Source organism: Spermophilus citellus, assembly GCF_964194105.1.
Source record: "Spermophilus citellus genome assembly, chromosome: 6".
Lineage (NCBI taxonomy): Eukaryota > Metazoa > Chordata > Mammalia > Rodentia > Sciuridae > Spermophilus > Spermophilus citellus.
In genome coordinates, this window is record NC_138187.1 from 10,844,340 (window position 1) to 10,915,225 (window position 70,886).

At 54.0% G+C, this 70,886-nt stretch overlaps 1 long non-coding RNA gene across 5 annotated transcripts; it reads left to right on the top strand.

Annotated features, from left to right (window-relative positions):
* The first annotated feature begins 14,128 nt into the window (after nucleotides 1-14,128).
* Nucleotides 14,129-31,580, top strand: LOC308652522. Of its 5 annotated transcripts, XR_014022807.1 has the most exons (6): nucleotides 14,129-15,180; nucleotides 24,335-24,524; nucleotides 24,659-24,692; nucleotides 27,284-28,287; nucleotides 28,715-28,901; nucleotides 29,908-31,580. It is a non-coding gene; the product is annotated as an uncharacterized lncRNA (long non-coding RNA). The 5 variants fall into 5 exon arrangements; XR_014022808.1 differs by lacking the exon at nucleotides 24,335-24,524 and having other exon boundaries at nucleotides 14,133-15,180; XR_014022811.1 differs by lacking the exons at nucleotides 14,129-15,180; nucleotides 24,335-24,524; nucleotides 24,659-24,692 and having other exon boundaries at nucleotides 27,210-27,403; nucleotides 28,247-28,287.
* The last annotated feature ends 39,306 nt before the right edge of the window (nucleotides 31,581-70,886 follow it).

Consider the following 70,886-nt stretch of genomic DNA (forward strand, 5'->3'; position numbering starts at 1 on the left):
GGATGTAACTCAGTGGTAGAGGGCTTGCCTAGCATGCAGGAGGTCCTGGGTTCAATCTCTAGCACTATTAATACCTAAATAGGAATTTGTCAAAACTTAAATTCCCTGTGCTTCAAAAGACACCATTAAGAAAATGGAAATTAAAAAAAAAAAAAAAAAAGCCAGGTACAGCGGCGCATACCTACAATCCTAGTGGCTCAGGAGGCTGAGGCAGGAGGATTAAGAGTTCAAAGCCAGCCTCAGCAAGGCCCTAAGCAACTCAGTGAGATCCTGTCTCTAAATAAAAGGTTAAAAAAGAGTTGGGGATGTGGCTGGGTGGTTAAACACCCAGAGTTCAATCCCTAGTAACAACAACAACAACAAAAAGGAAATACCAGATTGGAAAAAAAATATTCATAATATATATACCCGAAAAACTTGTACAGTGTAATCGAACACTCATAATTCAATAGTGAATGACAAACTATAAACATGGGCAAAGGACCTGAGTGGAAACATCACAAAAGACAGAACAGTGACTGACAAGCACCTGAAAAGGTGCTCAACATTAGTCACCAGGAAAATGCAGAGAAGCCAAGGACACCTCATGCCCTCCAGCACGGCTAAAATTGGAAAAGGCAGGATGTGCAGGATGGGAGGTGCCTGGACCCCCGTGTTTCTGGTAGGACGTTAAACAGTGCGACACCGCCCAGCCCCAGGTCGCCCACTCTCCCTGCCCTACACCACTCAACTCAGGAGTGCGTACCAGACAGAGCTAAACTGTCACTCACAAGGCAGTCCCTGCCTGAAGGGGCTGGGATTCTGTGAGTGGCTCACTCTAAATTAAGCCTTAATTTAGTGTATTAGTTAAAAGCCTGCTGTTAGTACCTCAGGTGACCTCAATCCAAGCCTGAGGAGTCCCCCCGACAGACAGACACACACACTTCCATGAGCAAAAACTTCAATACTTGAAACCATCTTCAGAGGTTCTGTAATCGAGGTCACAAACCAGCAGCACTACTATTCCTGGGGAGGTTAGATAGGCAGAACCCAGGGCCCCACCCAGACCCACCCAATCAACCCATCTGTGTTCACTGAGATCTGGGGCGGGCACCACTGCACCATCAGTGGGAATCTCCGGCAGACTCCGAGCTGGACCAAGATGTGACAGAAAACACAGGTGCCCCCACGTAGACTGGGGTGGCCCTTGTTGCTCCTCCTTGCTCTGTGGAGGGCACAACACAGGCCCAGGGAGCCAGGATACAGGCTCCGGCTAACCACAGGCTGTCCCTGAGAGGGGTACCCTGGAGACACTTGGTTGAAAACGAGTTTTCAAGCAAACCTGACTTGGCCAAACCGCTTTAGATGGATATTGCATCTCACTGGGATTTAGGTGAATCACAAACCATCAGGAGGGAAGGGAGGGAGGAAGGGAAAAGGGCTTGGAGGGATTGTGGACCTTCAGGAGGTCCTTTCCAAACCCGATGAGGTTGGGGGTGTAGCTCGGTAAGAGCTCGTTCCTCTAGCCCCTAGCCCGGGTCTGAGCCCGAGTAGCACTCAAATTCCTATTTTGAAGACAGGCACAGGAAAATACATGCAAGAAAGAGCGGGGGAAAGGTTAAAAGCTAGATGTATGTATTTTAAGAAAAAATAGTACCTACCTTTTAACACAAAGGAAAGGTAGGTGCTCATAAATTATTCATATTGAGGCAACTCAATTATACAGATGAAACAGATCAAAGGTATTCCTCATGTCACCTGGCTTTGCCACCAGATCAATTTTGACACTTTCTCTCTTAAAACACCACCTGCTTCAGCTACCCTGATTCCCACCCCAGCATCGGAGCACCCAAGATGAGATCACTTTTATTTGCGTGCCCTCACGACTCACCCACAGCACCAGCCAGCATCGAAGTTCACCACTGAAACAGGTAGAGGGTGCCAGCCAACAAGGGTCCCAGGTCTGCTTGGAAGAGAGTCCCACAGGTTGAGTCCTTCGGCCATATTTATTGAGAACCTCCCTCTCCCAGGCACCACTCTGGGATGAGGGCGTGGGACACGAGGACCCACCGTCCAGGTGTCCATGATCTGCAGCCTCTCGGGGCTTCTTTACATCCTCCACCTGGCACCCATGTTCTGCAGTTTAGGGCTCGTAGAAGGTCAGATACCTCTGCACCTTGCTGGACCTATGGGTATCTAAGGCGTCCTGTCTGCCCCCCAGATGCACACGCCCTATCACGTGCCTGATGTCCCTGATCTCTCACCTCCCTCCATCTCAGAAGAAAAAGTTGAAAAAAATTACCTCTTAAAATCTGATTTTCCCCTCCAGTTAGTTCTAGGCTCAGCTGCCCTGTGATTTTCCCCTCATTTGCTAATTTCTTTTCACTTTTTATAAGTCCCTGCAGCTTCTGCACAATGATTCCAACACACCAACCACAAACAACAACAGAGGAGGAGGACAATGAAGCCAACGTTTGTCACGGACTCCTCGGCAGTTCACTTGTGTTTTAATCCTAAAAATTTTCTCCAATTTATTTATTTATTTATTTATTTTAGTGTTGCTGGAACTTGAACCTGGGCCTGGGGCATGTTAGACAAGGGCTCTACCTCTAGATACCCTCCCAGGACCTTTTCAGTTTGCTTTTTTTTTTTTTTTTTAAATATTTATTTATTTTTTTTAGTTCTCGGCTTTTATGACAAGGTTTCCCTAAATTGCTGAGGCTGGCATCAAACTTAAGATCTTCTTGCCTCAGCCTCCCAAGCAGCTGGGATTACAGGTCTGGATCATCATGTTGGTTTTTTTCTTTCTTTCTTTTTTTTTTTTTAATTAAGGAACTGCTTGGGGGATTTGCACTTGGATCTTAAACACTCCAGGTGCAAGTTCTCAGGGCTGCAGTCCCCGTGTCTGGAGGGAAAATACCTGTGCCTTTTCTCTCCACCTGCCCAAACACTGATCCTTAAAGCCACTTGGGAACACAGTATCTTAGTTATTTTGAAGTTTCCTCTTTGCCTCTGTACCTGCATGTTGAGCTGGGGACATTCTTAATATATGTCTCTATGGATCATATGGTGTCACTGGTACCAGCAAGCAGAGACACATGTAGTAGAATGTTCTTGCAGGAAAAAAAAAAAAAATAGACAACCCAACGTCTAGCTCCCAGAAACAGATTAAATCCCTTGTGGTGCAAACACTCAGCCGAAAGCCATGCGGCTATTAAAGGGGATAAGGTAACCCACTCATGCATAATGATCACATGAATCTTAGTACATGTTTCAGGGTGTATAATTTACTGTATGCGTCGATATTATGCAACACGTTGAGTAATACAACTCGTGTTTATTAAGTTATAGGTGCTTGTATTAATCGTGATTATACCGTATTACACACGAGTCATTAGATTCGCACAGCGCACATTAATACACGAAAAAATCAAAGTGCAGAGGGCGGGGAAGTCGATCGGGATAAGAATACGAGGTGGAATCTGTGAATATGAATCCTGGAGAGCGGTGGGGCTCAGACCGTGCACAGCAGCAGCCACCCGCGAAACCCAGGGGCGGGGCTGCACCCAGAATTTTGCATTCATCCCGTCGGGTTGGACCCGAGGAGTGGCAGGTTAAGGAGACCCCAGGCGCTGCTCTGGTCCCGGGACCAGGGACACACCGAAAGCCAACAGGGGAGTCTGCGGGAAGGAGTGTGGGGGGTTATTTTATTAAATGTCCGTACTCACTCCGACCACCAGCAGGGCGACACGGTCGGCCCCGGGGTCGGGCTGATCCGGACAACGGCCAGCACTCCTCCGCTTCCGGGGGCCATCTAGCTGCCACTAGCTGCCATCTAGCTCCCGAGACCAGCCGAGCAAGGTCGCTCGAGCTCCGGCGGAGCCGGGATTCGAACCCTGAACTCCGAGACCCAACAGGCTCCCTACTTGCTCGGTCTTTCAGATACACGTCTTGCGCAGCCCGCGGGGACACCGGGGACGCCGCCCCAGCGAAGCCCGGGACACCCACTCGCCGTGGCCCGCGAAGCCCCGCCCGGCTGGGCCGAGGGGCGGGGCCGCGCTCGCGCCGCGCTCGTGCCCGCGGGCTGGTCGCGGGAGCGGCGCCAGGATAGAGGATCGCGGGGCCGCCATTCTAACGCAGGCGCGGTGGCCAAGTGGTAAGGCGTCGGTCTCGTAAACCGAAGATCACGGGTTCGAACCCCGTCCGTGCCTGCCGCGATCCTTTATCCGGGGGGGCGAGAATTTTTAGGCGGAAATGAGCTCCCAAAAGAGTTCCTGCAGGGCCTCTACGCCCCCGATTCCGCATTTAATCCTTTCCCTGAAATCCTTAGGGGTGCGATCGTTTTTTCTTTAACTGGCCTTAATCGCCTCTCCCTCTCTTGCAGAAGGTGGAGGGCCGCGTGGTCCAGCTTGGGCAGCGAACTTGGCAGACGGCCCCTACTGACGTCAACCTCTGGGAGAAGGTGCAGAGCTCCGGTGGCCGGCGAAGCCCCAGCAGACCCACCTAGCTGGTGGCACTTAGCTGGCTTACGGGCCACTTCACATTTTTCTGAACATTAAAATCCAATTTTATCCACCCCAATGAGAGGACTGCGGTTGCCTGACATGGAGCCCACACCCAGAGTCAGCTGGTGTCTGTCTGGCTGCTATTTTTAAAAGGAAATCCACTGTAGGCATTGCAATTCGGGAGGGCGGGAGCCCTGCCCAGACTTGAAGAAATTCTGACTTGAGAAAAGAAACCTCTTGCTCAGAGCCTCCATTGGCCCCTCCGTAAAACGGGCGTATGGCTGGCGGCCTGAGATTGCCAATTGGGAAGGCGTCGGTCTCGTAAACCGAAGATCACGTGATCGAACCTATGTCAGGCTGAGCTTTCTAATTGCAGAAAGTATTAATGGAGCTCCTGCTGTGTGCTTGGTGGAACTGGACTCTGCATATCTTGATGAACCAGCCCGACCAGAGGAGGCTCTCCTAGGCTGCAAGGGAGGAGCTAGGGAAGCTGAGCCTGTAGCAAGCTTGTTAAAACACAGACGGCAGGCTAGCACCCCCAGATCTTCGGCATTCACTGGCTGGGGTCGGGGACTGGTCATTTGCATTTCTAACAAGTTCTGGAATGGTGCTAAAGTTGCTAAATTCCCAGGCCACACTTTGAGAATTATTCCTCTGCCAAGAGCCACATTCTAAAGCCACATCCTCAACCCAGGAAGGAGCATATGTATATGTTCATATATAAATATATAAGTTAATGCACACAAAAAATAGTGAGCAGCTTCTCACATTTCAACCTGAGGGTCACTTTAAAATGCAGGTTCTGGCCAAACACGTTTATAGTCTCAGCCACTCTGAAAGCTGAGGCAGGAGGATCGCCAGCCTGGGCAACTTATCAAGACCAACTTTAAAATAAAAACGGCTGGGGATGTAGCTCAGTGATAAAGGATGCCTGAGTTCAATGCCCAGTAGTGTAAGTGAGAGCACACACACACACAAGCAGGTTCTGACTTTGTAGTTCGGGGGGGGGGGGGGGGGGGGTGTGCCTGAGATGCTGCAGCCAGGGGATGGAGAGAAGGAGGTAAACCAAAATAACTGTTGTTGCTTTATGGTGAAGAAGTTAGAATAGGGAAGCTGTTGAAAGGATTCCTTCCCTTCTTACCCTGGACAATGTTTGGATTTTCTTCAAGACAACGGTTTTACATGGGTAATTTGTCACCTACAAATCCTCCCTATCAAAGAAACAGAAGAGGAGGAAGTTGTCATTGTTGGATGTGGTGGCGCACACTGCAGGAGGATCTCAAGTTCAAGGCCAGCAGTAACTTAGTGAGGCCCTAAGTAATGTAGCGAGACCCTGTGTCAAAATTAAAAAATAAAATTAAAAGGGCTGGGGATGTGACTCAGTGGTTAAGCACCCCTGCACCCCTCTATTCAATACCTAGTGCCAAAAAAAAAAAAAAAAAGAAAGAAGGAAAACACACACACATACACACAGCCTATTAGATGGAACACAGGCATATTAGAACAATCCAGATTTGAAATAGGCAAATGATGGCTCTCTCCACTGGTGCATCCATTCTTCTTCTTCTTCTTCTTCTTTTGAAAAGAGCCACAAAAGAGCATTTATATTCTTTATGTTCTTTATGTTCTCTACCATTAAGAATGTCCCCCAAATGGCTCATCAGTAGAGCACCCGCCTCACACACGTGAGGCCCTGGATTCGATCCTCAGCACTACATAAAAATAAAGGTATTGTGTCCAACTACAACTAAGAAAATCATTAAAAAGAAAAGATTGTCCCCTAAGATTCCTCCCCATTAAAAAGGTAAAAATACCTCTGCTCTGGGCAGGTGGGCCAGTATCTATAAAGCATGGTGCTGTTCCCCTGATTTCCCACTCCACCCCTCCCTTCTCACACCCCTGCTTCTCTGTCTTGGGTGAAGAATGTTTTTTAGCAAAAGGCAATTTTTATAATGTACCCTGGACACCACATATGCAAAGAAAAAAAATTACATGAAATAACTAAGCGCATAAATTCATATATGGAGAAGTGCTTGCTGTTTTGTTTCTCATTTTTAAACCTGGAAGTAATGCACAAATCCCAAAGCTGTCACCTCTGGTGGAAATCTGGGGATGCCATGGAGCTGTAAAACCAGTTTGGCAGCCGCCGTAGAATCAGACACTCGCGAGCAAAATCCTGAATTCAAGTTCCGTTTACACTTCGATGAATAAAGCTGATCATGTGGTGGAATAAGCAAGATGTGTTGTGTTTATTTAAACCACTTGTGCTCTTGAATATATAAAGCCATGTTTGGATTTCTATAACTTTTGTATGAATCTCATGTCTGAAGGTCACTTTGGAGTCAGCCGCCTTTGTTCTTTGAAGAATCACTCCCAGGTCTCTTATTTATTTATTATTTGTTTAGTTAGTTTGTTGTAGATGGACACAATACCTTTGTTTTATTTTTATGTGATGCTAAGGATTGAACCCAGTGCCTCCCACGTGCCAGTGAGCAGCACCTCCAGCTCCCCCCACCCCAGGTCTCTTTTAGATAGGTAAGGGGAAGGTAGGAAGGCCTCTGATGCTGGGGTGGAGCAGGGAAGAGAGGCAGGTGAGACAGAACCTGAAGACAACCACACTATGGTGAGAAGGTAGATGTGCATTAGGATCCAGTGGCTAACGGGGAGAGAAGCGCTTCCGACCCTGTTATCCAAGGTCAGTCATGGGCAGGCATCATTGATACTTGAGTTTTGCTGAGACAGATCACCAGGCTGCAGCCTGAGAAACAATTCCTTTGGTGTCTGAGGCCGAGGGAGCCGAGGTTCCCACCAGCATCCCAGAGTCAGCAAGGAAGCACCACTCTGCCAGCAGAGGCTATGCTACAGCCACTTCAACAGCGACACCTAGTGGCCGCATGAAGCAAGAGCAGAGCCAGACGGCTTCAGTGGGGCCACACCTCTTGGTGCAATCTCTACTGGGGCTGGGGTTGTGGCTCAGTGGCAGAGCACTTGCTAGCATGTATGAGGCCCTGGGTTTGATGCTTAGCACCCCATAAAAATAAACAAATAAAATAAAGGCATTCTGTCCATCTACAACTACAAAATAGATTTTTTAAAAAAGAGGCCATGTGTCATGTTCCATGGCATGGACATGTCCTCTTAAAAAAAAAAAAAAAAGAAAAGAAAAGAAAAAAGAATCTCGACTGGCCACCTAATAATCTCTTTGTAGCTTAATTTCTCCCACTGTAAAATCAGAATGACACACACTCACCGGCTTTCTCTGTCGTGGACTTCTAATGACCATCCTACGTTTCTATCCACCAGCCAGGATGGTTTGGTAAAGAGCCATTCATGGCCCTGCAGGTAGACTTGGAAAGAGTGACTGATTCATTGACCTGAAGGGGTGACCATGAATGCAGATGAGTAAGAGAAATTGATATTTTGGATCTTGCCTTTTAAAGATGAATTAAGGAAGTCGGGTACCGTGGTGCTCGCCTGTAATCCCAGTGACTTAGTAGACCAAGGGAGGAGGGTTGCAAGTTTGAGGCCAGCCTTAGCAATTGAGCGTGACCCTAAGCACTCAGCAAGACTCTGCCTCAAAATAAAAAATCCAAAAGAGCTCTATGGATGTAATTCAGTGGTAAAGCACCCTGGGTTCAATCCCCAGTACTAAAACAAATAAATAAAGATGCATTAAGGGACTGAGATGTAGTTCAGTGGTAGAACACTTGCCTAGTATTCAAGTGGCTCTGGGTTCCCTCCCCAGCACCCCCCAAAAGGAATAAAATATGATGATATGTATTAAAATTGCACATATTTAATGTACACAATTGGGTGACCTTGGACATGTGCATACTCCCTTGATACCATCACTACAAACAAGGTAATGAACATATCCATCACCTCCGAGAGTTTCCCTGAGTCCCTTTGAACATATTTATTCATTTATTTGGGTGTGATAAAAGTACTTAACATGAAATAATTTCTCTTAATGAATTTTTAACTGTACAATATCATGCGTTGACTCTTAGACACTGTGTTGGTAACAGATTTCAGAATATATTGCTCTTAGGGAACTGTGACTTTAGGTCCCATTTTGGCTGGGGATGCAGTTCAGGAATTGAGTGCTTGACTAGCATGCGTGAGGCCCTCGATCCACCCTAGTACCGCAAAACAAAAAACAAAACCACATCTATCAAGAGATTTACCTGTATGTGCCTGCATTGATTTTGAGTTCTTAGGCTCTAAAGAAATTCCAGTTCCATGCCAAGGAAGCCCCATGCAGCAGGCTATCGATAATGAAGACCTACATGTGGCGAGAGGAAGAAAGAATTGCAGGGGAAAATCACTACTTTTTTCCTAGTATCATGACCAAGAGAAGCACTGTGATTTTTTTTTTAAATTATTATTTACAACCTTTGCAGTACAAACTTATAAAGTTAGTTAACCACAGGAGCAGGGTGAGGGGAGAAGAAGAAATGTAAAGAATCAACAGTTGGAAGACCTCTGGAGAGCAGGGTTGTTCACATAGAGAAGGCGCTTGCATGGAGACGATGCCAAGTCCCCAGTGACAAAGCTCGGTCTTGCTCCATAGTGACCCTCTGCAAGAAGAGGCCTCCAGTCCACACCACCTTGGCAGGCCCCCCCATCTGGTGTGACATCATCTGCTTAAAAAACTACATTAAAGAATTTTTTTAAAAATGAGATGCTTATTAAGGGAGCAAGTGGTTTGTATACGTTCATGAGCTGAGAACCACATTTCAAAACCAGAACCATATTTCAGGCACGAGTAGCACTTAAAAGAAAATACTGTGGCAGGCCTCTGGAAGCAGCTTCCGTTTTGCTGAGCAAATTGCCAGACTCGGGCACAAGAGACCCTTCCCATGATTCCATGTTCCCTTTTGCCTCTGGCCTTCTGGGAATCATGCCCCAACCCGCTTTGCTTGGACTGTGATATGAGCAAGAAATAAACTTGCACTGTGTTAAGCCAACGAAAGATGGGGGCTAGCTGTTACAGCAGCTACCACTGTTCTGCTCCACCTGACCATTGTCCCCTAGGAAGCTGGCCCTCTGCTGCCAAATATTTAGATCATCTGATTTTTTTTAAGCCAGAAGTCTGGATTTTTTAAAAAAAATATGAAATTTCCTGATTTAAAAATATTGGCCACTGAATCAAATTTATTATTATTATTATTTTAAATGCTCTGCAGGCCAAATTAAACACATCTGTGGGCTCAATTTGGCCCTGTGCTCTGCCAATTGCAACCTCTGGGCAAAACGCTCCAAATCCACCAGCGTTTATTTTGACGCTGGCGTTGGTCTGAGAGTCAGTGGTGTGGTCACCGTCCCGTGGGTTCCAGGGAAGCCATCCACGCCCATAGGGAAGTGGACTTTTCCGCTTCCACTTGGGCCAGACTTCTTGGTATTCTCGTTTCTCCACACACTTCGACCACTCTGCTGAAACTCTGAGAAGTCCATTCTGAGTCTCTGGGTGACCAGGGACAGGCCAGTCAGGCCACTCGAGTGCCTCATCCACTTTGACTCCCCTGGACTAGGGGGCGGGATGAAGTGGAGGCCAGGGATCAGCCACCACATTTTAAAGGAGAGGAGGGAGAAGTCTTTGCAATTGTAAAACTATCCATAGCATAAAATGATCATCATCGCATATAATTGCTGATGACAATTGCCACAATTTAGTATGTAAATTGTGTACTACAATTTAGTACCCTTAGTATGCACCAGACCTATACAAGCACTCCTTGGGTCTCACGCAGAGTCGTTCTTTTAACTTCCCCCTGGTTGTCACTAAGGGAACTGAAACTCAGGAGGGCCGTTGGATTTGTCCCACTCATGGAGGGATTTCCAGCTTCTCCCCTCCTGGCAAAGCCAGGCTCTTTACTGGCGACTTATATGCCTGGGTCTTTACCCCTTAGCAGGTAAGGACTTCTGTCCCAGCCCACCAGGAACCCCGGGCCCTCAAGTCTCACCAAACAGTAGCGTGTCTTTCTGTCACTCAGGGCCTGGAGTTCTCCTGGGAACCTTGGGACCCACAAAGGGGAAGTCACCATGACCCAGAGCCCAGTCTCTCTCCCAGGGCCTCCTGCCACTTTGCTCCTTTTCCGACAGTCTGCCCTGAGCCCTGCCGGGGGGGGGGGGGGGCGCTTCACAGGGTACAGACCGCGAGAGAGAACCCATGGCCACCTCCAGGGGCTCACGGACAAATGGCAAAGGGTTAATAAATACACACAGAAAGGGACAGAAGCACTGTGTGAGCAGAGAGGACTCGCCCAAGCAAAGCCCGTGGCTGAGTTTGGAGGGTGAGGAAGAGCTGCCCCGGGGGGGAGGTGGACAGAGGTTTCCCAGGCGGATCTGAGCATCGGAGGCGTGGGGGAGTCTCATCAGAGATGTGGAAGCCCAGAGCGGGCTTTACCCAAGTCACTTCCTCTCTCTGCCAAGGGGGAGCAACCCCACCTGCCTCTCCACCTCTGGAAGCTGCCATGATACATCACCGAGTGTCCCGCAAGGAATGCAAGAGTGGACAGCCTTGGGCCTCTGGCCCCGCTGGAAGCGCTGCACACTAGGCTGAGACCCGGGAGCCAGGGAGCCGGCAGCATTCACAGGTCCCCCCAGCCTTCCTAGAAACTTCCTGTCAGAGGACCTAGGGCAAGTGACTTCACCACCAGGATGTCAGTTTCCTCATCTGTCAACGGGGGCATAGGGAACAGTTCCTGCTCCATGGGGTCGGTCTGATGATGGAGGGTTCTTAAGGGTGTGGAAGGACGAGCACACCGCAGGCTCCATCAGAGATCATTTGTATCATAGGGTCCGTCCCAGATGCCAACCAAGTAGGGCAGAGGCACCCAGGGCCCCAACTTGCCCTGAGTGTTTTTTTGTTTGTTTGTTTGTTTATACCAGGGATTGAACCCAAGGGCACTTTCCCAGTGAGCTACATCCCAGTCCTTTTTATTTTTATTTGGAGACAGGGTCTTGCAAGTTACCTAGGACCTCCTAAGGTGCTGAGGCTGACTTTGAACTTGTGATCCTCCTGCCTCTGCCTCCCACCTTGCAGGGATTACAGACCTGTGTCACTGTGCCTGTCCTGCTCTGATTCTTTTTTTTTTTTTTTAACCTCACAAAGAAATGCAAGACTGAAAGTCTCTGCCCACCTATCATCACAGACTCTGAGGACCTGAGACACAGAGTCTTTTTCCTTTGCTGCCTTTGACCTGGATTTCTGCCGCCCTTGTATGTAGTGGCGGGGGGTGGGGGTGGGGGATACAAACATCATGGAGCAGGTGGGCAAGGCACAGTGAAAGGCCCTCCATTGCTCCTGCAGAGGGCCCGAGGCTGGGGCAGGGCAGGGCACCCCTGGCTCTCAGAGCACTTCAGACCTTGTCAAGTGAAAGCCACTTGCCTAAGACCTTGTGTTCAGAAGGATTTTTTAGATTAGATTCTTCACATGATCTCCCAAAGAGATCACAAGATGGTCACAGCCTCCTGAAGGGGTCAAGGGAGGCAGGGGGCCATCAAGCCTCCTCAAACTCTGTCCCAAGATCCCAATGGAGGTGCAAAAGGGTCCGTTTTCTATGCATCTTGTCCATCCTGCATCTCACGTACCTGTATTGCAAACCACTCTCTGCCTGTTTTTTACAGGTTTACGTTTGTTCAATGTGAATGCGATTTTTGTATGCTTGCTTTGGAAGGTTTTTTTTTTTTTTTTTTGCTTTGGAAGTTTTTAAATTTGCTTTTATATTATGGGAATCTTGGAAAACTGGGCTCTTTCCTGACCCCTCCCCCAAGCCACAGAGAGGTGGCATGAGTCTTTCTACAGGCCAAGAGCCAGAGTCCAGGGCTTTCCCGAGGCTCAGGTCAAGTTCTCCAGGGCTCCTGCTCCCTGGTGTGGCTTCTCCACGGTTCTGGCTGGGACCTTAGCTTCACCCTCTGGCCAGGAACCTGGGTACAAGTGGGACTTCTTTCTGGGAGAAGGCAGCATGGGCCTCTGAGGCTTCAAGCCAAAGAGCTTTCGTTTTGAGGAGTCTATGGTACTTCCAGCGCCTAACAATTGCAGGCCAGTCATCAGCCTGAGTCATGGGCCACCAAGGCAGGCCTGGCCAGGGTCAGCCTTCAGCCAGGCGCGACCCACAGGGCCCTGCGTGGACTGCAATCTGATTTTCCCTCCGGCAGCATCCAACCAACCCCAGGGTCTGGGCTGGACTGGGGATGATGAAATTCCAGAATCCTGTGGCTCAGCGTACAGATGTGGGAGTGCCAGGAGACCAGCACCATGCAGGACCCTGATCCAGCACTACCACAGCAAGAAGGAGGTACTTGAGCTGCCCAAGGGGCCTCTGGGCTTGCCGTACCTGTTGCCTGGACTCCACCCCCCACTGGCCCAGTATTTTCCTTTGCTTGGTTCCTGTTTTCCCGGTACTGAGCCCAATATGAGCAACCATTGTTACCAATGACTCCTCCAGGAGTCCTCTAAAGCAGGCCTCATACTTCTACTATCAATGAGGAAACCAAGTGCCCAGGGTCTCCCAAGGGGAGAGGCAGCAGAGGGGACATAGCAACAGACCCCCCAAGAGGGGTTAGTGAGGCTGATGCAGCGTCCATGAAGACTGCCCACAGTGGGGATGTCCCCACCCAGCCCCGATTTCTCATGGTGCCCTGACCCAAGACAAGCAGGCTCCAGAGTGAGTGCCCTGGACCACATGACAAATACTGTTGACTCAGGTCTCTCCCCTAGATGACAGATTCCTGTGTCAGGGTCATGTCTTGCTTTCACCATGGTCCCAGAATCAGCTGTGCCTAGCAGAGAGGACAAATTGTCCAATGAACAACTGATTCTCTAAGGCTTGGTCTTCTCAGCACAGTTGATATGTGTGGCACATAGTAGGTCTTCAGGAGGAGATGGGGGTGGTTATCCGTGATCTGCCCTTTGCCTTAGAGGGGTCTGACCTTATCCCTCTTTTGCCAGATTCCTTCTCCAGGTTGCTATTGGATGAACAGCTCCTGGGGGTAGGGGACAAGAGCCACAGGGCCTGTGAATCAAAGTCCTGTGCAGGGAATTCAATGACAGGAACCCCGAAGTAGCAGAACAGGCAGTGGTGCAGCCTGGCAGAGGGAGAGGAGGGGCGGTCTGGCTCACTCCCTCTGGAGGGGGTCTCTGGAACCTCCCCCACAATCCTTAGAACACCAGCTGGGTTGGGTGATGTGTTTTCTGAGTGTGACATCCGTTGGCCAACAGAGGACAGCAAATACATTTTTTATGATCCTGGGAGGCTCAGTCCAGTCACGTTTTCGCGCAGAGAGGCTGGGCGGTGGAAAGGGACAAGTCATGTCTCAGTTATTTGGATCCTCTTTGGATAAGCAGCGGCTTCTGCAATGGATCTGGGGATCCCTGAGAAGCGGTGTGGGTGGGGCGGATTTCAGGCGGGGGCTGAGCTGGAGTGGCATTCCCCTCACTGCTGAAGCCAAACGTACCTTATGGGCGTGGGGTTGTAAGCGCCAGAGGTCAGATCTCTGCCAGGTGGGAAGTGGACCTTCAGGCCCCACCCCCGACCCATTCCCAGCACACCCCTCAAAGCCAGGGGCTGTGGAAGCACTAACAAAGTGACACTGGATTGGGAAGAAGGAAACACAACTTTATTTTCTGGTCTTAAGGTGGTTTGGAATTTGGGGGAGTTCTGCGATTTCGGACCTGGGGTTTCCAGAGGGCTGCAGAATCCCGGGAGGTTAGGGAGTGCCGAGGAGTGGGTGGAAGAGGTGGGAGCCCACCTGGCTTGATGCTGCTCCTGCCTCTGTTTGTACCTGGGGGTTGGGGGTGCTGCAATTGGGGGAAGGGCTAAAAGCGCCTGCTGGTACCGTCAGTGGGTGTTCCTGAAAGAAGGGGGCAGACCTGGGGGCGGGTCTGAATCTTAAGTGGATGCGTCCCCATTTCGGGCACCCCCGCGGACCCCCGCTCAGGGATCCCTCCAGTGCGTTGAGAGGAATCTTGCCCCCCACCCCCCAGAAGGGAAGCCTAGCCTCGGCTCCCTCTCCCAGCAATGGGGGCATTGGAAGTGGGGAGTCTCCCTTTTCCTCGGTCCCCCCAATTTGGAGAACCCCAGGCTCTGCCCCCACGGGTCGAGGCTGACGTCGCCGCCGCATTTCTAGGAATGCCCCTATCCGCAGACTATATTTGGCGAGGGTTTCTAGGAAGGCCCCCCGTCCCCGTCCCCGCCCCCACCTCCCCCGCCCCTCGGGCGGCGCTGGCTTCCAGGCTCTCGCCCTCTCCGGGCCGGGGAGGAGCCGCCCCGCCGCCTGGGCCGCCGCCGCCGCCTCCCCAGCGCGGCCAACCCGGCCGGCCCAGCCCCCGCCCCGGGCCGACCATAGGGCGCTGGGGGGGCGGGGAGCAGGGGCGGGGGCCGGCGGGGCGGGGGCGCGGCTTTGTGGCGGCCGCGGACCGCGGAGGCCCGGTGCAGCCCCGTCGGCTCCGCGCTCTCTGCAGAAAAGGATTCTCTGCGCCCCCTGCCCATCACTTGGATCTTGTCTGGGGAGGGGCGGCTTTTCCCTGGAAGTGCCCCCTACCCCGCCGCGGCGAGGGAAACGAGGCTGGGCTCCGATCGCGGCGGAGGCTGCGGGGCCCGCGGGGCGCACCCCGCCCCGCGCACGCCTGCCCCGAGCCCTGGCAGGCGCAGCCCCGGGGGCTCCCCGCACCCGGGAGGAGGCGGCGGCGGTGAGTCTTCCCGGTTTCTCCCGCGTGGCACCCTTCCCCGAGCCCCGGCACGGGTCGCGGCAGGGTGCGGGGTGGACGCCTGGGGGTGGGGGGAGGTGGGAACCGGAGCAGGAAGGTGGCGGCGGGGGTAGCGCGCGGCTCTCCCGGGACCCGGTGCGAGACGCTTGTCTGGGCTGCGATCGCGGTCGCTGCCACCACCCCCGGCGGCGGGGCCGGGCTCCCCCACCCCAGCCCTGTCCCCAGAGGGGCGTGTTAGGCCAGGAGGTGGGACGGGGGCGAGGCAGCCCCCCACCCCCTCTAATAATGCCGGGGCTTGGAAATGAGCGAGGCGGTAGAAAGCCAGCACCCCGCCCCCACCCCGGAAAGCCCGTTCGGGAAACTGACTCGCTGCGTGACCCCGATATCAATGCGGTGCCGAGAGCAGGCCGCCCGCCCGCCGCGCCCCACTCCACGTGCTCCCGGGGCCGGACATGCACGGGCGGCGGGGGCCGCGCGCGCCTCGGGGGACCGGCCCCGGGGACTCCGGAATGCCGGGAGGACAGTCCCCAGAGAGTTACCATCTCACCCCCCCATAGAATAAAGTTAGGCGCCCCCTCCCTCTGGGAGCAGGCGGCCATAGCACGTTGGCCTCAGCCTCTCTGGACAGGAGTAAAATAAAGAAGAACTCGGTTCCGGGGTGCCGATCGGGGTGTCTGGGCCCGAGACGACGCCAAGTTAGAATTTAAAAGAAAAAAGTTAGAGGGGGAAAAAAAAAAAAAAAGAAAAAGGAAAGGCATTTTGATTTGGGAGGGGGGTGGCGTTTCTGGTTTCTCCTGCTTCCAGTCCCCACCGAGGGGAGCGTTGGAATGTGCCGCTCGGATCCTCTGAGGACACATCCATATTTATAATTTATTTTTAGGAGAAGTTGTGAAAAAGGGAGGGGGGTTAAGTAGGGGGGAAAAGGTGTGCTCGGGAGGGTGGTCTTTCCGGAACCTGAAGGCTAATTGAGCTATTAAGGTGGAAATAATTTCTCCCCATCTGGACGAGCAGCAAATTTGACTTTAATGAGTGACAATTAAGGGCATAAATATCTAAACTTTATTTAGCTGGGGGTGGGGGGGTGGGGCTTAAGCAGCACCTCAGACACTGGATTTATGCGTTGCTAAAGGACTTTGGGGGAGCCCCTGGTATTTGGGGGACGCTTTCAGGCCCGAGTGTTTGGCTGTCCCCCGGAGGTAAAGGACGCTCCATGGAGTGGACAAATGCGCCCCTCCCTCCCACAGCGACTCCCTGGTTTTCCTGAGGGGGCAGCCAGCCATGATTCCTTTAATTATCCAGGATTCTCCCAAATCCTGCCTGTCGGGCAGCCTGCCCCGCGCGGTGAGCTGTGAAGGGGACTCACTTCGGGAGGAAGGTTCCGAGGCGGTGGGCCCAGAATCGGGGTTTTGAGGGCGAGATGTGTTTATGTTTTATCCAACTGGCCCACAAAGTCCCGCTTTTGGGGTCATGCTCTGCAGCGAGCGGTTCAGGCCCCGGCTGCCACTGGAGGGTGGGGGCCGAGACACACCCCACCACCCCGGGGCTGCGTGCGTGGAGAGGCTGGAGAGCAGGAGGCTCGTCACTCTCCCAAAAGTAAAAGGCCGGTGGGCGGGGGCGTGCTGATCTGCAAGTGTCTTCTGGGTTTGCTGAGCCCGCTGTGATTTCCAGGGCCTCTCCTTTCCCGGGAGGCCAAAGAGATACCAGAAGGTGGAAAGCACAAGGTCTCCCCCTCAACCCAGCCGCACCGTGGCTTGCTGAGATGTTGTAGTGGACAGGACCCGCGGGGGATGAGCGACACGTGGGCTGGCTGTATTCAAGTATCTGAACCTCCCCCCCCCCCAAATAAAATACCATGAGCTCATAAATCGCGATGACATTAGATTTCAAGGGAGCAGGCTGCTTCTGGCTTCCACCTGGAATCGCAGTTTTCCTTGCAATTCTTTGCTGACTCTTTGTTGAAGGCATTTTATAAAGTGTGCATCATGTGTTCAGGGGGAGTCTCTAAGGCAAGGCTAGTGGGGAGTACTGAATGCCCCCCTCCACCCCAGGACTTGAACATTATGAAGTTGTAGTGCTTCTCACTGAATCTGATCTCCAGTTGCAACCTATATAGGCATCCCTGAAGCCTAAATTATTTTTTTTAAAGGGGGGGGGGGAGAGAGAGAGAGAGAGAGAGAATTTTTAATATTTATTTTTTTTTAGTTTTTGGCGCACACAACATCTTTGTTGGTATGTGGTGCTGAGGATCGAACCCGGGCCGCACGCATGCCAGGCGAGCGCGCTACCGCTTGAGCCACATCCCCAGCCCCCTAAATTATTTTTAATGAAGTGCTCACAGCAGGGAATAGAAAATGGAGCTGTCCCTGAACAACTTTTGAACAGCAGAGTCCCAGGGTGGAAGATGTGGTGATTTGATAGACGTGGCACATGGACACACAGGGGAGGTTTGTGCTACCCTAGCAAAAAGTTCTTCACTTGCAGAGTTCTTTCTCTTTATTATGGGACACGATGAAACAGCACAATTCTCAGGAGTCCACAATTCCAGCGTGGCTCGTCCATGGGAAATTGTCACATTGTGAATTGTGTTTGTGCTTTGCTGAATCGCCACCCCGAGCTGACTGTCAAATCCTATTTGCTTTGCTAAATAAGGATATCTCACCAAATTAGCCTTTAATGATACGTCTACAAATAGGGTGTTTTACGTGAATTAACGAGGCCGGAACACTGAACTTTGTGCCAAGATACTGAGCTATAATTGAGGCGATGAAGCCGAATGTTAAAATTACTGAATTGTTAAGTGTGGAAAATCAGACGGAATTTAGTGCTAAATGTGAAACGATTTCTGCTTTAATGGTGAGCGTTCCCAAAGCACAGGCATTGCCTAAATCCAGCCCTCTGAAACCGTGCATGTAATTATGAATACATTTAGCAAACTTCTTCCCCCCCCCCCAGTTTTCAAACAGGAAAAGGAGTATAGAGAAGAGATCATAAATTAGTATTTTGCAGGGAGGGTTCTTCATTAATTCAGCAAAGGACCCTCCCTGATTTTTATATTTTTACTGCCACCCTCCCCCAGTAATAATAATTTTAAAAATATCCAACATGCAACTGTTGAATACGCTAAACACATTTGAACTTTTCTCCTTTTGCCTCTGTGTGTGTGAAATTTCACTAAGTAGTTGCTGTTTCCCCACCCCCAAAGAAGTGCTGAGATAGAGAACAAAAATAGCAACTTTGAATTTAGTTCTTAGCAATAAACAAGGCATACAGGAAAAATATTTTGATAGAAGGAAAAAATATGGTTGGGGGTAAAATAGAGACGAGGCTGTAATAAAAAAAATGATACTTTCTTCAAAATAAAGCATGCATTGATGGCACAAACCAACTCTAACATTCAGAACAAGAAATTCTAAAGCTGATCAACTTAGAGCTTCCGAGGTGGGTAGATCACCCTCCCTTAATTTGGACTGTGGCTTAAAATACAGTTATTTTAGGCCTGGGGATAAAAATTAGTTTAGTGAAAAGTTAAGACAAACTCTGTACTTGGAGTCACTTGCCAGAAAATGTGTGTATGCCCAAACAAAACATGGGTGACCAGAGTTCCTTTATGCTGGAATTTTCTGTCTTGCCCACCAAACACAGGAAAATATAAAATTCTTTTTGCTTGTTCGATTTGGAATGAGGTGAAAATAAATTACAAGCAACAACACGGATGCCTACGGCGTGATGTAAACAACTGTAAGCTTCAGGCCTTTCCAGGGAGAGAGTGGAGCTTCCAGGGAGTTGACTTTGGGGTCCCTCTCTCACCCCCCTGCCAGACCCAGCCCCCCTCCCCCGCTCAGGGTCTCTTTCCAAAGCAGTCAGTGTTCAGATGCTGCCTTCTCAATATCCCAAGTCGTATGGGATGCAGACAAATACTTAGAACGTTTGAAAACAAAGGTTCTGATTTTATATCCTCTTTCTTATATAAAACATCTTGAGTTTTTGGAACCACAAAGTAAACTGTTGCCCTCGGCGAGTGGCCCCGACTGGATGCACCACTGCATAAGGGACTCCCTGGAAGATGCCAAGATGTCACGAAGGCCATTTTTAAAATGCTCTGGGAGACGGGAGCCATGGCGTGTTTAGGCTTTTCTGGACTAGGCCTAGGCAGGGAGAAGAGTGAGTGGCCAGTGCGAGCCTGGTCAGCAGCTCAGCGGGCTGTGGAAGTTTCCTCAGATGCATGCAGCGAGCTAGGCTCAATGCTAGACTCCTACTTGAGCTCAGTGCTAGGGCCTGTTGGCTTCTGTGCCCAAGACAGCCTGGACCGCTGCCAGCCCAGGCCCAGACACGGCCTTGTCGCCATTACCAGAGCCCAAGAGCCCACACACATCCCAGACAGGTGCCTAAAGCTCCCTCCTCCTAGGACCAAGATGACCTCCGGTTCAGCCATGAGGTGGGCTGCTTGGCTCCCCAGGGCAGTAACCTGGTGATCTGGCGGTCAGCGTGCAGAACCCCACTTTGCTCATTGCGGATTTCCAAATGCTCAGAAACAGATGGGGGGGCCCCACAGGCCCGGAGCAGACCCACTCTGAGCGCACAGGGCTTCCCCTGCGGACTGGGCCTTGGCAGCCTCTGTCTAGGACTGCGATCCTTCTCTCTGGGGTGGGCAGCGTGGCGCAGCCCCCTGGAGCACATCTAAGTGGCCGTGCAGTTGTTTGCTATCTTTCTTCAGCCCCAGGAGCCTCCCACCCACCCTGGGAGCTGGGCCGACTCCTGTCATCAGACTGGCAGGCAGATCCAGGCCAGCAGGGGCAGGACTTGAGCCTGGAAGTGCAGAGAAGGCCCTAGAAAGCCCTGGGAGGACCCGGAAGGAGGGCCAGATGGACAGAGAAGGGGGCTCACATCTGAGCCACCTTGGGGTGGGCCTTCTGGGCTAAAATCTACAGGGAAAAGGTTTGCAGCCCGCCGTGCCTTGGCATTGAACGTGCCTGCTCCGGGAAGTTGGGCTCAGCCCTGAGTCAGCCAAAGCCCTGGGACTCCCATTTGGCCCCGGTAACTGGACTCTAGGCCACCAAAAGGCCTCGTGGGTTCCTGACTGTATCTTAAGATGGCATTAAAAGGTCCCCACCAGGCGCTTGTGGGACATGCCATATTTAGTCTCAGGTTCACCCAGAGAATATTTTAGGTGCTGCCTGAAAGGGGAGATCTGGGCCGGGTTTGCCGCCGTCACATGGCAGGGATAGGATCACTCCCTCTCAGGCCTGGCCCAGATGCCTGGAGTCTCTGCCAGAGCTTCAGGGCCACGCGGCGGGTGCCAGGGAGCCAGCGAGCACCCCGGGAATGTGCTGGGCTGGCTTTTCACCCCGTTTTTCCTCCTGACAGCGATAAGGCCACATCCATTCACAGAACTGACAGAGGCTGTTTGAGCCCCTCTCTTCTCTGAGATGGCCCAGTGTGATATGCCAGCTCGCCAGGCCAGCGAACAGCCTCCTCCTCTCGGGTGTCAGCTGCTGGGAGGGGTTAACCCTTTCAGGGCCCTTGGGCGCTGGCTGGCCACAGGGACACTTCTCTGCAAAGACCTCTGAGATCATTTGTCCCCCAAATCCCTAAATCCTCAGAACTTAGTGGCCAGCACAAGAGGAGCACCGCGACCCAGGCAGTGACTTTACCCTGTCGGCGATAACCATCAGGCTTCCCTACCCGAGCCGTCTGGCCTCGGAACTAGCTGCTCACCTTCCAGATGGTTTCACCGGGGTCCCCAAGCTGAGCGCCTTCCCACGGTGCAGAGGGGGCATCTTGATGGATGTGGTTGTTGGCGTGGGTCATCAGGGAGGGTTTGGAATGATCGTTTGGCATCTGGGCGCAACATTGCAGATGGCCCAACTTTAGGGAATAATCCGTGTGACCGTTTCCAGAACCTGCTGTGGGGTCCTCAGGGTATGGAAGGGGGTGCCTCTGAACTGAAGCTGCGTCGTGGAGTCACGTGCAGCCCACCATTGCCACCCTGACACGCTTCCTTCCCCCGCACTCCCCGGAAGCACCCACTGTAGAAGCTCCCTCTAACCTTGTCCGTTTTCCTCCTTTTTAGTCTTGGCTCTTGGTGCTCTAAGAACCAGCGTTTCCTGCCGGCTGGTTGGTTACCGCAGGGAAAATGAGGGACTTTTGGGGGCAGATGTGTTTCCATTCCACTATCATAATGCCCCTAAAAATCCTTATTGCTCTTGCAGTATTCCTCGGGGTCCCTGGGCCTGGAAGATGTGCAGATCTGAGTTCCTCCAGCAGCTCAAAGAGACAGAGGTGTTCCCCAGACTCTGCCATAGCTCCTGGGCTCCCTGGGAGCTCTCCCCTCACTGGGCTCAGACTGGTACCACGAGACACAAAAGGACGCCATCCGCACACACACTGGTTGCTAAACACGCTTTTTTGCCCTCCAGGGGCACAGCCTGAGATGGGGCCTAGGAAAAAAAGGTGCCAGTGGCTGGAGTCCGCCGCTGCAGGGGGCGGGGGGAGGGGGTGGGGGGTGCAGGGGAGAAATAAAAACAAGTGCTACCTGTTTGACGAGGCTGGTCTTCCAGCTGGGCCTCCGGGACCTTGGCAGGGGGCCCCTGGCAGTCCTGCCCTCCTGCCAACTCCCTAAGTCAGGACGCTTTCCCACTCGCTGCCTCAGTTTCCCCATCCACCAAGGTGGGGGGAGGCACACCTCTGCTCTATCCTCAAAAAGTTTTTGGACGCAGCCAGTGTTGTCATGAGCTCAAGTGACACACAAGCTCTGAAGGTTTGAAAATTTTGAAAATGGGGAAGTTAATGCATGAAACCTGGATAGGATGGATACTAACGTTTCCTAACCCACGGAGTCTACTCAGATGGGACGGGAGACAGCCTAGCAGTGAGCACGGGTTTATGGAAGCAGCCACACCTGCATTCCAGCCCAAGCTCTGTGATTGTCTTACTGTGTCACCCCAGGGAAGTGACTCAACCTCTCTGGGCCTCTCGTTCTTCATGCATGAAACCCACAGGTTGGTTCACAAGTTTCTCAAGTCTCTTGAGCATACCCAATGATTTTGAGTGGTAACTGGGTCAAGGTGTTATATTTTTTTTATTTTTTGTAATTATAGGTGGTCAGCATGCCTTTATTTTATTTGCTTATTTTTAGGCCATGCTAAGGATGAAACCCCGCGTCTCACACAGGGTGAGCCAGCACCGTGCCAACGAGCTACAGCCTCAGCCCCTAGAGATGTTATTCTAATAGGTACTTCTTTGTGCAGCTAATTTCTATTTGTGGCAATCAGCTAGGTTTCCAGTTAGGGTAGGAGCATAGGACTTTTTTCACATCAATTTATGTAAACAAAAAAAGAGTGGGTTTCTCAAAAGACAAATAAGAAGCAAATATAATACAGGTGGGGCAGAAGTCCAGATGGGGGTTTGTCTCACATCCACTTTTTAAGGAATTGTTCTCTCTCCTGGGGATTCCCTGCACCTTGTAGCTGGTGGGGGAGGGGGAGGGGAGAGGGAGGGGAGGGGGAGGGGGAGGAGAAGGCCCCGGCTGTGGGGTGGACCCTCCCGTCCCTGCTCACCAGCACTAGAGGCCCCTCTCGCCCACACCCACCCATAGCTCTGCTTTGTGTCCATCCTGGGGTCACGTGACCCAGCACCCTGCTTCTTGGCCAGGGCACCTCCCTGCACCCGGGTTTCCTCAGGGGGAAGTGAGGAGAGGAGGCCTCTGGCAGGCCCGCGGGGCACCACCAGTTAAGGAGACTCACACAGAAGCAGGGGGCCTTGCGGTGGGTGGGGGTGCCACGGCACCCTTGGCCACCGGGACCTCGTCCAGCAGGCCAGGCAGTGCAGGGCCACCACCCCCCAGGACCCTGGTTTTGCGGGAAAGCAGCCGGGGACACTGAGTCCAGCCAGCAGGCCACTGCGGTTTCACTTTCTGCTGTGTCATGGGGTGGGGGGTGGCAGAGGGGCCCAGCTGGCGCCGGTACAGAGGCCCATGGACAGCTGCTGGCCCAGCTGCTGGCACACACCCCCTGCCCCTGCCTTGCAGCCTCAGGGTGGGGGCTGGGCCATCGAGCCCCTTCTCTGCCTTTCTGCCCACATCTGGAGAGGACCCCAGTTGAGAAAAGCCAGGACCAGGCAGGGTGGTCCCTTGAGCAGGTGGGGAGTCCCCCAAACCTGTCTTTAGGCCAGGCAGGCTTGAAACTCGGGGACTGTGGCTGTCGGTTCTGAGTCGGATCCTCGGCTGCTGCCTCCTGCCTGGGGCAGATCTGTTAAAGGCCTGCTGCTGCGTGCGGGCACTGGGCCAGGCGCTGGAGGTGGGGCAGGGGTGTGACATGGCCCCTGCCCTCCCAGGGCTCTCCCTGAAACCAGGGGAGGTGGCACGAGAGCAGGCCAAGTAATGGACAGTCCCCCGTCATGGGGAAGATGCCACTCGTGTGTGCACCTCGGTAAGGTGTCAGCTCCCGGGACCCAGGGCCGGTCAAGAACGTAGTCCCCGGGAGCCAGCTGTCCCGTGTCTGAATCTGAGCGTGGCTGCTGACCGGCTGTGTGGCCTCTGGTGAGGGACATGTCTCTGTGCCTCGGTTTCTCTGTCTAGAATAATGGGGCACCCAGAGGGGCGCAGTGAGGAGGGAATGGACCCACATCTCTATAAAGAACTGAGAAAGCAGTTACTCTCGGGCTGGGTCTTAGCTGTCCCCTGATAATCAAGGTGAACTATTATTATAAAGTGAACTGTGGTCACCACAGAGGCTGGGGACACCAGGAAGGTTGCCAAGCCTGTTTCCCAAGCTGTCGGTATGTCACACAGCAGGGTCCGTCCACAGCATCTGCAGGACAGTTGGAATCCCCAGGAGAACTGAAGGCCGTTGCAGATTGTGCTGCCCATTTGCTCCTTGCTCCCCTGAGAAGGCAGGCCACGTGGCCGCGGAGGGTGGAGCCCACGTCTCCCTCATGGCTCTGTCTCTGGGTCCTAGCCTGTATTAGGTGCTCAGTTAAGAGCTGTGAGCCAAAGCTGGTGAAGTGGAGGCTATTCCCAAACCACCCTCCTTCATCGACGCCTTCTTGGAAAGCAGGTTGCCGTTGCCGTCTCAGTTCTGGCCACCCCCGCTGGCTCCTGGACAGCCCTGGGAGTGCCGAGGTTTTCCCTGTCCCACAGGTGCTGGTGGGAGCTTGAAGGCAACACAAGTACTTAAGGGCACACAGGCCAGAGTCCCAGGGACTCGTTACTGGGGAAGAGGCTGGTGCCCAGCAGACAATCCTCAGGTCTTCATTCTGAGCAGGTTCAAGACCCAGCTGAAGGTCAGGGGTCAGTTTCCTGGACTGTCTGTCAAATGAGAGGGTTTAAGGTAAGGATCCTTTCTCCTCTGAAATTGAAACTCAGCCACACTCTCAAAACTCCAAAGTGTAAATGATTCCAAGAAGCAAAGAACCGTCTCAAAAACCTTTTGGATAGTTATAATAATAACAAACGTTCTCACAGGCGTGATCCGTCACTTCAGATGACAACTTATGAAGTAAGTGTCACTCTTCGTTTTCTAAATAACGTCGTCACCATCAACGTGAGTTGGGTGCTTTGCATGTACCAAGCACCTTACGTGTGTGAAGTCATTTTAGTTTAACAGGGATGGGAGGTACTAACACTGGCCCCTGCTTACCGATAAGAGAATGGGCTCGGAGAGATGACCAGACTTGTCCAAGTTCACACCTGGCATGGACAGGCTGGGGCTCCAGTCCAAATCTCCCATCTCAAGTGTCCATGACATTTTCTGTAAATGGCCATCTGGTAACTATTGGAGGCTTTGCAGACTGCCGCAACTGCTCAACTCTGCCACAGTAACTCAAGCAGAGCCACAGACAGTACAGAAATGAATGGCTGTGGCCCAGTGTTCCAATAAAACTTTATTTATAAAAACAAGGAGTGGGCCGAAGGCCATGGTTGGCCCATCTCCATTCCACACTGACAGCCTGCCTTTCAGTAAGACCAACATGACTTGGCCCCTGCAGTGTTCTCTCCTCACCTGTGAGGTGACTCAGAGTCACATTTCTGAGCAGATGGGTACTGTCTCTGGAGAGATTGAGTTGACTCTAGCTCCCTTGGGGAAGTTCTGAGCTCTTAGAAGTCACACCTATTAGGACTTACTGGTGACTAACTGCTGTCCTAGAACACCCTGGGGGACTTACTCCAGTTCCCGCAGTAATTTTTAAAGAGAAAAGTAAGGGTCGTAGTTTAGAATACTACTACAGAGGGCACTTTGACTGTGGAAAGCCCTTCTTTGAATTGGGAATGAAAATAGAGAAAGAAAAATGTTTTCAAGTACAGAAAGGTCTCCAGGCAGGGGAAGTCAAAGGCACATGCTTGCAGGCAGAAGGAGGGTCCCGGGGCTGGAGGCCACAGCCAGAGGATGACTAGCAGGAGAGTCAGGGAACAGGGCGTCCCTTGTTGATTGTTTTATTGAGATATAATTCCCGTAACATCCATTCACGTTTTAGGTGTACAGTTTGATGGCTTTGGGCATGCTCAATCACACAAGCACTATCACAGTGAATTTTAGAACGTTATCATCTCCTCACAAAGAAATCTGAGTCCTATAGCAGTCCACCCCCATCCCCCACATCCCCCAGCACCCCTGACCCTGGGCAATCACTAATCTACTTTTGTTTCTATAGATTTGCCTTTTCTGGACATTTCATATAAGTGGAATCATATAACATGTGCTCCTTTGGGTCAGGCTCTCTTCTCATGGCATAAAGGTCTCAAAAGTTCAGCCATGTTGTAGCACATATCAGAACTTCATTCTTTTTTGTGGCTGAATAATATTCTGTTGTATGGACATACCAAAGCTTGTCTCTCCATTTGTCAATTGATAGACATAAAGGTTGTCTCCACGTTGGGTGATTATAAATAATATAACTCTGGACATTTGTGTGTGTTTTGTGTGGGCACAATCTTCATTTCTCTGGGGCATGGAGCTAGGGAGCGGACTTGCTAGGTCATAGGGCAACCCTGTGTTTGACATATTGAGGAACTTTGGGACCAGGTCTTTTCAACTGTATTATGGAAATTTCCCACCATATCTAAAAGTAGAGAAAATGTTGTCCAAACCATCAGGTTCCCATGGTCCGGGGTGGGTGATGGTCATCCTTTTGCCTCGAGCGGGTCACTTGTGGATGGAACAAGAATCACTCTGAATGAGGCAGGACCAGGTATGTGATCTGGGGGAACCCAGGGTGAAATGAATATGCAGAGTTCTGGTTCAAACATTAAGAAGTTCAAGGTGGCCGTAGCCGAGCGTTAAGCCGGGCACGACCCTGTGACTGCATGGGTTCCACGTCCACCAAGCCAGCCCTGCCCCGAGGCCAGCCACAGGTGCCCGAGCAGCCCTGATTCAGCAGATGCAGGAATGTAGGCCCGAGGTGCCGGGGAGACAGAAACACCTCTCACCTCTAATCCCAGGAAAGCTTCCAAGGACTGCTGGGTCCCCTGTGGAATGTGGGACAAAATTTAAGGCCATTTCATTTGAATCTCCAAAAATAAGATGACCCCGGATGACAGGCCGGTTCTAAGCACTTACAAAAAATATAAATAAATCACCGCTTGTCCTAAGCCTTCTCCCCTAAGAGCTCACGGTGGTTTTATTTGGCCACACCATTTTGTCCTGGATTCTGAGTATCCTCCGAGACCCCAGCGGGTGACAGGGCTGCAGTGTGAAGGACAGAGACCCGCTGAGCAGCAAGCAGTCCAGAGGGGACCAGGGATGCCCAACAGAAGCAGGTGGCCATGACAGATGCCAGCAGCCCATCATGACAGCTGATCTGGCCAGCCTGAGACGGAGCCCGTTGTCCTCCTCGGAGGACAGCCTCCACCCACCCAGTGAGCCTCACTTCCTGTGCCCACCTGGATCTCAGCCCCAGGATTCACAATGTCCTTCACTCCGACACCCAGAGATTCAGAGCCCCCAAGTGTGGGGGACCCCCAGGGTGCATCACACCAGAAACCTTGGCGGGAAGGGGCGTACGGCTCACCTGGGAAGGGCTCCGGGAGGGAGGGAGACGGAACTCGATGAGGCGAGAAGAGGAAGCCTCGCAGCTCCTCCGGTCTCTGCAGGGTCTCATCCACCTGTTGCGCTCCTCATGGCCTCCTGTGCCCAGTGGACCCTGGAGCCCTTTCGTCATCTACGAGCCAGACACGGTCTCTGCCCGTCCCCCCACCCCATTCTCCTGACAGGTGTGTAATAAAAAGAAGTGTCATTGAATTACACTGCTCCGACTCCGAGTGTAGAAGTGATTTTTTTTTTAAGGCACCATTTTATGTTTTTTAATTATCCCCAAATTTAAAAGTTACACCGCCCTATGGTTAAGGAAAATAGTACAAAAGAGAATAACGTAGGAAATAAACAGGCCCCTGTGCAATTTTCTCTAACTCCAACCTCACTGAGGTTGCCACTATGAGCAGTTTGTACAATCTCCATGCATTTTGTAAGCATGGTCAGATGCGTGCCTTTTTTTTTTTTTTTTTTTTGCTCATAATGTGAAGAAGATTCAGCAGGGTATGGTGGGCTCGTGCCTGTAATCCCAGCGGCTGGGGAGGCTGAGGGAGGAGGATCAAAAGTTAGAGGCCAGCCTCAGCAACTTAGCAAGACCTTAAGCAACTCAGGGAGAACTTATCTCAAAATAAAACCATTTTAAAAAGAGCTGGGGGTGTTGCTTAGTGGTTAAGGACCCCTGGGTTTAATTCCTGGTACCAAAAAAAAAAAAAAAGATCAAGAGCAAGGGCATTTCAAACATATCTGCAGACCACACAGCACTCAGCCCCACCTCATCCTTCTATCGGGGTCCAGCATCCCACCACACTTGACCTGTCCCCTACTGGCTAACATTTGTGTTCGCTCCAGGATTTTGCTTTACCCACCTAGGATAAATTCCTAGAAGTGCAATTTCTCTCTCAGAAAATATATGCATTTGAAATCTACACTATTGCCCAGTGTAGTTTTAAAAACACAGTAGCATTCTCGAGCCCCTAAACAAGTCACGTGGGGGGACCTGTTTCTGACACCCTTTCCTACCCCAGCAAGGATGCCGTGTGGCCGGAAGCCAAAAATTCCCAAAAAGGTAAGTTGAACTTTCTACTGTGGGCTGAGGTTGGGGGCGGACGTGGCCTCCGAGGTTGACCCTGTAGCTTTCCTAGGAGAAGAGCCATTCGGAGCATTCGGTAGTTTTGGGTTTTATAAACAAAGACAGGGTTTGGGGAGGTGAGCCAGAACTGTGCAGCAAGAAGCACTGTGAGAGCCAGTATTTATTTCTCCAGCACGGTTAGAAGTTAAATATGGTCAAAACATATTCTTCTTTTTAATTTACACAAACAAATATGTTCCCAGGCTGACACCTCTGATGCCAAGTTTCTAGGGGAAACGAAATTCTGCTGTGAGATTGTAAACCACTAGAGAGAGAGGGATGGGAATGGAAAAGCCACGGCGCGTTGGCTGTCCACGCCCAGAACCCGGCCGGCGGCTGAGAGGTGTCTCTGTCTCGGTTGCAGATGGACCTGCCAGAAATCTCAGCCGAGGAACCGTGCGGCGTGTCAAGGCCAGAGGATGGAAGAGACTCCGGTTCTGATAAAAGGAGACCTGCTTGGCTTGGCATCCGCTCTCCTGCCAATCAGGAGGCTGCAACGCTGTTTCCAGAGCCGGCTGATGAATCAGGGGGGAGAGAGGCACAAGGACACCGTGAGTGGCCTTTCAGGGCTTGGGCTGATGTAAACCCCAAACAACTTGAACCGGTGCCAAGGGAGGGGATTAAAGCAACATGTTATTTGGAGTGATTGCTTAATTTATTGAGCTGCGGCAAGGGCTGCAATGAAACAGAGCCCTTGTAACCGATCACCTCCTGCTGCAATCGGACTTCTGCAACTCAGGGCTGTTTTCCAAGAGTTTTTCTGGAACAGCTTGGGATCTTTAGCCTCTGTGGTGGGGTGTTTCTGAGCCCTCATTTATCCAGGCTTGCTTTATTATTTTTTTTTTTTAAGAGTGGCAGGCTGACGTTAATAAAGAAAATAAGCAGTGTTTTATGGACTGCCTCGTGTGCACCAGGCACTTTATATACATTATCTCTAATCCCCACAATTTCCCGGTGAAATAACCCTTCATTATTCCCTGTTACCGTAGGAAGCTGGGAGACGGGAGGTGATTTTCGAGAGCAACCTGGTCCAAGACAGTAGCTGCTAGCCACTGGCATAAATTAGATAAGATTAAATATATTTAAAAATTCACTGGACAGGGGGTACTAGCAACAAGTTCAAGTGCCCGGTAGTCCTGTGTGGTCAGTGGCCACCACGCCGAACAGTGCATATTTAGATCATTTGGGTGATTGTAGAAACTTCTGTTGCTCAGCTGGTCCAGGAATCTCATAGCCTGAAATGGGCAGCCTCAGAATTCAAACTGAAGCTAATGGGCTTCCACGGCAGAGCTGGTCTACTATCCACTTTGCTGAGAAGCAAGGACTACCAGAGTGACCCTCAGCCCAGCTGCACTTTAGGATTACCTGGACTTCATTTAAAAATATATATCTTGGGGGGCTGGGGTTGTGGCTCAGCGGGTAGAGCGCTTGCCTAGCATGTGTGAGGCACTGGGTTCGATCCTCAGCACCACATAAAAATAAATAAAATAAATTATAAAATATTATGTCCATCTACAACTAAACATTTTTTTTAAATATATATATTTTTTATTATAGGGTTCCAGCCCCGGAGATTCTGTCCTGTGATTTATGGGGACAGGGATTGGCATCGGAAGGTTTTATAATTCCGCATGAGACTCCAGAGTGCAGCCAGGAAGGAAACCAGCTGGATGGGAGGATCCGCACTCAGGATGTTGGAAGGGGCTGCGTGGTCTCTTGGGGACCAGGAAGTGGGCTTCTCCCAGAGCAGCCTCGTGGAAGAACCGAGGCTCACGCCCATGGGAGACTTAAGGGCTTCCTCACACGCTCCCAGCTTGATGGGAGACACAGTGGGGGACTTTGCTTTTAGACACCAGACTTGATCACGTGTCATGGAAGAAAGCAGAGGACCTGTGAGATCACAGAGATGAGGTGAAGACCTGTGGCTTGAACTGGAAGCTCTCATGCGCCTTGTAGACAGGAGCGAATGTTTGCTGGCTCCCTCCACGGAGAATGAGACAGAGCGACTCATTGTGTGTGCAGTGAGCACCCTGTCACCCGGGGTTATGGTCTCTAAACACCACTGTCCATTAGAATTCAGGGCTCCGTGGAGAAGTGGCCAGTTCCCAGATCGGCGGCAAGAGATGTTGCAGGTGAACTGGGAACATCTTGTCATTGGGAAGCAAGGCAGGTGTTGACGACTACTGGGGTCAAATCCACGAGGATACAGGAGACCACACGAAGAGGCTTGGCCGAAAGGGACAGCTTGAACATCAACAAGAGTAGTCACCGCACAGTGGTGCTGGGGGCTGACGTCATGGAGAAAGCTAACCAGAGCTTGGGCCCTGAATGAATGGAATCCAAAATATCGAGACTAGGAAATAGTCAAAGAGAAATCAAACAGGGGTCTAAGTGAGCTTCCAGCTCTACCAACTTATAAGAAGCACAGGACAGAGAAGATCCTTCAGGGGGCGCACCAAGCAAAATCCAGACCCCCCAGAAGCTCCACAAAACCCTGTTGCTCCAACAAAAAAAATTACAAGGGAAGACATGGAGAGGGGAAGAACCTAAAGATTAAGAGAGACGAAGGACACACCTCATCTAATAGGGACAGTTTCCATGAAGACTTAGTTTCTCAATATCCTCCAAATCTATGAGCTCCATTTGGACCCAACTATAAAGAAAACATTGACGAGACAACTAGAGAAAATGGAATCCTGATCAGATATTTGCTGATATTAAAAACATCACTGTCATCCCAGCAGCTCGGGAGGCCGAGGCAGGAGGATCATGAGTTCAGAGCCAGCCTCAGCAACTTAGCTAAGTCCCTGAGCAACTTAGCCAGACCCTGTCTCAAAATAAAATTATAAAAAAGGGCTGGGGATGTGGCGGCTCAGGGATTAAGTGCCCCTGGGTTCAATCCCCAGTACCAAAAAAAAAAAAAAAAAAAATCACTGTTGGACTGGGGACGTAGGTCAGTAAAAAGTTACTGTTTATAGGAGTGGAGGAGGTAAAAAGAAATTTTTTCTTGGGAGTCATATACAGAAATATTTGCAAAAGAAATAACCAACGTCAGGAATTTGTTTCAAAATAGTCTGGGAGGAGAGAAGGGGAGGAGGGGAAGGAGGTGTCCATGGCTGAGGGCTGGCGATTGCCGTAGCTGGGCTCCTGACTCCTGACCACACACTCTGTCCCCCCCCCCCCGTGTGTGCAAGAAGCTTTTCAAAATAAAAAGGAAAAAATAAGGAAAACTAGCCTTTTCCTGCCCTTCTCTCAAAGGGATCAGGTTGATCTGCCAACCCAGGGCCTGCATCTCTGGGACCAGCCTGGGCAGCAAGCTCAGTATATACATCTTTAAGCAGCCCACCCCCGTCTCCATGGCAACCAGCATCCAGAAGCCTCCCACCCCCAAGAGGGTCAGGCCAGGCTGCCAGGGTCACGCAGGACACACGCCGCTGCTCCCTTTGGAGAGTCCCCTAGATGGGTCTTCACAGAGGACGCCCCGACCAGAGCGGCCTCTCTGCACCCTGTCCCCCTTACTCTTGCTGCCTCTGTGCAGCCCCTGAAGGAGGAGAGGACAGTTAGTGGGAAGAAGAGACCCTGAATCAGATCCAGGTTCAAATGCTGACCTTCGACCTCCTCGAGTCTCGGGTTCCTCATCTGTGAAGTGGGTATAATGGTCCCTCAACTAACTCAGCAGATCTTTGCAAAGGAAGATCCATGGCAAAGGGAGGGGGGGGGAGGATCTAGCTCTACCTGGTGGAATCCGGCAGACCCTCCAAAATGAAGGGTAATCTCATTACCGCAGAAAAGTCAGGATCAAATTGAGAGGCAGGGGTGACCCTACTGAAGGTCAGATCCCAGTTTTTGAATCAAACTGGCAGTCACCCCTTAGAGAGTCTGACTCCGAGCCCACCTTCCATGAGCCAAAGTCACCACCCTCCAGCTGCTAATCACCTCACTACCGCAAACACTGGAAGAACTTCGCTTGGTGCTTCCATTTCCATGGGGCAAGGACCATCTCTGGAGGGAGCAGTGGGCTTGGAGAAGAGAGGTCGCCCACCCAGGCCACACTCTTGGTACACGGCCCCTGTCTCTTATGCTCTGGGGTCTGTGTCCTGATTACACTTTGAAATTCAGTAACAGCAGAAAACCAGTGCTACTAGGAAGCCAAAAGTCTCCCCAGACCCAGCTTCATTTTTGCAAAGGAACAAAGTAGCCCAGAGAGGCCAAGTCATATGTCTGAGGCCACACAGTCAACGAGCAGCTAAGCCCATGTCCAGGCTCCTTAGGGAGAAGGGCAGGGAAGCCCCACAGAGTGGGGGAAGCCAACTCTTACTGCTCCATCTGATCCTGCCCCAGAGTAGGGTGACCAGCTGTGCCAGTTTGCCCGGGGCTGCTGAGCTTGGGACTGGGGACTTTCCGGGCTAAATCAGGAAGGTCCTGGCCATCGCCCCACCTGTGGGATGCAACGGCCTCACTCACACTCCCTTCCACAGAGGGGAGGCATCTAAATGCAGGCGTGTCAGGAACCAAGGATCTGGGATGCAGCCAGCTAAGGAGAGCCAGGAGACCTCACAGAGGGTTAGGGGCTCCATGCTGCTGGTACCCTGCCAGCCGACCACCCTCATCATGAGAGGCTTCAGCACCTTTCTTAGGTCCCCTCCCATCTGTCCTGCCCCCAGTAGCCAGATTGTCCTTTCCACACTGCAATCGGATGACCCTCTGCCTCGGTTTACAAATCTTGGTGGCTCCCCATTGAGATTATTCTATTGCTTTGGAAGCTTTGCAGGTGCAGGAACCCCTGGGTGGGCTTGTCCCTGACCACCTGTCCGAACCTCCCTCTGGAACCAACAAGATTCCAAGCAGGGTCAGGCTCACCTAAGACGCATTAACGATACCCTCCCTCCCCCACAGTCCCTCTCCCCAGGACTCCCCCACCCCACCCCCACCACTTTTCTTCCAAGATACCAGCATAACTGTAATCACAGGTTGATTTAGCTAATCAACTATTAATATCAAGTCTCTCCTTCTGGCCTGACCTCCACCTGAAATCACAGAAGCCACTGAGACCCCCTGTTCTCAATTTCAGGAAGGTCTTCATGATGTCACAGGATGGAAGATCATCCGCCCAAATGACCGGTGGCAGCCTGGATCAGAGGTATTTTTTGTTGTTAATTAGTGTCCCTCTTCTGCCCACTCCTTAGCTCTGTTCACATCCCTAACCTGGCACTAGCTTAGGAAAAAAAAAAATCCAGGCAAAAAATAGGAGCCCAAGTTCAAGTCAAGATGGCTGGCTGGTTCCTGCTCTGCTGGTAATTAACATTGAAAAACGTTCATTCCTCGTCTTGGCCACAAAGGTAATAGTATGAATGCACAGCCTGATTACTTGGCTGCTAATTCCCTGCTTGATGTTTTTCTTCACCTTTCCTTAAATTAATTCCAGAGTTCTTCCAGATTTCTCGTTGCTAAGCTATAAAGTTCCAGGCTCTGCAGTGTGGCTGCTAATTGGCCGAGAGTTCCTGGGCAGCTCCAATCAGAACCAGGCTGTAGGAAGGAGTGTCCACATCCCTGCCTCCTGGGGGGGTGGTTTCAGAATGTTCTGGGTGATGTCATGAACCACACAAGTCTTTGTCTAACTCTGCAGAACCTGTTTTCTTGAGCTGGCTGAGGAGAGATGCCACAGGTCCTGAAATTCCCCAGGGAATGGGGACTCTCCAGGTCTTAACAGGGGTGATCGGGACCTGTTTGTGGATGACCGTTGGGACCTCCCACGGGGGGCAGGAGGGATGCCTCAATCTCCTCAGGACTGACCTCTCATGTCCACTCCCATGCTGGCCTGTTTGAGGTGAAGGAAAACTTCACGCCACTGAACTTGGAATCACTGGGGTGAAGGCTACATTTAAAAAGGACCCTGAAGGTCCTGGGCTCTTGCCATTGTCCTCCTAAGTAGCTGGAACTACAGGCTCTAAAGGACTTTAACATATAGATGGAGGACAATTCAGGTGTGTCACCTCCAGAATTTCAAATGAAAAACCACCACCATAAACTGAATCCCTACTGCGTGCTAGTAGGAGTATTCTCAGCACTTCCCATCCTGAAGCCCCATGGGACAGATGGGGACCATGATGCCGGGCGGCTTCCATCTTTCGGGAAGAAGGAAATCACAGGAACCAGACCTGGACACACGGATTGGCTCTTGGATGAGCTCATGACCCAGGTGGGCCAATGGGAATTTTCCTTGAGACTTTTCTGCACCAGCTATAGAAAAAGACCCCAGATGGTCGTATGTGCTCAGCTGATGGCCCCTGGGAACGTGGAGAAGGTGCCTGAGGAGGATGTGAAGCCCACAAAGACATGGAGCCCCTGGGGTAATGCTTGAGCCCCAGCTGCAGCTGGAGGGGAAGCCAGATATACTCCCTGGATTGTGGGTGCCAGAAACAGTAAATTCTTTTTCTGCTTAAGTGGGTTGGTCAAGTGTGTTTGTTGCTTCTGACGAATGCTGAGAAACAGGGACACCTACTTCCCCACAGGGGTGCCTGGCTCTGGGTGGGCAGTCTGCATATATCCACACTCAGGGTTCTCAGAATCACCTGCGGGGGTGTTCCCTTTTACAGATGGAGAAGTTGAGGCTCGGGAGGGGATAAGGGAGACTCGTCCTGGTAAAACTGTCACCTGAGCTGTCTTGGTGGCCCCTCAAATTCAGCTCGTCCAAAACGGAATTCAAGATTCTCCCCCACCACCTGGTTTCCCTCTGGGGTCCCCAGCTGTCAGTCCAGTGGTGCCATCCCTGTCCCTCTAAGCCAAGTGCCATCCCTGTCCCTCTCTCCATATCCAGCCTCACCAAGCCCCGCCGGGGCTCCTCAACAGCCCTGGAAGCAGCTCGCTTCTCTCTCCGTCCACACCACCCTCTTTCTCCTTGGCCTTCTAGACTCGCCTCCCTGCTGGTTCTCCTGAGCCTACACCTGCCCCCCCCCCAGCTTCCTCAGCATCCAGAGGGGATGGGTCTCACAAGCCAATCTGGTCACACTGCCTTGCTGGGGGCATCTGGGTCTCAGGACGTCGGGACACACAGTCCTACCTGGGGAGGTCATGAGGAAGAGACGACCTTTGGTGCTACCTGGCTTGAGGTCTCAGGATGAAGAGCGGCAGGACACAGCTCCCCGCTCCCTCAGCCATTCCATCATTTGTTCACTAGTACCTGCTGGGGTCTCCCAGGCACTCTCCCCTGAGCTGGGGCTACAGGGATGACTGGGAGTAACGACAGGCAGGAAGGCTCAACAGTGTGCAAGGCTTGGGGAGCCATGCCTTGTGCCTGGCACCCCATGCCATCAGCGGCCCTAGAAAGCAGAGGTGCTTATTAACCCATTGCAAAGACAAAGAGAAAAAGGCCTCTATTCTCATAAAAGCTTATATTTCTAGAGAGGGAGATCAACAACACACACACACACACACACACACACACACACACACACACCCCTTAATTCAGAGAGCAGGATAACCCAGGGAATCCTGGACTTGTGAGTCCTGAAGATTCCAGATGCTTCCAACCTGATTCAGATCTTTTAACATGTGCAAAGCAAGGATGCAAATGAGGCTTATGCACAGGTGTCTATGTGCTCAAAAGCGACACATCGAGCCCACACACTGTGCTCCCTCTTTGACAAACACCTTCACCACCACAGGGAAGGCCGCGTCTCAGTGGAACGTTCCACAGAGCAGCCTCTCCCCTCCTTCCCTTCTCCCCAGCACGTTGGTGTTGGGCACATATGCAGGCCACCCTGCCCAAAAGGTCTTTGCGCCTGTCATCGAGTCCAGACGAGGTCACACTGGACTCGGGTGGGCTCTAAATCTGATGACTAGTGTCCTTTGAAGAAGATGAGAGGTCCCACAGAGACATACACAAAGAAAGTGACCGTACGGTGACACGGGCAAAGGTGGGAATGTCGCAGCCACCAGCCAGAGGACACCAAGATCTGGCTTGTCCACCGTGCGAGGCCAGGAGCGGCGTGGGCAGCAAGCCCTGCCCACCCCTGAGCTTCCAGCCCCGAGAAGAGTGACAGGGGATGTGCTCCTGTTGTTGTTCACGGCCGGGTGTGCTGGGAACCTAGCACACCTCTCCTCTTGGTCCCGTCTCTCCCCTCTCCACGCCCAGAGTTGGGCTGGTGCAGGAAAACATGTCACTAGCCAGTGGCAACACCCCACCTCCTCACAGCTCACCTGGCCAACCCTGAGCACAGTGCCCTCCAAAGCCATCCCTGCCTGGAAGATGACCTCCACTCCTACCATGGTGGCCTGGGGACAGCTCTCAATCCCACCATGGTGGCCTGGGGACAGCTGTCACTCCAGGGGGTATGAAGCAGGACCTGGGAAGAGGTAGGCTCTGCTTTGGAGGGGCCGGCAGGGGAACCCCTCCCTCGGGCTCCAACCACGAGCCCTTCTGCTGCTCACCTCTCCAGGGAGAGCTGGGCTGTGGTTGTCACATTTGGTTCCTTTAAATCAAGGGTGCAGAGGGGCAGCTGTGCGCGCGCGTGTGTGTGTGTGTGTGTGTGAGAGAGAGAGAGAGAGAGCGCGCGAGCGAGCGCACACTTACTTGTATAACTTCTCACACACAAAGTCGGCAGAACTGTGTGGCCCTCGCCCTCCCACCCTCTTCCCAGACAAATACAGATGATGAAAAAGTAAATTGAGCAACAGGTCAGGTCTCTTTGGAAATCAAGGTGTTTGAACTCAACAGAAAACAAGCTGCTGTTTATTCTAAATCCCAGGAAATGAAATGACTTACCGGATCAATCAGGGGGACAATATGTTGTTTGAACATCAAAAGCCATCCACTCGCCATCCGCCTGAGGATGACTAAGCTCCCACCATAATTCCTGTGATAGTAACCGTGGTTCCTGCTCACAGGGTATTTTCTAAGGGACAGGGACATGCCAAGCACTCTGGATGGGCAGTCGGTTTAATTTCCACAGGGTTCTAGGAAGTAGATGCCCTGAGACCCAGTTCACAGGGGGCAAGCAAGGCACAGAGAGGTGAAGACTTCCCAGGCTACCACAGGAGATCCAATATGGCCAGGAATTCCCAATGCTCTGCCCACGTGGAGGGGGAGTCTCTGCTCCCCGACACCCAGCTGTCCTTCTGACTTACTTTGACTATAGTAATTTTCTAGAAGCTTCTATGTTGGTGACTTGGAATATTCCCCAAGTTCTGCTTGGTAAGAAGCAGCTGGCCCTATGTACCATTACTGAAAGATGAGAACTGAGGCCACCCGGCCAATAACTGCAGCCAGTGGTCACACCAAAATGGGGGAAGAAAGCCATTGTGGCCCCTCCAGCTCTGCTGGTCCTCCAGCCGGCCATGAGCTGTGAGCGAGGCCAGATACAGACAGCAATGGCGCCATCCAGCCCACCCTGAGAATCATGAAAAATCACATTCCGTTATTTTAAGTTACTACATTTTGGTGATTGCTCGTTATGCGGCAGAGGCTAACAGATACATCAAGAGGCCAGGGAGGGATTCTAACCCGGGTCACCCATTTCTAGAATCTGGGCCTCTCCGAGGCAGAGACTGTAGCCACCGAGCTGAAGAGGACACAGCCCCTTTCCTCTCCAGGGAAAGAGATACCCACGAATACCAAGTACCTGCAGGGTCACCCAGGTGCCGAGAGGGGTGTCTCCAGCTGGGCTCCCAGGACACGGATCTACGTGTTTCCATTTAGAGGAACTGCTGCTGCCCACCTACCATGTGACAGTCACTGTAGCAGGTGTTGGCAGTGAGCGACAGGCGTGGTCTCTGATCTCACGAAGCCTGAAATTTAGCAGATGGACCAAAGGAAGCCACGACCAAGCAATGTCCAAAATGGTGAGGAGCACCGTGAGAGAAACCAGGAAGACTGAGGGAAGAGAGGGGTGGGGTCACTGTTGACCGGGTGATCGGGACAGATTTCTCCAAGAGGGCAAGGTTTAAGCTGGGTCCGCAAGAAAGAGACAGAGTTGCAAAAAAAAGAACTCAGATGAAAGGAACCACGTCGGGAAAGGCCCTGGGGAAGCTCAAAGATGGATTTCTCGGCACGGCTGGAGCCCAGAGGTGGAGGAGGAGGTGGCTTCAGACACAGATGGAGGACAGGCTGGACTAGGCACTCGGTGCTGGACTTGGAGGCCACAGGGGTCATTGGACATTTTCTCCTGGTGTTCTGGAAGAGTGGTGGGAAGTGTGGGCCAGAAGAGGAGCATGATCTTATTTAAATTTTCATAGATTCCTCTGTTGGGTGGAGAACAGATTATAAAGGGAGGTAAGAAAGGAAGGAGGGACATTCATAAAGAGGCCTCTGCCGTTGGGGCAGAGATGCCAGGTGGCATGGACCAGGGCAGAGGAGGGTTGAGAGCTACACGGACTTGGTATGTTTTGGAGTAAGAGTTGCCGGGCGCCGTGGGACACACCGGTCATCCCAGTGGCTCGGGAGGCTGAGGCAGGAGGATTGTGAGTTCAAAGCCAGCCTCAGCAACTGTGAGGTGCTCAGCAGCTCCGTGAGACCCTGTCTCTAAATAAAATGCAAAATAGGGCTGGGGACGGGGCTCAGCGGTGGAGTGTCCCAGAGTTCAATCCCCGGCACCCCCCACTACCACCAAAAAAAAAAAGATGGAGTGAGAGTGGACAGAACTTAGAGAATGGATTGAGGCGGGTGTGAAGGATCGTCAGGCAGTAGCTTGATCTCCTCCAGAAGGAGGATTGGGTGGTGAGCATCACCTGGGTTGTACAGGATCCCAGACAGGAATCCAGGAGGGGACTGGTCCAGAGCAGGTCACCTCTGAGGGCAGCTGGTGGTCAGTCCCACTGGGGAACTTCAGGAGACCGTGTTGAACACACATGGCAGAGTGCTCCCAGCTGAGGGGCGCAGGAGCTGGGGTGTCTACACACCAGATCTCCCCGTCATCCAGCCATGAAGGCTGCTCCCAGACAGTTCGCCTCTCAGGACTCTCACTTTCCACCCGATAGGGCCGGCCGGGCTCTAGGAACCAGGGAACAGCTGGAGGCAAAGAACCAGGCCCAGGACGCTTGAAACAGGACAGGTGGAGGGGAGGCCTCCAGGTCACAGCCAGAACCTGCCGCCGTGAGCAATGAGCTGCGGATTCCTGCTCTGAGCAGCAGCAGTTCTAGGTTCATGGAATCCCCAACATCTGACACGTGGCTTCTCCACCTTCCCCCTCCAGTGACTCTCCTCCTCCATGAGAGCCCTGGCGCTACCCAGCTTTATTCCCCAAACCTGCTTTTCTCCGGTCACCGGCTCCACTGTCCACCCAACTCCTCAGACCAAAATCCCGGGGGGCTGCCGTGAGAGTCCTTTTTTGGTTCAACCTCTAAAAGGTTCTGAATTCCACCAGGTCTCTCTCCTCCAGTCACCCCCCACACCTCTCACCTGGACCACCACCTGAAATCCCCTCCCCGACTCCGCCCCGACTCAGCTCTAGCCTGGATGTGGCTTGGATGTGGCTTGTCCTTGTGTTGAGGTTCAACGGCCCTTGGGCGTTGGGAGGGTGTCCTGCTCGGGTGGCTAACAGGGGCGAATGCCTTCCTTGTCGGGGTTCCCCAGGACCTCACTCTTTGGGCCAGTTACCTTGAGAGCAGGTTGATACGCAAGACCACTCCTCATTCTTTCCTCCTTTTACCTGTGCCTGTTTGTGCCCCAACCTTCTGCCGTGAGTTAAAGAAGCAGGTGGCCTTGTCCAGGACCATGCACTCAGACCTCCCTGCCTTTAGGTCTGTGAGTCAAAAGAAACCTCTTTTCTATTATACATCTCCCAGTCTCAGGTATTCTGTTATAGCAACAGAAAACAGACTCAGATAGCCTCCTTGGTCCAGAAGCCAAAGTGATCTTTTATGGAAAATGAGGCCACATCATTCTACTTTTTCCAACCCCAACCCCTGACAATCAATTCCCTATAGCTCATTTCTTATTTTTTTAAATATATATGTATTTTTAGTTGTAATTGAACACAATATCTTTATTTATTTTTTTTAAACATGGGGCTAAGGACTAAACCCAGTGCCTCACATATACTAGGCAAGCACTCTATCACTGAGCCCCAGCCAGCCCCAGCCCCTCCCTATAGCTCATTTCTGCTCCCTCATAGTCTGTTCCTCACACTCATGCAGCTCTTTCCTGCCCCAGGGCCTTTGCACGCACTGTTCCTTTCGTCTGGAGCATGGTTTCCCCCAGAGCTTTCGAGGTCAACTCCTCTCATCATTTATGGCTCAACTCAAATGCCAATTTCTTCCTTCCTTGGTGCACATGATGGTTTTTGCTCCCTCTCCCCCAAATGCACACTCCATGAGGTTGGGGCTCCCCCCCTCACTACCACACACCAAAGGCAGGGTGTACAATGTGCCCAAGGTGCCGCAAGCACTCACAGAGCGTTTGTTGAGTGGACTATGGCAGTGGTAATAAATGCCATATTGCCCCACGTGACTCAGAGCCTCGGGTAGATATTTCCAGCCTCTCTCCGCGTTTGCCCTGTACCATGGCTGCATTTGGGGGTGAGCAGGTCGGCTCTCTGCACACCCCAGCAAGCCCCCTGCCCCCTTCGTGCCGTAAATATCAGGACCATTTGCTGAGAATCTAGAGAGAAACGGAACCTGGCAACTGTCACCAGAGCCGAGCCACGTCCCTGCCCCTCCCAGAGCTACCTCCAGTTGGCACAGGTCTCCTTGGCCACGTCCTGGGCTCCAGGACCCTGAGGCGGCTCTGGGAGTGGGGAGAGGGAAGCGCTGCCTTCCAGATCTCCGTTTCTGACCCAGACCCACATCTGGAAGCTCCTCTCTGGGGGAGAGGCGAGGATCGGGTGGGGGCTTTGCCCGGCCTTTCTCCTCCGGGCCAGCTGAGCGCTGAGTCGGGGAAACGTAAACCTCGGCCAAACAGCCCTTCCCTTTGCTCTGGGGACTAGGGGCAGCCTGGCTCAGCCAGCACTGCAGAGGTGGGTGCCCCCAGGAGACAGCCAAGGCTCCTCCAGATGGGGCCCAACGTGTGGCACCCCACCCCCACCCCACTGCATGGCCACTGACTCATGTGACATAAGATTCCATCTTGCCTCCCTCTCTGTCCCCAGATGCCCGCTGTGATGCTGGCCAGCTGTGCCCCCTCCCACCCCAGCAAGTCACTTGACCTCTCTGAGCCTTGGTCTCCTCGGGTGATAAACCAGAGGCCCCACCTGGTACTCACAGCGGCTTTCAGGAGCCCAGCGGCTCCAGGCACAAAGGACGCTCCGACACAGACGGCCTCTCCTGCCATTAGCTCAGAGCCCAGCTCAGGACGTTTCTAAAAATATGTTTTATTGGATTTTTCCTTTTAAGCCCCAGAAGCAATATCTATATCCCTCCAAACAAGCCCATCAGCAGGGAGGTGAGTGGAGAAAACGCAGCCCCCTCCCCTCCTGGGACCTCACGGGCTCCCTGGCCCTTCCCTGTCCCCAGCTCCCCCGGAGGAGGTGGCAGTGCCAGGCTGCCCTCCACGCACTCTCTCTGCCGGCGTCCCTCTGCGAGCGCGTGGCTCACATCCTACAGAAACTAGCTAATTCCACATGCAGCTTCCCGGGGGCTACAGCAGAGAGGTCCACATTGCCCCTTAGCTGTGAACCTCAGCACACCCCCAGCTGATGGACGGTGAGCCGTTCCCAGCCCTTCTCTAACCAGCAGCACCGCCCTGCCCCGTCTGCCCCATCCACCAGGAGAGTCCCACAGCGTGGTTCTGGGTCAGAGGGACAGTTCCACTTTGTAGTTTTTAATAAAAAATGTGCTGCCAGGGGAGTGTGTGTTGAGTGACTGGATGATCCCGGCAGGCCCAGAATTTTCTGCCACCTCTGTCAGTCTCCCAATGGCGTCCACGGCAGGCGGGACACAGGACGGAATGACAGGAGCACGTTTCACCCGCTGGGAGGGAGAGGAGCACCCAGAGAAGACGATGACCCAACAGCACTGGGGGGCCCGGAGCTGGCCCTGGATCTGGGTGTCCACGGGGCACTCACTTCCTGACACCAGGCTGGTCCCATGGTTGGCTCCAGAGCTGGGCACACTAACAAAGACACATGTCACCCTTGTCCCTTGCCAATGCCCCAAAGGGACAGGGGTGGTTCCAGCAGCACAGGTGATACCAGGAAATCGCACGTGGGGCTACCTCTGGGAGGTCAAAGGAGTCGTTGAGCTGTGGCCCAGGGAGGGCTGGGGTAGGCGGAGCCCCGAGGGTGCCCTGGCGCGCTGCCATGAGTCGGACCTCAGCCCTTATTTTTGAGGTGAGAAACACAGGGGCCGGCTACCTGGGTGAGGTCTGGCCCTCTCTGCATCTCAGTGTCCACGTCTGCAGAGTGAGGATAGTAGGAATGTCGCCTGCTAAGATTCGCTCTGAGGATGAAGCTGAAGAAGAGGAGGTGGCCACGGAGCTCCGCGCGACAGGTTCCCAGAGCTCCTGCCCGCCGGCTCTCCTGGCCCCTGCCATCTTCCTGTTGGCCATCAGGGTGGGACCTTGGGCTCCCTGCCGTCCTCCACTGCATCTTAGCAACCCACTCCCGGGGTCATGCCTCTTCCTATCGCCCATGACTCCATCCGGCCCCGTTCCAAGCCCGTCCTGGCCCCTGGCCACACCCCAGCTTTCTAGCCCACCGCGCTCGCTGCCAGGTCCTGGGCCACCAAGCCCGTGGCCAACACAGAGCAGACCCACAACGAATACGCGCTGGATGGTGAATAAGTGAACAGGTGAACAGAGCTTTGGTTGCTGCTACTGATAAATCATGGCACCCTCGTCCCACCAGGCGCGTGTTCCTGTGGGATCTGGAGGAGGGACGAGCCCATCAGGAAGGGGCAGGTCTGCGAGGGCTTCCTGGAGCATCCAGGCCACATCCGTAAGGACCTCGCCTAGTAGGTGCTCCGCGTCTCCCCTACTCCATCCCCTGGCTAGTTCAAAACCCAGGAGACGCTGGGGGGCGAGTCGCCTGGGTAGCACAGGGAGAAGCAGGGACTGCCGGGGGCCAGGCCTGTGGACCCAGGCCTCAGAGTCAGTCACCGGGGGACGGGCTCCAGGTGATATGGAAGCATGTGCCCTCGACAGGCCAGACACCAGTCAAAGCAAGGCGCACTGTGGCCCGGGACCCCTGGCCGTGCGGAGCCTCAGCTCTTTGGGTCACAGGCGTCCTGGGGTGTGCCAGAGGGTCTGGAACGGCGGCGGCCCCGGGCTGTAGCTATTGGCGGGTGGGAAGGACACAGCCAGACACAGCCGGAAGGGGGAACAGCTGGGACAGGGGCTGCATGGCAGGTGAGCCGGGTCCGGTGGACACCCAGGCCTGCCCGCTCCAGCTCCTAGGCCGGGGTGTCCTCCCTAGTCAGGGCTTGGAACTGTCTCTGAGCTGTCCCCGGCACCGTGTTGGGGTCAGCCGTGCCTGCCCTGGGTGAAGAGCAGGAACAGCTGAGCTCTGGGACATGAGGCCCTCCTGAGGGGACCCTGAGAGTCTCCAGCTGCCTCTTAGGGGTTTGGAGGGGACCCTGGAGGGAGGTCACCCACGGTGAGGTAAGAGGGCCTTGCCTAGAGCCCATGGCTGCTGACATCCCCGATGGCTTCCTCTCAAGGCAGATGGTGCGGGAAGGAGGCCGGAAGGGCTGGAGGGGCCAACCCTCGGCCCTGGCTGGGAGCAGCTGACCCTTCCTCCTGGGGTGGAACCCGGCCCGGTCCCCCACCTGGAGCCTGCATGGGGCCTGCTGGGGGACCCCCGCGGGGAACTTCATGGGAGGGGATCTCATTTCAAGCACCCAGGGGCGGGCGGGGGGAGGCTGACCCCCAGAGCATCGTCCACACCAGCCTGCTCCTCCCGGCTTCACGGCCCCACACCCCTCTCTGCCTCTCAGGCCAACTAAAGCCACCACTCCTGGCCACCAGTGCCATCCTTTAAAAAGATGCCCGCCCGCCCGCCCCCTCCCCGGAGCCGGCTCCTCCAGGCTGCACAGGCTCAGGGTCCCCCTCCCTCTGCCCCAGCCATCTCCTGAGCTCCCAGGGGACCCCACCGACCGGCTGCTCCTCTCATCTGTGTCACCTAGCAGTTTCTTCCCAGTGCTCTGCCCTCTCAGTGGTGGTCCCCCCACCCCCCTTCACAGGCTGAGTGCCCCCTCCCCACCCCGCCAGGAGGCTCAGCTTCCAGAGTGCCTTGTCCCTGCTCTGTCCCTACCTTGGCACATGTCTGGTATGCAGTTGGTGCTCAGTATTTACCATAACCAGAAGGGAAAAACACCCCGAGGTCGCCTTGAGGACAAGGCCAGCGGCTAGGGTGTGACCTCCAGGTCACCAGGTCCTGCGTCTCCTCCCGGTGACATAACTCCCTTTGCGCACATCTCAGCCGGGGGCCTTGAACCTCTGGGAGGCTCCTGCCTCCCCCAGAGGCAGGACTGTGACCCTGGGGAAGAGGAGGCAGCAGTTTGGGGGGGTCAATGGGCTTCCATCAGGCAGCCAAGGCCACCCCAGCGCAGCTATGGGCCAGGAGAGGCGAGGAGCCCCAGGGTTGGCCCCAGGGAACAGCCACCTTCTCCTGGATTCTGTCACTTCAGGCCAACTTCTGGGAGATGACTTTGGCCCACCACCCACAGGTAGAGCTCCAGCCCCCAAAAGAGACCATGCAGGCCCCGCTGGAGCCAGTCCCCTGGTCCCCTGGTCCCCTGTTGAGATACACCAGCCGTACATGACGCCTTATTCATTCAACCATTTACTAATTGAGAACCTACTCTATGCCAGCGCTGTGCCAGGTCAGGGGGCTGTGGGGGCAGCCGATGGGGCCCTGCCCTCCCAGTTCTCACAGCACCCCAAGAATGCCCTCATCCTAACCCCAGGAACCTGTGAACACCGCCCCTTCCCCCCTTACCATGGTAGAACATGAGTAAGTCAGGGATTTGGGGATAAGATTGCACTGAACATCTAAGAGGGTCCAGTGCCATCACAAGGGTCCTGGGAGGGAGGGAGGAGGGTCAGAGCGAGGAAAGAGGACGACAGAGGCAGAGGCAGAGTGGACAGCTTGCTGCTGGTTTTGCAAGTGGAACCAGGGGCCAGGAACCAAGGAGGCGGGCGGCCTGAGAGGCCAAGGACGGTGAGGAAGAGGCCCGCCCGGAGCCCGCAAGAGGGAGGCGGTCTGGCCGGCCTAATTTAGGTTTCTGACCCTCAGAACCGTGAGATAATAAATATGCTAAGCATTGCATTAAACTACGAATTTACTGCCAATGTGTGGCAGCAGCCATCGGAAATGAGCGTCAGTTTCTAGCAGGATGGGGTGACCCTCAAATCCTGCCAGGATCAGCTATGGAACTTACTGGGACAAATTTAAAAAAATTAAAATAAATTTTTAAAATATATAATAATTTCTATTTATGTATTTGTTTTAATTAGGTATATATGACAGCAAAATGCATTGGGGATTGGTTGTCCACAACTGCAGCACAACTTTGCATTTCTCTGGCTGCACACGATGTAGTGTTGCACCCTATGTGCAGTCTTACCTGTATCTGGGGTAACGATGTCCATCTCATTCCACCATCTTTCCTGCCCCCATGCCCCCTCCCCACCCTCCCTCCCTTTGGCCCAATCAAAGATCCTCCATTTTTCCCATGCCTCCCCCTCTTCCCTGTTTTGGATCAGCATCCACCTATCAGAGAGAGAAAAAAATAAAAAACACTGGGGAGCCCAGTACCAATGACAATGCAGGTTCTCTTGTTCAGATATTAAGAATTTAGAAACAGCAACAGCCCTTCTGCCAAGTGCAGGCCGCTCTGAACACAGCCACGGACAGCTGCGTCCCCTCTCCTGGAGACAGCAGAGCCCTCCTTAGAAAGTTTTTAAATAAGCTTTTTATTGGAGAATAAATTTAGATTTACAGAAGAGTCACAAATGCAGTCCAGAGCGTTGTTCCCAGGTCCCTTCATCAGCCTCCCCAAGGCCGGCCCCTCCTAGCTCTGCCTCCCCTGAGGAGCGGACACCAGTCCTTCTATGAGCCACCCTCTGCCTTCATCCTGAACCCCCATTTTCCTGTTCCACGACCTGATCCGCCAGGCCAAGTTCCACCAAACTCTCCTCCCACCTAGAAGTTAGTCCGGGGTGGGTGGGGTGGGGTGTCCCAACGCGTCACACCTGTGCCAACCCCACCCCTTGCTGATAAGCTCTCTGGATTCTCCCGCCACCCCCTGCCCTGTTCTGTAGAGCAGCTGAGGCCCAGAGATCTCTCTCCTTGTCCCAGAGGCCACGAGGGCACTCCCTGCTGTCTCCCAGGTCACCCTCCAGCATCTGACCCCCAGCTTCCCACGGGGTCAGGACACCCCCCCCCCGTGCTTTCTTTGCTTCATATTTTTCCAGAAACAAACTTTTGTTGTTGTTGTTGTTCATCAAAAAGCATCCAGCTGGCAACCCTGCACCTCGGCCCCACGTAGAGGGGAACCGCAGACCCAGGAAGGGGGAGCCAGGCCCTCGGCTCCAGGAGGTGCTCTGGGGGATGCCCGGAGGAGCCAGAGACCCTTGAGTGAGGCCATATCCCCAAGATGTGCTCTCTGTCCCCAGGGGTTGGCTGGTGGGGAGCCTAGATGAGCCGTCCGCAGAGGTGAGGTGCGTTAGCAGGAAAATGGGGTTTCAGGATGAAGTGCAGAGGGTGGCTCATAGAAGGACCGGTGTCCGCTCCCCAGGGGAAGCAGAGCTAGGAAGGGCTAGCCTTGGGGAGGCTGATGAAGGGACCTGGGAACACCGCTCTGGACTGCATTTGTGACTCTCCTGTAAATCTAAGTTTATTCTCCAATAAAAACAACTTTTAAAACGTTCTAAGGGACAGAGGTGAAGGGCTACAGTTGACCAGGGAAGGGGGGTTCTGAGGCCAGCTGGCGAAGTCACATCAAGGCCTCCAAGGTAACAGCTCCCCATTCACTAGGCACCTACTGTCTACCAGGAATTGCACACCTTGTCACCGAAGCCCTCACAAAATTGGTCCAGTTTATTATGCCCGTGTCACAGATGAGGAAACAGAGGCTCAGAGAAGCTTACAGGGCCTGCCCAAGGGCACACCAGACGTGGGTGGCATCTGAACAGCTCCCTGCCCACTCCTGCCCCTGCTACCTCCCAACTCTCTCTCTAATCCAGTCTCTCCTCCAGATCACTGGAGCTTGGTGCTGGGTGGTCGGTTCACATTCACTGAAAACCCACCTCCACCCCGCCCCAGAGAGCATCTGACAGTGTCTCCTTGGAGCCTGTGACACACCCTCTGCACACGTGGGGTGAGTTTTCTCTGGTTTATAACTGAGGTTCAGAGAGGCGAGGTAGCTCACCTAAGGTCACACAGGCAGAAAGAGGTGGGAACTTGACGCCAGCCCAGGCCATCTGGACCCTGTGACCCACCTGGAGGCAGATAATTCAGAATGCTCAGGAAGCAGCTCTGGGGAGTCTGATGACCCCCGGAGCCCCTAGCAGAGGTGGCTTTGGGCAAATCTTCATGGGAAAATGAGTCTTCCCTCAACAGGTAAATCAGGAAATGACATTGGACTTACAAAAGAATTCACCCAATGAGCCCTCCTTAAAGATGGAAATCGGATTTTCTTTAGTCCTCTGGTTCTTTCTGAGCTGAGAGTCTGCTCCTGCTCACTGCCTCCAGGGCCGTTATTCTAAAGCTCTGAGCAAGGAGAGCCCCAGAGCCAAACTCAGGCCATGCCTTTCTTTTCCAATGCTAGTGAGAATCACTAACAGCATACCCTCTCGCCACAGAATTCCAGGTGTTCCGCACAGCGCTATCAACCATCAGCACTTGTTACACAGATTTCTACAACTGTCCCATCTTGCACAACCGAATCTTGACCCCATTGAAGAATGACTCTCCATTTCCCCTCCCGCCAAGCCTTGGCAACCACCCTCTACCCTCCGTTTTTACAAGTTTGGCTATTTGAGAAACCTCCGAGAAGCAGCATCCTGCATATTTGCCCTTCTGTGCCTGGCTTATCCCACTTAGTATTTGAGGGTGATTTGTTTTACAATTGAGTTGCAGGCATTCCTTGTAGATTTTGGACACTGACCCTTTATTAGACTTACGACTTGCAAACATCTTCTCCCATTCTGGAGGTGCTACTTTTCATTCTGTGGATGATTTTCTCCGGGGGGGGGGGCTGTTTTTGGAAATAAAGTTTTATTGGGACACACCCATCTGTTATGTCTATGGCGGCTTCTGACCTACCTGGAGATGGTATAGCAACAAAGCTTAAGATGTTTACTACCTGGCACTGTGCAGAAACCTGGCCCTAGCCCTTAGGGCTTCAGGGAATTGGGGTGAGGCATCCCAATTTGGCCAGGAAAGTGCTGGCAGCAACAGGGAGCAAGGGGTAGAGGGAGGGGGAGGATGCTGGGATAGTATGGTGGGGGAGGATGGGGGGGGTACTGGAGGGAACAGGGATGGTCCTCACCACAAGAGCCTATTAGTCAGTCGCACAGTGCGTGGCCATAGCTTCTTTGCAAAATACAAGCTAATGCAAATATTCTCACACCCTCCCCCTTTTTTGCAAAAAGGGGTATAGACGGCCTGCTGATTGGAATCTTCCCTGTCTCACCTGATAAACCTCAGAGGTGGTTCCCCACAGTTCTATAGTACAGATTCCATTGTGTGGAGCGTGCTATTTACTTAACCAGCGCCCTACTGATGGGGGTTTCGGTTGTTTTTTGCTCTTACAAACAATGTTGCAAACAATAACCTTGTACATAAATAAGGTCTCACAAGCTCCAGTGTATCTATGGGATTACTGCAGGGCAGCAGCCCAGCTGGGACATAGTTTCTGCATTGCTCCTCTGGGCAGATAGAGCCAAAAGAGACCTGGTTTGGAGCGCAGCACAGTCCAGATCCCAAGGCCCTGGGGCAGCTGGGGTGGGCGGGGGAGCCAGAGCCAAAGCCCCGCCCCTGGGGGGCGTGTCCGTGGAGGGAGGGGCCAGAGGGCGGGACCTGGATGAGCCCAAGTGGAAGCAGAAAGATGCCTTCCGTATCTCTTCCTGTCCTGCCACCATCTCCCCGCCCCTAGCTTCCTCCTGAATCTTCTGAACCATGACCAGGGCACAAACACACAAGGAGAAAAGGTGCAAAGCCAGGAGGGAGGCAGGAAAAGCACCAAGGTTTGCACCAAGAAGGCAAAATGGGAAGGCTCACCAGGGCCGGGATGACCACGTGGAACAGGGGTGGCCATCATTCCCTGGACCCTCTGCACACAAGGACACCGCCCTGCCTGCCCCACACTGCAGGATGTTCTCATCGGGAGGGTATTCGTGGCCGCCTGCGCCCCGTGCCAAAGCCCTGTGCACGGTTCCGTGTGCATGATCCCAGCCAAGCCAACAGCCACCTCCGAGCTCAGTGCTATTATTACCCTCCTCCTCCGGAAGAGGACATGGGTGAGCTAACTGCCCGAGCCACACGACTCAGATAGGGCACAAATCATTAGCAGGACATTTGAACAGGATGGGTAATGGTGCTAAAAATATTTAACTTGGAAAGAATTCTAGGGACAGCCAAATTCCCACTCAGATTCCCACCTCCTATTAAAAATAGCTTTGGGGACAGGGAAGGATCTGGAAGCTCGCCTTTCATTGTGTGCCTATATTTATTATTTGACCAAGTTAATGGAGGTTTATTGTAGAAAACTTGGAACATATGGGGGAGAAAATGGAATTAATCTATAAACCCGCCATGTGTTGGTTGCCTGTCCGTCTGCAGAGTGTCTCTGTGTTTTATAATACGCTAATTGAAACAGAACAGATGTGCAGAAAAGTAAATGGATCATAAACATATAGCTCGATGGATTTTCAGAGCATTCAGATGGAGAAATACCACTATGCATACATTTTTTTTAAACAAAATCAGGATCCCATAGTGCTGTGTCCCCCCAAAAGGTACCTTGATATTTGAATCCCAGGCACCTGCACATGTACCCAATGGCCCCACTCACACCTTGATTTTGGACTTCTGGCCCCCAGAGAACTGAGAATCAATTTCTGCTGTTTTATGCCAGCTGGTCATGGCCCTAGGCGACTGGTCTGTGGCTGGTCATGGCCTAGGAGACTGGTACATTTGATGCATGTAATTCAATGCCTTTTCTGGTTATGAAAGACGTCCAGGTTCACCTCTCACCTAGACACCTGTGCAAGCTCTGGATTGATCTAGGAATGTCTCTTCTTCTAACCCCAGGACCACTGGGAAGGCCTCAGATGAGGGATGACAGCTCCACACACCATGCCCCCAGCCGGAGGGAGAAGGACCCCCTGGCAGGGGAAACACGGACCCTGATGACAGGAGTGGGCTATGTGTGGGCCATGGCTCCTCCTGACCCTGGAAGGCTGGCCCAGATCCTACCTCTGACCTCTGCCCCAGCCTCTCCCCTCTCCATCACAGCCAACCGGGCCCCCCTTTGCCCACCTTTCCTGGTACCTCATTGTTGCAAGGGTGCATCCCCACCCAGCCCCATCTGCACCCTAGAACCCCTGGCCTCCACCCCATGAGCCTGAGAAACCATGGGTCAGGGACTTCTAGGTTCAAGGACAACAGAAGGGATTGACAGGTTGACAGTTATGACTTTGGTTGCCCAAGAACCACTGGTGGGGACTTGCTTTAAGACACCACTAAAAAGGCCACTCTAAGACTCTGGGCCCCGCTGGGAAGCTGTTATCAAGATGCTCAATGGACAGCACAAACATGGGTGCTTTGGAAGCCCAGATACCTGGGTGGGTGGGGCAGAAAGGCGCAACAGACAATCGGCAGCGACTAAATTCGCCCAGAGTCTCATCCATCCCTAGAAAGGCAGCAAGGGGTGGTGTTTCGGCAGCTCCAGGCAGGAGGGCCAGGTCCTGGAGAGAGAGCCACTGTCTGTAGTCTGGGTTGATTTCCTCATCCTCTGTCTGGGGAGGTTATGCTCTTCAGTGCAGAAAGTGATGAGGGACATTTTCCCAAGCTGGGAAGTGAGGGCCGCCTACCTCCTGACAAGACCAGGCAGCCCGGGAGTGGGAGGAACTCCAGGAGCAAGTCTGTGCCCATCTTGGGCAGGGCTGAGGCAGGGGAGGAGGCTAAGCCCAGCCCACAGCTGCTCATCACTTGCCCTGCACTTCCCTGGGGCGGGCTCAGCCCAGGAGGGTTGGCACATCATCCCCACTGGATAAGTGTTTGTTGGATGGATGGATCAACTGACAGACACACAAATGGCTGTGTGGGTAGACAAATAGGTGGCTGTATTGGCTAGATGGATGAATAAATGGATGGGTGAATGGATGTTTGTATTTACAGGTAAGTAGAAAGATGATGGATAGACTGATGGATAGATGAATAAATGGGCAATAGAAGGACATATAAATAAATAAATAGATGGGTGAACAGGTGATGGATGGACAGAAGAATGGATTGATGGATGGATGGTGTTGGAAAACTGTAAATATAGGGAAGGACATCTTATGGTCCCCAGGTGCCAGCCGGGAGAGCTAGAAGCAGCCCAGGCTTAAGGCAAAACTCAGCACCTAGCAAGAAGACCCCTGGGGAGGGCAAGTGGACAGCTCACACTTCTGGACCATGGGGTGGGGAGGGGTGTGTCTTGGCACCTGAAGGCTTTTCCTTCAGCCTAGAACATCCCTCTCCACTCTTCTGCCTGTCCAAGCCCCACTCCGTCATCTACAGCTCATCCTGGGCTTCTGCATCTCAAGCTCCTCCTCCTCTAGTTCCCCTTCCTTCACCTAACTGGGCTGTTGGGGTCCCTCTTGCAGCGTCCTTCCATTGCTGTGCATCTGGCCCCACATTGCCACACACTGCCCAATGGGTCCCTCGAGGGCAGACGTCCTTTCTACCCCCAGCACTGCTGCCACATCAAACCAGGCACACAGAGGAGCCAGTCCCATCCCGACTCCTGCAGCTGTGCAGACACTGTGACTTGGTCAGAAATGTGTGTGTCCAACAGAACTTTAAAAAAACCCCACAAAACTGAATTCACAGAAGAGAAGCAAGCTCAGAAATTAACAAATGCAGAGCCGCAGGCTTATGGTTTGGTAGACTGGAAGAACTCCATATTTGTGTAGTGCCTCGGAGTTCACAAAGAGTGGTTTCATGAGTCAGCTCAGCAAATCCTACCATCACAGCTATTTTGGCTGAGAGGAAACAGAGGTCCAGAGCGAGAACAGCTGGTTCAGGGCGCGCAGTGAGTAGGGACCAGGGCCAGGCCAGGATTAGGGTGCAGGGAGGGGAAAAGCTGATTCTCCACGGGGAACAGAAAGGAGGCTCGGAGCCCAAGTCACCTGCTCCGGTGACTTCAAGCCACTCACACAATTTAGGGAGGTAATGAGTGAGAGAAGGCAGGCTGGGGACCTCAGCCCTGGGCGGAGATTTCACTCCTGAGCAATGGATGAAGCAGGACCATGGGGTTTCTGCTGGACACCTCCTGTGACTCTGAGCAGGAGTCCCCTTGGGGGGCACTGGGACCCCTGAGGACCCTTCAGCCAGGGTGGCAGGCAACTGCTCTAGAGTCTAGATCTGAGTCCAGGCGGCCCTGTCCTGGGCATGAAAACAAGCCTTCTTCAGTGGGACTGGCAACAGGCCATCCCGACTGGCCTGGCAGGAAAGCAGCCAGGTTTTGGTGTCAGTTCCGCCACTTGTGCCCTGGGCGAGTGTCACCTGTGGGCCTCCGTGGTACCTTGTAAAGGCGGGGAAGTGATGCCTGCTGCAGAGTGGTCATCTGAGCACCTGGGCTCACATACGCAGGCGTCAGCACAGAGCCCAGTGCTGGGAGATGTTCCCACCCTGCGGCCACTCGGAGCCTCGCGGAGGTGGGGGCTGAGGGCTTTCTGCAGGGAAGGATAACAGCAAAGGACAGTTGGCTTCCCCCACAGCTTCTCAAGCTGATGGGGACAGGACTGGTGGGTGTCCTTCCTGCAGGCTGGAGGTCCAGGGAGGTCAGAGCCACTCCTGCAGGCTAAGAGGACCCAGCTGCCAGTAGAGCATCAGCCCTGGGTGTGATGAGAGGGGAGGGGCGGGCACCAAGGGCAGCCAGGCCAGGAGAAGGGCGGAGCCAGCCTCCACAGGCCCCGCCCTCCTCCTTCACTCTGACACTCCAAGTCTGCTCACTATCGCGGCCCCCAGCATTGGCAGATTCCTGCCACCCAACAGGACTTTCCTCTTCTGTGAGGTGGGCACTAAACATCCCCTGAGGACGAGGAGCCTGGCCCAGCGCCTGGTCCCCAGTGCTTCAGAGGTGTGAGCCTAGTACAGCTGTCCAGGATCCCTGGGCCAGCCCCCTCCACCCCGGGGGGCGCTTAGTAACAGATGCCTCTCCTTACAATGATGTATCTATAGAGTCACTCTGGAAAAAAGAGCTTGTCTGTTTCTTAAAAGCTGAATATAAACTTAGACGTTTATATAATCACACTCCTGGGCACTTATCCCAGAGAAATGAAAACTGACCATGCAGCAGCAGGCTCACTCCTAGCAGCCCCAGGCTGGCGAGAGTCCTGATGCCCCTCAGCTGGCCAGCGCTCAGCGAACTGCAGGAAGTCCATACCACTGAGCGGTGACAAGTCCACCTCTCTAGCAGCCTCAAATGACAAAAACACAGAACTGGGACCAGACTCATGGTTGCCAGGGGGCAGGGGATTGGTTTGATTGTAACGGATCTTGGTGGAGACAGAACCGCTCTGGTCTCCCCCGTGATGGCCACGGTGACAACACGCACAGAACTACACACACACATTCTACCACAGTCCATTTCTGATTGTCGATACCGTGGCTAATGAGATGTGATATTGCAGATGACGTCAGGTGTAACCGGGAGGGGAAAGCGGGTGACCACTTTGACCGTCAGGATCACGTGACCATTCTTCCCGATCCCTTGTCCATCTATAATGATTCCAAAATTAAGAGTTCCAAGAACTGATATGCAAGGGATGGAGCTGGCAATCTGCCTAAAATAGTGTGGCTGCTGCAGAGTAGAAGGGTGGGGACGATGGAGTCACTGGCAGGTCCTCGCTCCCTGTGCATTTTTCAAAATTTCCCATAATAAAGACATGAAGCTTACGAAGCCCGCATGCGCATGCGTGAGTGGGTTCACTACACCAGAGGCCCCGCAGGCTGGTGCCCAGGGCACTGACTCACTGCTCTGAGCCCAGGAATGCACGCGCAAGCACGTGTGCAGTCAAGGAGCAAATAAAGCTTAAGCACCAGCGTGGACTCCAGCTGTGCCCCCTGCAGGCGGGGCAAGAGGGGTCCAGGGTGGTTTTTGAACTCTCTGAAGCTGGGTGGGTGGGGTGGGACCGAGATGGCTCCTAATGGGAAGGGTCTGGGAAGTCCCTGGCCCCGGAGTTTTGGGGGCTGCAGACGTCACTGTAGGGACAGCAGAACAGCCCCCTGTGCCTGGTGGGAGAGGGGGAGGGCTGTGCCAGTGCACCTTGTCTGATCCCCTTGATGTCATGATGTCGGAATTTTAAAATGAGGCTTGATCTGGGGAGAAGTCATGTGCCTGACGGGGCTTTAGTTTCCTCAACTTAAAATAAATAAATAAATAAATGGGTCCAGGGGCTGTGGCTGTGGCTCAGGGCAGAGCGCTTGCCTGGCAAGTGTGAGGCACTGGGTTTGAGCCTCAGCACCGGGTAAAAATAATAAAATGGTGGTGTTGTGTCCGTCTACAACTAAGAGCTTTTTTTAAAAAATTGGGAACTGGAGGGCCCTGCAGGCCCAGACCAAGGACAACCCCTTGCACAAGAAAGGGCCACAAAGCTAGGCTGGGCTGGGGGAGCAGGGAGGGAGCCACATGGGCTGGTCTGGAGTCCCCAGCCCAGCTGCCACAGCGCCCAACTCCTGGCTGCCAACCCAGAAGCCAAGCCCCTGGCTCATTGCTGTGGCCAAGCCTCAGTTCCCCCTGCACAATGGGGCTTCCTGGAGCACTTCTTCCTTACAAGGAAGGACAGAGGTCACACCCTGTGAGAAAAAGAGGGCGGAGTGTGAGGGTGAGCATGAGAAGCACCTGGAGGGACGTCCCAAGGCTCGTGGGACAGGACGCTGTGCTCAGGGTCAGACTCACACCAGCTGCTGCGCCTCTCCTGTGCCCAGCCGTCCTGCACCAGCTGGCCGTGCGGTCAGGGTGACGCTGGCTGCACACTGCCCCCGGCCCTGCAGCCTCCCCCAGGAGGACTGGGCGGCTTTGGTCTCTGCAGAAGCACCCACCCAGGTGGTGAGTCCCCCAGGAACCTTCGCAGAGGGGACGTGACTCAGGGAGGCGGGTCATGCAGATGTGGGGCAAAGGCAGGCCCTGGGACCAAGGCCTCCCTGCCACCCACACGTCCAGGATGGAGGGTCTGGAGCAAGCAGGTGCCCCAGGGTGGGATGCAACTCCAGGCTTGACCTGAAGTTCTCTGTCTACTCCTCGCCGCCCCCTCCCCGAGTGCCTCACCCCATCCAGCTGGCTTGGTGCCAACCAAAGCAAGGAAGGAGCTGGGGGAGGGGCAGAACCCAGCCACCATCTGGAGAAGTGCCCAGCGCCCTCCACACCTCTGGGGTCTGACACCAGAGATGCTGTGACCACACACAAGGAAGCACAGTGGCTGGAGCCCAGGAGCTGGACAACAGTGACGCTGGTGACACACATCTGCACAGTGCCAGCCACACGCACAAGGCCTCAGGAGACTCTGAGCAGGTGGTGGAGCTGGGACCCCGGCCCTGGTTGCTTGAGGCACCCGGTTACCAGGGGACCTCTGTGGAATGGGCACCAGCTTGCCCTCCCTCGCTGCCGGAGGATGGTGGGGGAGAAGGGTTCACCCAGGGAACGTGGAACTGGCCCAGAGGTCCCCAGACATCAGCAGAGGGAGTCTGCACGGTGGGGCCCTGGCCTAGAGGCACCTGACTAGTGCAGGTCATGGGGAAGGGCCCAGGGCCATAGGAGCTGCTGGCCAGGCTGGGTATGCAGTGGCTGAGTGGTGGCATGGAGCCCGGCTCACAGTCACCCTGACCTCCAAGGCAGGCCAGCAGGGAGTCACTCTTTCCAACCCCATGAGCAGAGCTTGGCTGCAGCCATGGCCAGGAAGCCCAGGGTGGCGGGGACTCTGGGCCACGGCTTCCAGATGCCTCCACAGAGAACATTTTCCCAGACTTCATCCCCGGCTCCCGGTCCCTTGAGGTTTGGCCTGTCCCCACGTAGCATCTACCATCACTTACCCTAAGGCCACCTCAACAGAAATGGCCTGTGCTCATCAGAACTGGAAATGAGCCATGGCCACCTGGAGCAGTCACTGTTGGAAGGGCAACTTACGCTTTTGTCCCCCACGGCTTTATGGTGAGTGACCAGCAACACAGCGAAAATACGGCCCACCCCGGCCCACCTAAAGCCACCACCGGTTTTACCAGGAGTACAAGTGCCCGTGGCATCTCCGTCCCTCCCTCCTCAACCCCCAGCCCTCAGAGGTCCCCTTTTCAGCACATTCCTTTGGTCCTGTGAGGTTACAGAGCTGAACCCCCTCTTCCCTCAGAAGAGACCTTGAAACCCACCTTCAGCTGGCAGCGGGCTGCTGAGGAGGCAGAACCCCCCCTGGATTGGAAAGGAGCCAGGAGACCTAGGTGGGAGCCCCAGCCTTGAAACCAAGTCACCACTCCACCCTGAGCTGTCATTTCCCCAGGATGGGCCACCCTTACGAGCAGGAATAATCCCCCCGCTACTGGAATTTAGCTGCCAGCCCCCCGTGGGCCCTTGCAAAGGATGGCAGTGCTTAGCAACCACCTTCCCATACCCAGGTGAAAGGGACCCAGATGCCCGGCCCTCCCAGTTGGCAGGCACAGGCCGCGCCAGCCCAGCCCTGTAAACTCTCAGGCACTAACAGAGTGACTGAGGCAAACACAGAGCGCTCCAGAGTGAGCTCCTCAGGGGCCCCTCGATGTCAGACAGGGGACCCCGGCGCGCTCCCTCCCCCCCCAGGCTCCCTGCCTCAGCCCCTCCGTCTGTGAGGACGGCGAGACCCCTGTCTAATAGGGACACAAAGGGACTGAGGTTCCTGAGACTCAGGTGGCCTTCAGGACCCACAATAACTGGCACCTTCTTCACAGTGGGCCAGGTGGTCTCCCAGCGTCCCCTCCAGACATAAGCTACGAGGTGTCCCCCAGATGCTCACGTGTGACATAATGCAAGCATTTCAGAGGTGAACTGACTGGGTTACGAGAGCTTTGACCTAATCAGTAGATTAATCCACAGATATGGATTAACTGGGGCTGGAGGAGGTGGGTCATGGGGCGTGCCTTGGGGGTTCCATGTTGTGCCTGGTGAACTTCCTGGTGCCCTGTCCTGAGCTGCTCTCCTCCTCCACACCCTTCCTCCATGATGATCTGCCTCCCCTCGGGCCCAGAGCAACGGGGTCAGCCGTCTGGGGACTGAGATCTCTGAGACCGCAACCTTTTCGTCCTCTAAAATCGTTCTTGTCAGGTCTTTTGTCACAGTGGTAAAAAGACTGACTAAAACAGAGCACCCCTTCCAAGCTCACCCCCAACAGGGACAGCAGGGCTGGGAACAGAGGGCTGTCCTGCCCATTCACCGAGGGCTCCTTGCACGCCCTCGCCAGCCCCAAGCCCGGCCTGGCGCTGTCCTCAGCCACTGGGACAAGGATGAAGCCCAAGCCCACCCATCCTGGGACCCCGAGCCCAGCCTTCAGAAGGCTCGAACCCAGGGACCACCGTGGGAGGAGGGGTTGTTGGCTCAGACCTTCAGTCCCAGCCACCTGCTGGGACCGGCCTGAGAGGACCTGGGGACACAGAGGGGATGGCACGTCCTGGCCCCAAGAACTCCCAGATCAGGCAGGGAGACAGAGGCAAGGACGCTCCCGTGTGACCAGCACAGGGACCTGCACCAGGCACAGGGCTGCAGAAGTCCAGAGGAGCAGGCCCTTGCCCTACCTGGGGGCAGCGAGGCCAGGTAGCGACACCCCAGAGCCACCTTCTCAGGTGACAGTTAACTAGCCGGACCCCCTAATTCTCTGACCACTGACAAGACGGTGAGCTGTCTCACATCCCATCTGATGGGGGAGGAAACAGGGGAGGTAACCCTGCCACCTACCAAGCAGCGAGGGTGGAGGGGGCTCGAACCTGGGGCCTCCAACTCATTTATACTGGGAAGCACTTTGGGGTGGGACCATCTCTTTTGTTCAGAGGAAACTTTGTGGCCACTCCACAGCAGACATCAGAGCCAATGTCAGCTTGGATACTAGCCAGTCCAGCTTCCAGCTTAGATAGTAGAAAACCCCCTTTTTTTTTTTCTCGGTACCAGAGATTGACCCAAGGGTGCTTAGCCATTGAGCCACATCCCCAGCCATTTTTTAAAATTTTGATACAGGGTTTTGCTAAATTTCTTAGGGACTCATTAAGTTGTTGGGGCTGGCTTTGAACTTGTGATCCTCATACCTCAGCCTCCCCAGCTGCTGGGATTACAGGTGGGCACCATGTGCCTGGCTAGAAGACCCACTTTTGCTGTGGAATTTTTGCCACAGAAGGTCACATGTCTCAGCACCTAGGCTCCAGACTAAGAGTGGAATACAGCCATAGACTCAGACGCTAGCCCTTTCCCCAGAGTCTATGCTGGTGAACGCAGAGGGACTGGCTGCCTCTGGGCGCACACTGAGCCCTTTATTCCAGTGGCTCTTGGTGCTTGGTATCAGGCAGAGGGGGGGCCATTGAGGGAAGGACACCCTAGAGCTGATGGCTCCTGTCTGGGGCTCTGGAGGGGACATGACCCCAAAGGCCATTTGGACATCATCTGGGGAGAGCCAGGATCAGGGTGGGGCTTGGAGGCTCTGAGAGAGAAAGGCACAGAGTTAGAGTGCACTTGCTAAAATGGAGCTCTCAGGGCCAGGGGAGGACCCCCACCCCCAGCAGGTATCAGAAGCATATACCTAGCCTTAGCTGTCTCTCTACCCACCACCACTCTGACTGCAATCCCAAGGAGGTGCCTGAGAGCCCTTGAGGGGCTCATCCAAGGCCTCCACAGCCAAGCTGGCCCTGGCCTCTGGCCCTGGCAGGTGCTGGCTCAGGGGCCCAGGTAGAGGCACTCTATGAGGTCTCATTACTCTTGAGCCTGGGCCTAAGCCACCTCCAGAATACACAGAAGCTCTTACAATAAGATGACAATTAATACCCCAATAGAAAATGACCAAAATGTATAAAGACACATTTGTCCAAAAGAGAGGGACGTGGCCAACAAACACAGAAAGAGATTCTCAACATTATTAGCCACCAAGCAATACAAAGCAAAGCCACAGTGAGATGCCACTTGCACGCACCAGGAAGGCTGTAAGTCAAAACACAGACATCAGAAATGGTGGTAAGGATGTGGGAGGAACTGGAACCCTCGGGTAAAACAGAGCAGCCGCCCAGGAAAACAGTGTGACAGTTCTCCAGTGTGACTATTTGTAATATTTGACTATTACAAATAGTCCCAAAGGGGAATATTGCACGTCTGTAATACCACTGCCTTGTGAGGCTGAGGCAGGAGGATCACAAGTTCAAAGCCAGCCTCAGCAACTTAGTGAGTTTCTGTCTCAAAATAAAAAGGACTGGGTGACTCTTTGATAAAGTGCACTTCTTGGGTTCAATACTCAGTTCAATACCCCAGATGTCCATTGAGAGATGAGTGGGCAACTGTTCTATTTTTAGAATAATGGAACCGTTATACAGGAATCCCTGAATCACCCCCCGTTTTCCTTTCAGAGGTCTCCATGACCTGTAGCTAAACCCTGGGTCCCAAAAATAATAAATGGAAAATTCCAGAAATAAACCATTTTATACATTTTAAATAGGATGATGGAATCTTGTGCTGTCCTGCTCTCTCATGCCTAGGATAGGAATCATCTCTGTCCAGAGTATCCACACTATATATGCTACCTGTCTGTTAGTCATCTAGTAACCATCTCAGTTCAGTACTGAAGGGCTTGTTTTTGAGAAATCCTTATTTTACTTAATAATGGTTTCAAAGTGCAAGAGTAGCAATGCTAACAATTTTGGGTATGCCAAAGAGAAGCAGCCAAGTGATTCCTGTAGGTGAGAAGGTAAAAGTACAATGAGATATTTTGAAAAAGAAATGAAGGGGTGAAGGATTGAGCCCACATCCCCATAACTTCTATTAAAGTATATTGGTTATAATTGTTCTATTTTATTATTAATTATGTTTAGCCTCTTATTATGCCCAATTTATAAATTAAACTTTACCATAGGTATGTACATACAGGAAAACACAGCATATCTAGACAGGGTTTGGCACTATTTGAGTTTCAGGCATCTACTGAAGGTCTGGGGACATAGCCAACATGGATGGAGAGGGAACAACTGTAAAATTAGACAGCGGTGATGGCTGCACAACTCGACAGGTTTACTAAAATTCATAGAATCATGCACTTTCAACGAGTGAGTTTTACAGTAGGTAAATGTTTTAGTCTGCTTTTCGCTGCTGTGATCGAAAGACCTGGCAAGAACGATTTTAGAGGAGGAAAAGTTTTTCTGGGGCTCGTGGTTTCAGAGGTCTCAGTCCACAGACGGCGGACTCCATCACTCTGGGCCCCGAGTGTGCCAGAGCATTAGGGAAGAAGGGTGTGACGAGGAAAGCAGTTCAGGACGTGACAATCAGGAAGCAGAGAAAGCTCTGCTCACCAGGGACCAAGTATAAACCCCAAAGACAAGCCCTCAGTGACCCCTCTGTAGCCACACGCTAGTTGCCCACGGTTACCAGTTAATCCACATCAGTGGATCGATCCACCTACTAGACCAAGGGTCTCAACCCAATTATTTTACTTCTAAACTTTCTTGCTTTGTCTCACCCATGAGCTTTTGGGGGACACCTCATATCTCAACCACAGCAGTAAAATATATCAATAAAGTTCTTTAAAAGAAGTCTGCTTCCCAGGGCCCAGAGAGGTGGCTTCAGACCCCAGGCCGACCCTGTGTGACCTGGTGACCCAGCCAGGTGGCCTTCCTAGTCCTGGGCAAGATGAGGGCACCTCCCTCTTGGGGTAACCACGAGTGGACCAAGCCCAGCTGCCCCTCCCTCTGCCAGGGCCTTGAGCTGAGGACACAGCCCAGGGGCAGCGGGCAGGGGAGCCGCGAGGGTTTGTGGGTAATCGGCTCATTCAGATGCTGCAAGAGCCTCCTGGGGGGCAGCCGTGGCTCATCAGCCAGCTGGCCTGGACAGCATGCAGGGATATCGGTGCCAGCTGAGGTGAGGGCACCAGTGAGGAGCACATTCCTCCCCCAACTTTTCTCCCCTGGGGTCAGGGCAGGAGGCCTCTGGCCATCGGCAGTGACCCTCCACCCTCAGGTTGTCCAAACAGATCAGGGTCCCTCCACCCACGATGTGCCAGAGGACAGAGAGGGCCTGCCTCTCTCACCTCAGCTCCCGCCCGCTCGGGGACAAGGTCACTGGCAAGATGGGCTGGCGGTGTGAGCATGGATTTGGGAGTCAGGTTTTGGGGTTCGAATCCCAGCTGAGCCTTTCTGTGGCTGTTCAACAACTGGCAAGACCTGTAACCTCTCTGAGCCAAAGTTCTTATCCAAAAAAAGGTCACCATGGTAACAGTGCCCACCTGGGAGCCTACAGCAAGGATTAAAATAATAGGCATAGAATGTTCTGGAAATCTCATCATCTCATAGATCTCCCGATGAAGGCGCTGGCCCACTGCAGAGCCCAGAAGGTGGAACTGGAGGGCGGGAAGGGACAGGCAGGCCTGAAGGATCCCTTAGACTGTCTGGCAAAACAGGGGGTCATTTTTTTGCTGCTTTTTATTTTTAAACTCTGGGAACCCTAAGAGGGAAGAGAGTCTAGAGAATGCAAACAGGCCCCTCAAGTCAGGTGGGCAGCCCCTCTGGTATTCGAGTGTGGAGGGCTGGGGTGGGGCTCAGTGGGAAAGGCTTGCCTAGCATGGGTAAGGCCCTGGGGCCCAGGGCCACAGAATAAATAGGAATGCAAAGTAGAGTTACCCCAGGACCCACCAAGCCCACTCCCCGGCACATACCCAAGAGGATCTCAAACAAAAGCCCACCAGAAAATTTGTACACAAAATGAAAGCAACATTATTCAAAATGGTCAAAAATGGAAACGCCCCATATGTCCACAGACAGTACAAACAAACTAGGGTCCAGCCAGACAGCGGAGGGCTCCTCGGCCACCCAAGGAATCAAGTCCTGACTCTTGATGCAATGAGGATGGGTGAAGGGGGCCGGACACGAAAGGGCGCGCGCTGGGTGATTCCACTTGTAGGAGGAAAAAGTCCTAGAAATCGGACCTGCACAGCCGACGGGTCCAGTTCCGTCCCTGGAGAAGCTAAGCCGGGAGGGAACAGGGGCATCTGGGTTCGCTCCCATCGCCTGGCAGCCCAACCGACAGGTGTAGGTGACTGTGAGATGAGTGGACCTCGGGCAGGGCCAAGGACAGCTGAGGCGGCACCCTGGCCCTCACCCCATCCCTCCAAGAAGCCCAGGGTCCTTCATCTCTGCCATTCAAAGGGGCAGAAGGGAAGGGCGGGGACATCCCGAGACTGTGTCCGGAGGGGGGACTGCTTACCAGGCACTCGCCTTGCAGAGGAAAGGGACTCACCCGACCAGGCTGGCCGCAGGGCTGGGGACATGGCCCAGATAACCAGGTCGGGTGAGCGCTGACTCAGAAAGGGCTTCATGAGCCTCTAGGATGGGAGCGGGGGCTCCTGCACTGCTGTTGGCATCTTGAGGGACAGTGGGGCACAGGAGTCACAGGGCCAGTGAATCCCTCCCCACTGAAACCCAGGCCCTCTGTGGTTTTAACAACCCATGGTATGGGGGCCCCTGCTCCCCAGGTCCATCCCCTTTCTGGTAGCCAGCCTCTGTGACAGCCTCCTTAGACACACTCAGGTGCCTGGGGGACAGTCCTCTCTCTGCACTCACCCTCCTCCAGTCCTGGGAGGGTCCTGAGGCTGAGTCACAGGGTAGCACCCAGGAATACCTTAGGGTGGGACAGTCCCCTCTTCCACTCCCAGGTGCCCGGGGGACTGGAGTTACCCAGCCCTGGCACATCCCAGCGTCAGGGCGCGTGTCAAGGTCACGGCCAAGGATGAGAAGAAGCCAGAGCGCTAAGGAAATGGGCCATCTTTTGCATTGAGCCTGGATCTTTCTGGAGGCAGGAGAGAGAGGCTCTGTGGAATCCAACGGCCCCAAGTGGGCAGGAGGTCAGACCTCGGCTAACTGGGGACCACAGCAGGCCGTGGGCGGAGCGAGGACTCAGGCCTAGCAGGCTCTTTCCCTGGCTGCACTGTGCCCTCAGGGGACCAGGGTCCTCCTGGCTCATCTCTGTGGCCCAGAGCCTGGGCCTGGCAGGGACCAGGGGTCCAATCAAGGGCATTGAGTAAACAGATGACTGAAGGACTCTGTGACAAGAGGGAAGGTTGAGGGACCCAAGGAAATAGGAAGGACAGAGCCACAAGGGCAGGACGCAGGAGGTCAGCTCGGAGGACACAGGCACAGACAGCAGGCCTGGGGAGGCGGCTGGGAGAGGGGAGGAGCAGGCATTGCCGGGAGGGAGCCAGGGGGTGTGTCTGCCCCACCTGCGCAGGGCCCAGCCGTCCGGGAACCGCTAGGCAGAGGACTTTTCTCAACCAGGACATCACGTAACAACCAAACAGGTTCTGATCACGGAAAGAAGGGAGAGGAGAAGCAGAACAGCACTGCTGAATGTCCCCGTCCACCAGGCAGGGGGTGGAGCACTTGTGACATCAGTCAGTTGTCACCCTCCTTTACAGGGAAACTGAGCAGCCATCCCCTGTCCCAAGGCCAGGAGGAGGCCAAGCCACAGCACTGACCCTTCTCTGTCCAATCCTGAGGCCCACAACATACTCTCAGCCACCCTCCTCGCTTTGGGGGTCCCCTACAGGGCAGAGCCCAGCCCCGTGAGGGCAAGACTGTTTCCCGTGATCCACACACTATTGCTTTTCCGGGTTGATCATTTCTTACTTTGTCCAGGTTGAGATACGTAGATATGTACCATATACTTCCCGTGTCCACACGTCTACAGTAAACTATAGTTGTACCTTGAGAATGGTGAGACGGCGATTTCTTAGGGACCGCTAGAAAACGTATCTACGTGGATTCATTTTCATCCAAGACTAACAGCAACAATGACAAGCTTTTATTGAGCACTTAACTATATCTGTACACTGCCTCAGGCATTTGCACGTGCTATACCCTGTGAAGCAATATGGGACTCCCACTTGAGAGGAGAAAATGGAACAATAGCCTCGTTTTACTGACAGTTTTTTTCACTGCTGGTGGAGATGACAGCTCCGGTTTACTGCAGGTGTAACAGATGGGGGAGCTGGAAGGAGAGCACGCGGTATCCATAGAGGGGGCACGGTGGCAGAGGTCAGCTGGGAACCCAGCATAAGGTGACACCTGCCCAAGTGGGGGGTTCCTCTCAGCGGTAGCAACCATCACACACAAGACACGGTGGACACACGTGAGGGTCAGCAGCAGCACCCAGCTGTCTCAGGGCCCAGGCTTTGGGAACCGTGGACAGAGCAGATTCTGAACCAGGAGACAGAGGCTCTGGGGTCCCACCCCGCAGCCCCCCACCTCCTGTGGCTAAGAGCTACGAGTGGGGGGTGCACCCCAAGAAGCCGTGGTAAGTCTCAGTAGCTCGGGTGGATCGCCACACCAGGCCTGCTGGATGCCACAGCCCCACAGCACACGCACCACCCCCCATCCCCTCCCGATCACAAGGCCGACTGGGGACGAGCTGCCGCTGCCCAGCCTTGTGGAAGAGGACGCTACGCACAGGCTGCGAGCCGGGCGGAGACCCCGTTCCCAGCATAGTTTCCACGGGTGCCTGTGGTTTTGCACCATCATAAAGTGGAAAAATCCCCAGGCCCTAAGTCGGGGACCGTCCATTCATTTCCCTGAGCGACAGTTCAGGGTTTGCCATTTTACCGTTCACAGAGACCCCACCAGCTCCAGGGACCCGCGAGCGTCATTCCCATGGCCATGACGCAGACCACAGGCAGGAGGAGGCTGCCCCTCCCTGAGGCAGGGTTAGCCATCCTGCAGGGACCTGAACCCCGGGCCTGTGGACGCCAGCCCTGCGGCCACCCCCCGGACTCCAGGCCTCAGGCACCTGCAGACAGGGCCACTGGAGGGTTCCACCCTGCTGCCCGCCCGCTCCCCAGGGCCCCACTGGTGAGGAGCCATCCCTGGCTGCTCGGTGGGGACAGGGAGGCATGAGAGAGAAGTCTGCCTGCCTGATGGGAAAACATGGTGGCCCGTCACCAGGCCGATAACTCACGGTGGTGGCCCAGGGTCAAGTAGACCAGGGAGGCAGGTTCCGACAGCCACCCTGCTCTTACTAGAGGTGGCTTAAGCAAGTCCCTCCATGCCCCAGCCCCTGTTACGCCTCTGTAGACGTGATGCCAGCTCCACCCCTCAGAAGGGCCACCTGACAGCTCTCCTTGACCGTCAGCGGCTGAGCTGGCTCAGGACTCGCTGCAGCCTCCTTGAAGCCTCCATGGGGGACATGGGCTCAGCCGCCATCGCGCAGGAGGGAGCTTCCGCTCAGCTCCCCTGCCCACGAGAAGCTGGGCCGAGTCCCTTTTTTGGGTCAGTTTCAAATACAGTGAAGACAGACAGGGCTGGGCAGGTATCTATCCATCCCCTACCGTGGTCCAAGCACTGAGCTGGACACCAGAAGGACGCAGGGATGCTACTGCCCCCAAAAGGTCCCTCTCAATGAAACCCTCCGGGAAGGGGCCTCACTGAAGCCCGAGCGTAGAAGCAGTGAATCCTGCTCACCACTTGGTCCATCAAGGACGCACGGGGAACAAATGAGAGAAGCTAGGAGGCGGGTGAAGGCGTCTTTTGGAACAGGGGCTGGTGCCCATCACCCACAGGCCCGGCGCGGCCCTCTGATTTTTAAATAAAGCTTTATCAGAACCCAGCTGTGCTGCTGACTCACTCACTGCTTCCCTGTGGCCCCGTGGCTGTGGAGGCCTGGGGGACCGCACAGCTTGGACTATCCACTCTCTGGCCCTCTATGGAGAGGGCACACAGATATCTGTTCTAGAAATGGCGGCACAGGGTTGGGCTCCGTCGGTGGGTCCTCTGCCGTCCACCGCTCCCGAGGCACCCGGGCCCCAGAGGATGTTTGCCAGGTGACGTGAGGCTCTACTCGGCTCCTTTTCTATTTCTGTGAGCATGAGCTCTCCGCCAGAGTCATTCAGAACGCATCTTCCTAACGCGTGAGGAAGGCCTGTGGGGGCCCAGCTCCAGCCCTGGACAGAACGTCGGAAAATGGAAAGGCGGCCTGGCTGGCCAGCCCTCCGGGTCTCCCTGTGCCCTGTGTGGCTGATCGCCCGCCCTGCCCTTCATGGCCTGGGGCTGCCCTGCAAGCCTCGCCAGGCCTGTGAGTCATCCAGGACTGACTCACCCTCCGTCTAAAAATACGGATCATCTCATGTGGGCGGGCGCTGCTTTGATCCCCAGGGGCACTTGATCTGGTCTCTGTGTATCTTGGGGCTCCTTGTGGGCAACCTCTGGGTTTTCGCTTCTCTGGGTCCCCTGGGCCAGGTCCTACCTGTGCCCAGAGCTGGAAAGGACCTGGGCGGAAGAGGTCAATGTCATGACCAGCAGTCTCAGGTGCAGATTCTGCCCTGTCCCTTATTTTCTGTGTGGCTCTGGGAAGATCAACCAACCTCTCTGAGCTCTAGGCTCCTCAGCTGTGAAGTGGGGATGACCACCCAGCAAGGTGGTTGCCAGGGGGAAATCAGAGCAGGATGCTGAGCCATGGGCCCAGCAGGCCGGTTCCCAGTGGAAACCCTGGGCCCAGGGTGCACGTGAGCAGAGTGGAGCCCACCTGGGGCCTGGGAGGCACCTCAGCCTGAGCCAGGCCACTGACCAGGTGGGGCCTCTGAGGAAGCCTGCTTCTGCGAAGGGCAGGGGCCAGGATGCGGGAGCCACTTGGGACCTCAGGAGGCCTATGTGGAGACTCATAAATGGGTTTCAAGTTGGAACAACTTCAGTAGGATCCTGACTTCCCCACAGGGTGCTGTGTGACCCGAGGCCTGTTGCCTCACCTCTCTGTGTCTTAGCTGACCCATCTGTGAAATTCAGGAAGTGGCAGTACTTCCCTCAAAATGCTGCTCCCTAGAAGGTTTAGCACAGTGCCTGGCACCCAACATGGCCCCCGTCATCAGAATTGTTGAGACGTGACATGGGGGGTGGGCAGCAGCCGGGGAGCAGAGGCCAGTAACGTCCCCCTCAGCCATGTACTCATTCAACAGTATTGGGGGATCCTCCGCTGCCTGCCAGACAGACGGTAGAGTCGGGGAGCAGACAGACTGGCCCTGCCCCCAAAGAAATGAACACATAATGAAAGATCAGGACAGTCCTACAAAGAAGAGCAGGCGCCTGGGAGGGAGTAACTGGGGGTGTCCTCTTGGGACGGGGAGGTCGGGGAAGGGGCTCAGACGTCTGTGTGGGCAGAGGTCTGGGCGTGAGCTGGGACGGGGCCACAGAGCTGAGGCCCAGAGGCAGGAGAGCTGGGGTGACACCCAGGAGAACTGGGGGGGCAGGGACTGCAGGGGGACTCGTGGGGGTGATGGGGCACCAGCCACTGGGGGTGTCCAGCAGCCACGATGAAAAGGAGCTGGGTGGAGCGGTTGGCTCCGGATGGGGGCCTGGAGACACCTCAGGCCTTCTGCAGGGTGTGTGTCCCTCCCGCAGCAGGAAGAGTTGACGCAGGGGGACCAGGGGCTCGCCAAGGGGGCCCCATACTTACACCCACCCATCCGAAAAGGATCGACAGAGCCACACATGCCATGCCCCGCGATGAGCAGGAGGGGCAGAGGTGAGGAGTGAGACACCCTGGTCCTAGAGCTGCCCAGGGACAGGGACACTCACCTGCAGCCCCTGAGCCTCCAGCTGCCCATCCCCCGCCTCCCACCTGGTCCCTGGCTCACCACCTGCTGGGCCTGTGGCACCACCCAGGCCTGCCAACCCGAGCTGACAATTCCCCCAACAACCCCCGGCCCCAGGTCTCAGAATGGCAGCAGACTTCCCCTGGACAAAGGACAGGTCAAAGAAGGACCCTCCAGCATCACCCACCCACCGTGCTCCCTGATGGAGGCCAACACACAGGAGGGAGGAGGCTGCAGAAGGGAGCCAAGCTGCCCACCTCCCCACAGCCCACTAGCTAGCCAGGCAGAGGGCAGGCGGGTGGTGACAGTTAGGGTACAGGCAGGGGGCGAGCAGACCCTGGGTGGAAACCTCTCCCGAGGAGTCGGCAGTGGGCAGACACACCTGAGCCCTCCTCGTCCTCCTTTAGCAAAAAGGGGGTCCCCTGGCTCCCACGGGAGGCCAATGCTCTTCCATTAACCTGCAGTCTTGGTTCAGGGCCAGCTGGAAGTCACTGGGTGACCTGCCATCCCTGCGTGACAGGGACTGACGGATTTTCTGGGATGTGAGGATTTCCGTGCTAGAATAAGACTATTCTGGGCAAATTGGGACCATTCGTCATCCTAGGGGACTGAATGGTGAGGTGCGAGTGTCCAGGAGGACCCGATTCCCAGATTATCTCCCCTCTCCCAGTGTCTGCACCAGGCTTCTGGAACGCCATTAGTCCAGAGCAAATTCCCTAAAGATGCTCAATCCTGCTGAGGAAAAGCACAACCCAAGAAAGAAGAGAGAGCCCAAAGTCTTCAGTGACCCCACTTTTCCTGCAGGACGCTGTCCAGGTCCTTAAGGGAGTATCCACCCCACTAACCCCGGCCTCAGCCCAAACTCACTTCCCGCTGTACAGCCCCGGGCATGTTGTTCACCCTCTCTGAGCCCCAGGTCTCTGGAATAGAAAAGAGAGAGGCCCTCACCAGGAAAGGATGAGGCTGAGATGAGCGCTGGGCTTAGCCCTGGCCTCACCCCTGGCACACAGCAGGCCCCGGGCAGATGCCACCTCCCGTCTTCAGAGTTTAAGCCACTCTTCCATGACACTCAGCTCCTGGCCAGTCAACACTTCCGGGGGCCTTGGAGAGGCTCCCTAACACCAACTCCCCACGAGATTGTGCTGGGGACTTTCAGAGCCTTTGGTCATTCATTCAGGGGTCCATCGAGTATTTCCCATGTGCCAGAATGGGGGGACTGTGGCACTAAATCTGCCTTTAAGGAGCAGCCCCTGGGGACAGATGGTTCTAGCCAGTGGAACAGACACCGAGGGAGCCCAGCCCAAGACCCGCAGCCGCAAAGCCAGCAAAGCCCAGCCCGATGGAAAGCGGGCTCCCTGGCCAGGCCTCCGAGAGCCACTCCCTGCTCGCTCAGTGCCGCAGTCTTGGCTGGGCACAGAATCACGAGCCACCACACAGCTTTGTAGATTCAAACAGCAATTCTTTATTCCCGAACTCACACCGGCCTCCACACACGTTCTGGGGCAATCCCAGTTCTGCTGCCACCCAATTCACCTCCTCCACGAGGCTTTTTTCCCAAAATGCTCTCTGAATCTCACGAGAACTCAATGAGAGCTCAGGCAGCAGGAACGCCCTAATTCCAGCAGCAATAATCCTCAACATCGAACTTCCCTAAAATCCAAGGTCTTAAACTGGGAACGCCCTTAATCCAAGGACCAGGATACTTCCTCAAACTGCAGGATACACCCTAATCCTGGATCCACCCTCGTCCTTGGGCAGGGTCACCTAACATGCAATGTCAACAGCGAAATCATTAACATAGGGTACGCTGGCAAGGAAATTTCCTACTTGGTAATGGCCCTCAGCAGCTCAGCACAGGACTGGCCCTTGAGCACAGATGCCCCGTGGCTCAGCAGCCCCTTCCCCTCCTCGGCCAGCTGGCTGTGCCCCTGGCCCTCTGAGCGCAGAGACCCCACGAAGGGTCTGCAGCAGTCTCTAGCAAGGGCACAAAGGAACAGGAATCATCTGAGCCCCTGTGAGCCCAGTTGACACTGGGAACTGAAACAGAGCAGCTAGGAAGGGCCGCCCGGGTCAGAGAGCCCATTCTGTGTCGGGCGGGAGACACCCTTTCCCCTGGGCACAGCCTGGGCCGGCAGTTAGGCTCAGGGTCTGTTTCAGCCTCAAGGCAGCCTTGGGAGGGAGGCACCGTCAGATCCGCATTTTGTAGGTGGGGAAGCTCAGATTCAGAGGGGTCTTGCCCAGGGTTACACAGAGCTGGCCCTTGGCCACTGCTCTGTGAAAACAATGGGAATCACAAAACTAGGACAGCTGACATTCTGCGAAGCCACTTACACACACAGTCTCCTGTCAGCCTTACCATGATGAGGGAAGGAGAAGGTACATCTTCCTCCTACACAGCCGGAGACCGAGGTTCAGAATCAGATCTGTGCACTTAGCAGACACCAACCACTCAGTCCCAGTCCCTATTGCCACTGTGCAAATTACCCAAAACGCAGTGGCTTAAAACAAGATAGTTATATTGCAGTTCTGAGGTCCAAAGTCAAGGTGTCGGCAGGGCTGCATTTCTCCTGGGAGCTCCAAGGGAGGATTCCTTTCCTGGCTGTTGCAGACCCCAGATGCCCAG